The sequence below is a fragment of the Prionailurus viverrinus genome, chromosome X (assembly GCF_022837055.1).
Source record: "Prionailurus viverrinus isolate Anna chromosome X, UM_Priviv_1.0, whole genome shotgun sequence".
Lineage (NCBI taxonomy): Eukaryota > Metazoa > Chordata > Mammalia > Carnivora > Felidae > Prionailurus > Prionailurus viverrinus.
The window spans coordinates 91,440,792-91,512,139 of NC_062579.1; the positions used below are offsets into that span (position 1 = coordinate 91,440,792).

Consider the following 71,348-nt stretch of genomic DNA (forward strand, 5'->3'; position numbering starts at 1 on the left):
GCCTCAAGTGAATAATTTAATAAAGCACCATAGTCTTTATCTATTTATCTATTACAGTGAGAAAAGTCTTTTTATGTACAATTGTTGGAGGAACCCATCCCATTTCCAGTTGTTTAAATAGAATGCCCATGGGGTTATTATTCCCACAGAAAAACAAGCAAGACAATTGTCCGTACCTGTACTTATTGGGACAATTTTTCTGAAGTTGTCTAGTTTAGGCAAACAACAAACATTTAAAGACAACCAGAACTAGAATTTAACATCCCTATGGTACATTATTGAAACAGTTTTTCTCTCTTAAAAATCCTCATTTCCAGAGACAGCCAAATCAAGACTAATTCTTTTGTAAAACAAATCCAGTTTAACAAACTTGGCCTAATTATTTACATATGCTCAGCAAGAATATCGATTGATCATAAGGGTCTTTTAAAGTTTGCTTTGCCAATCTGGGTGGCTCATTCAGTTGAACATTCGACTTCAGCTCAGGTCGTGATCTCATGGTCCATGAGTTCGAGCCCCGTGTCAGGCTCTGTGCTGACAGCTCAGAGACTGGAGCCTGTTTCAGATTCTGTCTCCCTCTCTCTCTGCCCCTCCCCCACTCACGCTCTGTCTCTCTCTCTCTCTCTCTCTCTCTCAAAAATAAATAAACATTAAAAAAAATTTTAAGTTTGCTTTGCCAGAACCTGCCTCTCCAGGCCAGAAGCCAACGCAAGTACTTGCCCTCAGACATGCCTGCAACACCTGTAGAATTGGGTGAATTCCTCTTCGCAAGGTCCCCAAGATATCCTGAGGTTCCTGCCCCTGCCAGGAAGTGACATTCTTTACTCACCTGGTAAGCCTGGTAGGAATTCTGTAAGCAAGGTATCAGCCCAACATTTCCAAGGGGCTTTATGGCTCCAGGTTTCATAAAGTCAACCTTAACTCCTTAGAGCTGTAGGGTCATATCTGAGTCTATGCATGTCTCACAAGTATGACATTCCAGTCAAAGCCTTGGTAAAGCAACCAGTATTTCCAATGGTGTCCTGTTACAAGGAGAAGATTCTTATTGAAATTATGCAAAAAGTATGATTGCTGGAAGAATACTCACTGAGACTTTTTGAATTTTAGAGGGTTCAGGTAGAGAGAAAATATAAATGCTTCAGTTTACAATTGAATACTTTATGAAATTTCTGTATATTATATATATCGAAAGAGAACATTTCCTCAATCTGGAAGAGCAAACATTAGACAACCGGCAATATTTCCAACAAGAGTCACAAAACTATAATCTTCCTCAGTTCATTTAGTCCCATGTTCCTAATTCTTGTTCAGTTTGAATGCAACTTTTTAGTTCTGGAAATTCTTACCCATTTTAGTTTTAGGATTTTAAAGATGTCAAATACCTGTATTTGTCTTAAAAGTCCTTTTTATGAATCTCCTTGAAGATGAAATTCATTTTGTGAGAGAATAAGAACAATTATAAATGACAAAATCTCAGAAATGGACATTGTGCCAGATCTGAGGAGAGTTCATTATGATGCAATTGACAAGGAAACTGTTCTTTCTGTGACATATAACACTTCAATAATCAGAATATCAAGCGAGGACCTTATACCAAAACATTAAAATTTTAGGAACGGCAATACATACTTGAGCAGTTATAGCACTTACTCATGAAATACAACCTAAGATTTACCATTATTTGAGAGTGCTTTTCCAAGTAACTTAACATACCAAATAAAAAGACTTCATTTACAATTTAAACCCTGGGAAGTTTGTTAAAATCTTAGAAAGTTTATAAAGCACATCCTACATGGGATTACAGATCATTACAAATTTTTATTTATTTACCCAAGATGCCAATAAGAGATTCAAAGGCAAATATGTAGGGTTCTGTACTTGTTAGCGAAGCTACGCTCCTTTAGCACTGAGAAGTTTTAACTAAGTAATCAAAGACCCGAACAAGTCAAAACATAAGCTTTGGTTTTCCCTGCAGACAAAAGAGAAAAATGCCTTTGTTTACATTTTCTTATCAAGAGCAGATGAACAGTCCAAGAAAACACTGTCTTTTGAGCAGAAAGAATGGCAGAATTTTAATCTCGTACCAGGATACTTTTAAAACCCATTCATCTCAACCTTAGTCCATCCTGACCACACATATAGTTCCTTTCCAAAGATATCCCTTCACGAACCTTCTACAACTTTCCTTTGCCTTCAGATTTTCTCCCAAGCCAGTTCTCTCCAAATAACAGTCTCATTTAGGACAAAATTACTTTCTTTTACCTTCAACAAAAAATGTATTTCCATTCCTTGTATCTTTCTTACATATCACCTACTTTTCTACATACAGAGTTTTTTCCTCATTTCCATCAGTCTTAAGTACACTTAGCAGAATTTTAACTCTTAGAAACCTTCATCTCCCACGAAAACGTAGTAACCAATTGTAAACTGTTACACCACAGTTCTTTAGATGGCAAATTTGCAAATCAATTAAGCACAAAAGCCTGCTTACCAATAGACCCAAACAGCCTTCGTTTCTCTGCAGTAAGTCAAAAGCACAAACCTACATCCAGTAATCAATGCTTTAGCTTCTTATCTCATTAGATATCCAATGAATTTAATCCCATGTATCATGCAGTCAAAACTTTAAAGTTTTAGGTTACCAAAGGCTTTGAAGGCTATCTTAACAATTACCCATAAAAACTTTGAGACAGACAAAATTAACCATTAAGTCGTCTCTTTGCTAACAAATTGCAACAGAGATAACATGAGTTTACTTGACCTTCAGTGAACCTTGGTAGAATAAGTTTCATATAAATTTTTTTAATGTTTATTTCTTTTTGAGAGAGAGAGAGAGAGAGAGACAGAGTGTGAGCAGGGGAGGGTCAGAGAGAGAGGGAGAGGCAGAATCCAAAGCAGAATCCAAAGCTGACAGCGCAGAGCCAGACGCAGGGCAAGAACTCACAAACCTTGAGATCATGACCTGAGCCAACGTTGGATGTTTAACCAACTGAGCCACCCAGGTGCCCCTAAAAGTTTTATATTTAATGCTGGTAACTCTAAAGACAGATCTATCTTAATTAAACCAGCAAACTTAAATTAGCTTAAGCACCGAATATGTTTCATCTGCATCCATTTAAAAGTCAATCAATTTTTCCCCATTGTCAGTTTTTACCTGGGACACCAGTGCGGGAACCTGAGGTGGGCGGTCCAAGTGGATGCTCTTCACTCCTTGACATCGAGGGTGGGAGGAGGAGCCGGTGGTGCTGGCTGAGGATGGTATAGGAACCAGTAATGTAGGCCACGCCCAAAGGTGGTGCAGAAACAGGAAGAGGGGGAGGGGAAGGCAGGAGAGATGAGATGCCAGCAGAAGGCAGACAGAATTCCCGGTTCTAAACCTTGTCCACTCGGACAGAGGAGCAGGCGCCATGTTTTTTCCACCAACGTGGAACTACGGAGTCCGTGTTTGGCTGGAGTAGACAGGGAATTTCCCGGAAACAAATGGAGTTTTGGCAGCTGCTTGGGAATAGTCCTTAAAGTCCCCGTCCTGAGGTAGACTAACCAGAGTTGGCTCCAATTATCATAGCCATTAACCTGGGAAATGAATGAGGGAGAAGCCCTCACATCTATTTGGAGGAGGAACAGGCAGAAAGAGTCAGCGTCTCCTTTGTCAGGGATGGCCGGTACTTCCTCCAGCGACTGAGTTCTATTAGGAGGACGCCTATTTAGATCATTATCATCCGGTATATCACAAGGGAGTTTACTGGCCTGGTTACTGACTAAACATGTTCTGCAAGAGGCCCTTGGTTCCAGGTCCTGATTTAGAGCGGTGAAGGCCTGGACCTAGGGTACCTCCGTCCATTTGCCCTGTTTACTAAGGCCATGCAATGTTACAGGAGATCAGTCCTTTCCTACATTTTGCAATGTTTTCATTGACTTGTTTCCAGTGGTTAAAAAGGCATCCCAGGGGAGAGTCCCTGGGGACCGAAGAGAAGCTCCCATGCTTCTCCAGAGCAGAGACAGAGAAGTAGTGAAGGTCCATTACCAGGAGAATCCCCCTGACACGTGGCATCCCACGTGCAGGATATGTCAGAGCTTCCTGAGGTGTTAAAGCGACCTGAAGCATCCCTCAAATGAAGTCGCTATGATCATGGACCAGTCGCTATGGCCCCTGAGGAAAGATGCTAGTGTCTCCCCACCTCCCCATTGCATCCTAGGCTACAGGTGGGTGCCAGCGTATGGACCTGAGTTTGTCTTGCTAAGAAGGCAGAGAAGAAACCGCTGTTTTTAACCCTTGGAGAATACTGGAAAAGTTTTACAAGGAGGAATCACCCAATTTTGTAATTTAAGTAGTAGTTAGCAGAGAACATTGACTAAAAACAGTAAAGACAAATCCATCATGAGCTAAGAACATTCCAATACATGTAGTCTTTACAGCCAACTTCCCTAGAAAACGGTCCCCAGTTGGGTTTTCTTTCAATGGGGTACTGGTTTCGGCCGGCTCCCAGTGGAGGTCTCTCAGCCAGAAGCGGCTAGATCAGAGATGTGGAGGGATCATGTTAGACCAATGAGGAGGAAACCTCAAACAGAAGTCTTAAGACTGACAGCCATCCTGGTGACTTAGTGGCTGTCCCGTGCCCAAGACAGACAACTTTTTATAAGGACAGGAATAAAGAGAGGGCATCAAGTTTCCGGGTCTTACTACCATTCCGGCCAGGGTACTAACTTCCAGCCGAAAGGCCGGCTTTCTCCTCCCCGTAGAGTAGCCACGGGCTAGAGGATTGTGGCCTGAGCAATTGACATGAAAGTGTTCCAGTAAGACCATACGCCTCGAAAAGCCCCTGAAATGGGAGTAAAGGGAGAAAAGAGAAAGTACTCACCGGGTTTGCACCAGCTCAGAGCCCAGATGAAAAGACTCGAAGCCCATGTTAAAGTCACAAAATGATGGGGTTGTTGGGTGATGGTGGGGTGGTCCGGAGCCAACGGCCAGGAAAGAATTCTTGAAGACGTCTTTGGGGCAAAAAGGTGATTTTATTTTATCTTTATTTCAAAAAAATTTTTTTAATGTTTATTTTTTTTGAGAGAGACAGAGTGTGAGCAAGGGAGGGGCAGAGAGAGAGAGGAGACACAGAATCCGAAGCAGGTTCCAGGCTCTGAGCTGCCAGCACAGAGCCGGATGTGGGGCTCCAAGTCATGAACTGCGAGATCATGACCTGAGCTGAAGTTGGACGCTTAACCGACTGAGCCACCCAGATGCCCCAAAAAAGTGATTTATTTTATTAAAGTGCGGGGATAGGACCCGTGGGCAGAAAGAGCTGCACTGGGGTTGTGACGAGTAACTGATTAGATACCCTCAGGTTGGGAGGGGGTCAGGGACAGCATAAGTTTCTAAGGAACTTTTTAAGCAAACTTTCCAGGATCTTGAAGGGCCAGCTGCTGTTAGGAAAAGGCCATTTTTATCATTTAGTAAAGCCTCATTCACGAGACCCTTCAGATGTATATCAGGGGCCATAAGCTTGAAGTATGATTGTCAGCATATATCTTGGGGGAGTTGAGATAAAGGAAGTTTCCAAAGGAATTTTTACATGTTACAGTAGACTTACAGGATCATGGTGGGGGGGGGGGGGGTCAGGATAATGTTAAGCCAAGATTCCCTTTTGCCAATAGCAAAGTGTCATCATCAAGGCAGCTGAGCTCCTAGAGGGAGGTCACTCTGCTGGCCTCAAGGACTTGTCAGTGGGCTGTAGGCAGCAAGGGAGTTTAATTTCTCACTTGCCTTAGTTTCCCACATCACCATGGCAAACACTTAAACCCCTTTCCTTTGTTCTTGGGTAGTCAAGAGTGTCCAAGGAATATCGCCCATATTCCACCTGCGGAGGAGGCGGGCTCCTGCCAGCCTACTTTGCCCTCAGCTTGCCCCACGCTCCGTCATCAGTTTGAAGCACCTGTTCCAGAGGACGGCAGCCTCCGTCCTGGGAGGGACAGGAGTAGCAACCTCTCTGCCTTTTAGTCACTTCCAGGAGCACTAGCCAGCTCAGCCCAAGGATGGGGGGCCTCCATACCCCTGTGGGGAGAGGCTAGAGTGATGTCGTCTTCAACAGCAGAGGCAAGTGTGACAGCAGCAGAGACAAGCTTGCCGTTTACTAAGGTGACTGCTCCCAGTGTCCTCAGCATTCAGCCTCAGCCTGCCGTCTCCGCCCCGTGGGCTCCTTTACCTGCCACGGTGGTCCCCAGGGAGAAGGACGTCCTCTTGTCTCAGAGCGCTGAAGCGGAGGAAAAATAAGTTTCCCTTTACCCTTCTATGTCTGGCTGTGTAGGGCAGCACAATTCGGACCCCCTCACCATACACATACCTGTCTCATTGGAGTGTGGATTCTTTTAGGTAGTTATATATATATTTTAATTTAAGTCCAAATTAGTTAACATATAGTGTAATAATGATTTCAGGAATAGAATTTAGTGATTCATCACTTACATATAACACCCAGTCCTCATCCCAACAAGTGTTCTCCTTAAAGCCCCTTACCCATTGAGCCCACCCCCCCCACCCAACACCCCTCCGGCAACCCTCAGTTTGTTCTCTGTATTTAAGAGTCTCTTACAGTTTGTCTTCCTCTCTGTTTTTATATTCTTTTTGCTTCCCTTCCCTTATGTTCATCTGTTTTGTGTCTTAAATTCCACATATGAATGAAATCATGATATTTGTCTTTCTGTGACTTTTTTCGCTTAGCATAATATACTCTAGTTCCATCCACATTGTTGCAAATGGCAAGATTTCATTCTTTCTGATCGCCAAATAATATTCCACTATATATATATATATACATATATACATATACATATATATATATATATATACACACACACACACACACACCCCATATCTTCTTTATTCATTCATCAGTTGATAGACATTTGGGCTCTTCCCATACTTTGCTATTGTCAATAGCACTGCTATAAACATTGGGGTACATGTGCCCCTTCGAATCAGCATACCTGTATCCTTTGGATAAACACCTAGTAGTGCAATTGCTGGGTCATAGGGTAGTTCTAGTTTTAATTTTTTGTAGAACTTCCATGCTGTTTTCCAGAGTGGCTGCATCAGTTTGCAGTGCAAAAGGTTCCTCTTTCTTCGCATCCTTGCCAACATCTGTTATTGCCTGAGTTGTTAATTTTATTTTATTAAAAAAATTTTTTTAATGTTTATTTTTGAAGGAGAGAGAGACAGAGTGTGAGTGGGGAGGGGCAGAGAGAGAGGGAGACAGAATCTGAAGCAGGCTCCAGGCTCCGAGCTGTCAGCACAGAGCCCATGGTGGGGCTCAAACTCACGAACCGCGAGATCATGACCTGAGCCGAAGTCGAACGCTCAACGGACTGAGCCACCCAGGCGCCCCGTGAGTTGTTAATTTTACCCATTCTGACAGTTGTGAAGTGATATCTCATTGTGGGTTTGATTTGTATTTCCCTGATGATGAGTGACGTGGAGCATTTTTCATGCGTCGGTTGGCCATCTGGATGTCTTCTTTGGAGAAATGTCTATTTATGTCTTTTGCCCATGTCTTCACTGGATTATTTGTTTTTTGGGTGTTGAGTTTGATAAGTTCTTTATAGATTTTGGATACTAACCCTTTATCTGATATGTCATTTGCAAATATCTTCTCCCATTCTGTTGGTTGACAGTTTTCTGTAGTTTTGCTGATTGTTTCCTTTGCTGTGCAGAAGCTTTTTAATTGATGAAGTCCCAATAATTCATTTTTTGTTTTTGTTTCCTTTGCCTGCAGAGACACGTAGAGTAAGAAGTTGCTGTCGCCGAGGTCAAAGAGGTTGTTGTCTGTTTTCTCCTCTAGGATTTTGATGGCTTCTTGTCTTATGTTTAGGTCTTTCATTCATTTTGAATTTATTTTTGTGTATGGTGTAAGAAAGTGGTCCAGGTTCATTCTTCTGCATGTCGCTGTCCAGTTTTCCCGGCACCATTTGCTGAAGAGACTGTTTTTGTTCCATTGGGTATTCTTCCCTGCTTTGTCAAAGATTAGTTGGCCATATGTTTGTGGGTTCATTTCTGGGTTTTCTATTCTGTTCCACTGATCTATGTGTCTGTTTTTCTGCCAGTACCATACTGTCTTCATGATTACAGCTTTGTAATACAGCTTGAAGTCTAGAAGTGTAATGCCTCCAGCTTTGGTTTTCTTTTTCAGGGTTGCTTTGGCTATTTGGGGTCTTTTCTGGTTCCATACAAACTTTACGATTGCTTGTTCTAGCTCTGTGAAGAATGCTGGTGTTATTTTCATAGGGATTGCATTGAATATGTAGGTTGCTTTGAGTAGTGTTGACATTTTAACAATATTTCTTCTTCCAATCCATGAGCATGGGATGTTTTTCTGTGTTTTTGTGTCTTTTTCAATTTTTTTCATAAGCCTTCTATAGTTTTCAGTGTATAGATTTTTCACCTCGTTGGTTAGGTTTATTCCTAGGTATTTTGTGGGTTTTGGTGTAAGTGTAAATGGGATCGATTCCTTGATTTCTCTTTCTGCTGCTTCATTACTGGTGTATAGAAATGCAACTGTTTTCTGTACATTGAGTTTATATCCTGCAACTTTGCTGAATTAATGGATCAGTTCTACCAGTTTTTTTGTGGAGTCTTTTGGGTTTTCCATGAGTATCATGTCGTCTGTGAAGAGTAAAAGTTTGATTTCCTCTTTGCTGATTTGAATATTAGGTGGTTATTTTTATTTTATTTTATTTTTTTAATGTTTATTTTTGAGAGAGAGAGAGAGAGAGCAGGAGAAGGGTAGATAGAGAGGGAGACACAGAATCCAAAGCAGGCCCCAGGCTGTGAGCTGTCAGCATAGAGCCCAATGTGGGGTTCGAACCCACTGTGAGATCATGACCTGAGCCGAAGTCAGACGCTCAATTGAGTGAGCCACCCACACATCCCTAGGGAGTTATTTTTTTTTTTTTTTAAATTTTTTTTTAACGTTTATTTATTTTTGAGACAGAGAGAGACAGAGCATGAACGGGGGAGGGTCAGAGAGAGAGGGAGACACAGAATCTGAAACAGGCTCCAGGCTCTGAGCTGTCAGCACAGAGCCCGATGCGGGGCTCGAACTCACGGACCGCGAGATCGTGACCTGAGCTGAAGTCGGACGCTTAACCGACTGAGCCACCCAGGCGCCCCTAGGGAGTTATTTTTAAGAAACAGAAGACTTTAAGAAGTTTTTCTTTTTTGCCTTCCTGCTAACTGCCTAAAAGAATTTAGATAGAGGACCTGTTCCAGGAAGGGAGCTATCACCATACATAACTATATATGATATGAACTAGGTATGGTAGACAAGGAGAAATCTAGCATGGTATGTTTCATTGTTTCTTGATTTCCCAGAAAACCTTTTGTTTAACAAACATTTACTCTTCCCTTTCTTCCTGTGGCTTGCCTTCCTTCCCTTGAAAACTCCAGATCCCTACCCACTTTCTACTTAGTCCAGCATGACTTACATACCTCATTTTGCCTGTCTATGGAATTGTTCCTGTTTATATGGCTTCCCTGTATTTACGTAATTAAATTTGATATTCTCATGTTAATCTGTGTGATGTCAATTAAATATTTAGGCCAGTCAGAAGGACCTTCCAGGATAGAGAAAAAATTTTCCTTCCTAACACAGTATATGATATATGTGCAGGTGTGTTATGTATTACTAAATTTTTTAAAAATTAAAATGAGGGGTGGGGCACCTGGGTGGCTCAGTCAGTTAAACGTCCGACTTCAGCTCGGGTCATGATCTCGCGGTTTGTGAGTTCGAGCCCCTCATCGGGCTCTGTGCTGACAGCTCAGAGCCTGGAGCCTGCTTCAGATTCTGTGGCTTCCTCTCTCTCTGTCCCTTCCCCACTCTCACTCTCTCACTCTCTCTCTCTCTCTCTCTCTCAAAAATAAATAAACATTAAAAAATTAAATTAAAATGAGGGGTGCCTGGCTGCCTTAGTCAGTAGAGCATGGGGTTCTTGACCTCAGGGTTTTGAGTTCAAGCCTCACACTGGGCATGGTATCTGTATGGTATCTATCTACTTTTAAAAAATTAAGATGGAAAAGAAAATTTTACTTATTTTAATAGTATTACACGACCAAAAAAATATAACTAATGCATCTTTATCACTTAAAAAAAACTAGGACACAACTGAAGTTTGTAAAATTATAGACATAATGTATCTCAAGCACCTATCACTGTGCCCAGTGCCTAATACTTCATAAAAGGTAGATCATTGAGCAATATAGGAAAAGCAAAAAGTATTGTTTCTTTCTAGTCCCTTTTCTGTGTGCAACCCAGAATGTTTAAATTTTCAGTTAGGGGGCGCCTGGGTGGCTCAGTCCGTTGAGCATCCGACTCTTGGTTTCTGCTCAGGTCATGATCTCAGGGTTCGTGGGTTCGAGCCCCACATCGGGCTCTCTGCTGACAGTGTGGAGCCTGGTCAGGATTCTTTCCCTCTCTCTCTGCCCCTTCCCCATTTGAGCGCCTGCACTCTCTCTCTCTCTCTCTCTCAAAATAAATAAATAAACTTAAAAATTTTTCGGTTAGGATTCTCTTAAAACTGAGATTTAACCTCCAGCTTTCATGCATTCTGTATGGTAGCTAACGCATAATACTTGTGTAAACATTGATATTGATGTCGGTATAAAACAGGGACAACAACGACCACAAAATAACCACAGGCACAGCCAGAAACAGTTTTCGAAATGTCTATTACAAGGAGATTGTAGTGGTCAACTCAAATAAAGTGTCGCGTGTCCACCCTTAAATGAAACCAAATAACATCTGTAAGAGCATGACTGCTCCTTATGTACACATCAGTGTCACAGCTGACATCAGTATCTGCAAGTGAGAAAACAAAATCGTGTATCGTGATCTTTTGTGCCATCTAACTTTAAGTTTATTGATTTTGAGAGAGAGAGAGAGAGAGCATGCATGGGAGGGGCAGAGAGAGAGGGAGAGGGAGAGAATCCTAAGCAGCCTCCACACTGTCAGTGTAGAGCCCCACACGGGGCTCGAACCCACAAACCATGAGATCATGACCTGAACCAAAATCAAGAGTCAGACACTTAACCGACCGAGCCTCCCAGGTGCCCCTATGCAATCTAACTTTTGATCTCATGATGACCTTAAAAACATCTGCCCTGTGTGACGGCATTCACTTCATCATATAGGGCAGAGTTTACAGAAGGAAGCAGGTAGCCTTCCAGCCTAGAGGAATACTTTACATTGCGCCATCCCGATGATAAGGCAATGACCTTTAACTGTTAAGGGAAAGGTGTATAAGCTTCATGTACTGCAATCTCTAGTGTTGATTAAGTGCTTCACAGGCCTAATTTAGTTGACTGTTAGGGGAACTGTCGCTGTAAAGGAAGACAAATCAGGTGCCATGGAGATGATATTACTAAGTCTACTTCTGAATCTATTGATGCCTGTCTATTTCTCTCAACTTTTCTTATAGCAGCTCTGACTGATGTGGTCTAGTCAATACGTGATATGCTCTTATAATTTATAAGTTTTCTAAGGTTCATCCAAATTGTAGCATATATCAGTAATTTATTTGTTTGCTTATTTGTTAGTTTAACTCAGCTCTACACCCGGTGTGGGGCTTAAACCCATGACTCGGAGATCAAGACTCACATGCTCTACCGAGTAAGCCAGCCAGACACCCCGATATGTCATCTGCTCTTAAAGCCTGTTGAAATGCTACTTGGAAACCATGCCATCCATTTGGTTTCATTTACTATCTTTAACATAATGGTATAGCTCAAAAATCCAAAATATAATATATTCAGTGAAAAGAATCACTGAAATCCCCTGCCCCACATGTACCCAATTACTACCCAGTGTATTATTTATGCAAGCATAAATATAAAAACACAAGGCGCCTGCATGGCTCAGTTGATTAAGCGTCCAACTTCGGCTCAGATCATGATCTCATGGTTCATGAGTTCAAGCCCCACATCAGGCTCTCTGCTGTCGGCGCAGAGCCCACTTTGGGTCCTCTGTTTCCCTCTCTGCCCCGACCCTGTGTGCATACGCTGCACGCTCTCTCAGAAATAAATAAAATAAACATTAAAAAAATACAAAAACACGTTCTTGTGTCTTCCCTTTCTTACACAAAGGTAGAATTTTACAATGTTCTTCACCTTTATGCCATTTGGTTAGAAAAATGGTTTGTATAACAACAAAGAGTTTCTTTTTAACGTTTATTTATTTTTGAGACCAAGAGAGACAGAGCATGAACGGGGGAGGGGCAGAGAGAGAGGGAGACACAGAATCCAAAGCGGGCTCCAGGCTCTGAGCTGTCGGCACAGAGCCTGACGTGGGGCTCGAACTCCCGGACCGCAAGATCAGGACCTGAGCCAAAGTCAGACGCTTAAACGACCGAGCCACTTGGGCGCCCCAAGAGTTTCTTTGTTTTGTTTTTTTTTTTTTAAGTTTACTTATTTTGAGAGGAAGAGAGAGTGCAAGAGGGGAAGAGGCAGAGAGAGGGAGAGAGAGAATTCCCCAGATGTGGGGCTCGAACCAACGAACTGTGAGGTCATGACCTGAGCCCAAATCAAGACGGTTAACCGACTGAGCCACCTAGGCACCCCACAAGGAGTTTCTTTGTATGGAGAGAAGAGTCCTATATCCTAATTTTGGTGATGGTTACATGCATTTACACGTGATAAAATTTCATAGAGCTGTACAGCACAAATGAAAAACAAGAACCAACCAAACGAACCCCCCCCCCCCAAACAATTAAAAAGTATATGTGAAAACAGGTTAGATCCAAATATGCTCAGAATTGGAGTTACTACAGTGGGTAGCAATCTGAAGTGACTTTCCACCTGGGTCGCATTAGTGAATGTCTGGAGATATTTTTGTTTATCACAACTGAGGGAGGGTATGAAAACCACTCCTTGAAGAAAGTTTTTCTGAGACGTGAAGGAGAGATGTTGGGAAGTTGCCAGAAGGAGAATGCAAAGTCCAGAGGAATTTTTTTTTTTTTAGTATTAAAGAATTTTTTTAAGTTTATTTATTTGGGGGGGAGGGGCAGAGAGAGAGGGAGGGAATCCCAAGCAGGCCCCACACTCTCAGCGCGCAGAGCCCGACACGTGGGGCTCAAACTCGAGAACTGTAAGATCAGGGCCTTAGCTGAAATCACCAGAGCCACCGGGCCCCCCTAGTGTTAAAGAAATTTGAATATGACTAATGTGGAGAAAGGAACTCCAGGGCTCCATCCCACCCCCCAGAGCAACTACTGAGCTGGCAAAAGCTGTCAGAATCCATTTCCGGTGAATGTTGGAATTCAGCTAAAAACTCACAACAACCTCATAAGGTTTGGTGTAAAAAGAATCCACTGCTTTGTGGTGTGGGGGCTCAAGGTGGGCCACCACCCCAAGATATGCCACAGTGAATAAACAGCCAGTGCAGGAACAATACTCTGATCCCCCTTTGTCTCCAGAAAGTGGGGAATAAATCTCCCATGCGAAAGGTACCCTCTCTGCACCAGGAGGTAGAGAAACATCTTTAACATCAGAGACAGGGAAGTCAGGGCCCAAGAAGTCTATGTAAACAAACCTTGTAACTTTGACTAATTTACTACCCCAGCCCAAATTTTGTTTGGAATTCCTTACTAACTGAAGTTCCCAAACAGAAGTTTTCTTTGTCCTGTTGATCCCTCACAAATGTATCATTTCTTTGTGTGAACAGTATAAATGCTACCTGCCTTGATCATTTCTTTTAAGTTTGTTTATTTTTGAAAGAGAGAGAGAGTGCGAGGGAGGGGCAGAGAGAGGGGGAGACACAGAATCTGAAGCAGGCTCCAAGCTCCGAGCTGTCGGCACAGAGCCCAACGCGGGGCTTGAACCCACGAACCGTGAGATCATGACCTGAGCCGAAGTCCAATGCTCAACCGACTGAGCCGCCCAGGTGCCCCTGCCTTGATCATTTCTTAGGTCCTGCATCTTTGAGGCCTCCATACGTATGAATTAAACTTGATTTTCTCTTGTTAATCTGTCTCATGTCAATTTAATTCTTAAGACTGCCCAGAAGAATTTGGAAGTCTAGAGGCAAATTTTTCCTCCCCGACAGTGGTAAGAGAACACTTTGGTGTTTCAAACTGTCTGCCTACCATCCCTCACACCCCAGACTTGCAGTGGCCTTGAGGATGGGAGGCCCGCACTCCTGGTACTAGAGGGAGCAGTATGGACCTTATTCTCAAAGGATTGTGGTTCCGGGTCTTCTCCACTCTGCCGGCTCCCTCAAGGACTGGCATGGTGTTTTGCCTTTGTTTTGTCTGACTAGGAGCGAACCCTGGGCCGAGGCTGCTTGCTCAAAGCGTTTAAAGGCACAAGCACTGGCCACAGCATCCTGGGGCAAGAGACAACAGTCAGGACAAGCAACAGACAACTGAAAAGAGTGGGAAACACAAGCTTGAGAAAAGGTAGATGGAAGAACAAAGGCTTTGAAAAGATCTCAGGTATACGGAGGAATCAAGAAGGTCGTGTGCTAGCCACATGCTCAGAAACAGCTGAGAGGACCACAAGCTTTCACTTCCGGATGGCTCTCGGGCTCTGTGCAAGCAGGAAGTAAGAGAGAAGGCAGACTTGTGAATAGTCTGGCTAAGCACTGAAGAAAAGCATAGCACAGACGCGATCCCCAAACACTGGGAGAGTATTACGTCTCCTTTTTCTTTTTTTGTCTTGCTTTTTTGAAGTAGAGTTGGCATATGATATTATATTAGCTTCAGGAGTACAACACAGTGATTCAACTTTATATACATTACGAAATGCTCATGACTGTGAGTGTAGTTAACAGCTGTCACCGTATAAAATTATCGCATGATTATTGCCTGTATCCCCTGTGATGTACTTCTCCTCACCCTGAATTACTTGTTTAATCACTGGAAACACGTACCTTTTATTTGTTTATTTATTTTTTATTTTTTTTTCAACATTTTTTATTTATTTTTGGGACACAGAGAGACAGCATGAACGGGGGAGGGGCAGAGAGAGAGAGGGAGACACAGAATCGGAAACAGGCTCCAGGCTCTGAGCCATCAGCCCAGAGCCCGACGCGGGGCTCGAACTCACGGACCGCAAGATCGTGACCTGGCTGAAGTCGGACGCTTAACCGACTGCGCCACCCAGGCGCCCCTATTTGTTTATTTTTTAAATACTTATTTTGGAGAGAGAGAGACAGGCAGAGAGAGAGGGAGACAGAGGATTAAAGCAGGCTTTACACTGTCAGCGCAGAGCCTGATGCAGAACTCAAACTCACAAACTGAGATCATGACCTGAGCTGAAGTTAGACACTTAACTGACTGAGCCACCCAGGCCCCCCAGAAACCTGTACCTTTTAATCCCCTTCTCCCATTTTGTCTATCTCCTCATCTTCCTCCCCTCTGGCAACCACCAGTTTGTTCTGTTTCTGGGTTTATTTGTGTGTGTTGTCTGTTTTGTTTAAGATTCCACATATAAGTGAAATCATACAGTTATTTGTCTTTGGGTGTCTGACTTACTTAATTTAGCACAATATCCTCTAGGTCCATCCATGTTGTCACAAATGGCAAGATTTTATTCTTTATCTTTTAGATTTTTTTTTAACATTTATTTACTTTTGAGAGACAGAGAGAGACAGAGCATGAGCAGGGGAGGGGCAGAGAGAGAGGGAGACACAGAATCCGAAGCAGGCTCCGGGCTCTGAGCTGTCAGCACAGAGTCCGTCGTGGGGCTTGAACTCATAAACTGCAAGATCATGACCTGAGCTGAAGTCAGACACTTAACCAACTGAGCCACCAGGCACCCCTATTTTTTTTTTTTTTTTTAGAAGCGAGGCAAGATTTTATTCACGGCTGGCTGGGCCAAACCTGATCTCCTGATCTTAAGGAGAAAAGTGCAGAGAATGGCCCCCTATTTTTTTAAGTTCATTTTATTTATTTATTTTGAAAGAGAGAGAGAGCATGAGTGGGTAAGGGGCAGAGAGAGAGAGGGAGAGAGAGAGAGAGAGAGAGAGAGAGAGAATTCCAGGCAGGCTCCATACCTGTCAGTGCAGAGCCTGACATGGGGCTCAAACCCACGAACCATGAGATCATGACCTGAGCATAAGATGGACGCTTTTAACCAACTGAGCCACTCAGGTGACCCAGCAAGATTTTATTCTTTATATGGCTGAGGAATATTCCAGTGTGTGTGTGTGTGTGTGTGTGTGTGTGTGTGTGCGCGCGTGTGTGCGTGTGTGTGTGTATCACATCTTCTTTATCTATTCATCTATTGATGGGCACTTAGGTTATTTCCGTATCTTGGCTATTAAAAATAATGTAGTCAAATGCTCTACCCCTGAGCTATACCCCCAAATGCTACAATAAATATAGGAGTGCATATATCTTTTCAAATTAGTGTTTTTGTTTTCTTCAGCTAAATATCCAGGAGTGGAATTACTGGCTTGTAGGGTATTCTATTTTTAATTTTTAAAATTTTATTCATTCATTCACTCCATTCATTCACTCATTCATTCATTCATTTATTTATTTTGAGAGAGAGAGAGACAGAGTGCGAGCTGGGGAGGGGTAGAGAGAGAGGGAGACACAGAATCCGAAGCAGGCTCCAGGCTCTGAGCCGTCAGCACAGAGTCCGATGCGGGGCTTGAACTCATGAACCATAAGATCATGACCTGAGCTGAAGTTGGGCACTCAACCAACTGAGCCACCCAGGACCCCCTCTATTTTTAATTTTTAGAGGAAACTGCACACTGTTTCCCATAGTGACTGTCCCAATTTACATTCCCACCAACAATGCTCAAGGGTTCCCTTTTCTCCACATCCTCACTAACACTTCTTATCTCTTGTCTTTTTGATATTAGCCATTCTGACTGGTGTGAGGTGATTTAGATTTGCATTTCCCTGATGATTAGTGATGTTTCGTGTGTCTGTTGGCCATCTGTACGTCTGCTTTGGAAAAATGTCTAATTAGGTCCCCTGCTCATTTAATATTTTGATTGTGTCGTTTTTTGGGTTTTTTTTTTTTTTTTTTTTGGTATTGAGTAGTAGGGAGTTACTGATAAATTTTGGATATTAATCCCTTATCAAAGATATCATTTGCAAGTATTTTTCCCCTATTCTTTTTTTCAATATTTAATTTTGAGAGAGAGAGAGAGAGAAAGAAAGTGAGCGGGGGAGGGGCAGAGAGGGGGACAGAGGATACGAAGCAGGCTCTGCACAGACAGCAGAGAGTCTGATGTGGGGCTTGAACTCACAAACTGAGATCATGACCTGAGCCAAAGTTGGATGCTCTCCTATTCACTAGGTTGCCTTTTTGTTTTGTTGATCTTTATTCATTTTGAATCCAGGAATTGATGGTAAGTATTTCAAAACACTTGCTGGCCACTAAGCTAACGGAATGTAGATTTAAGTGGCTCTACGTGACAAAGAATGCAGGTGTTATGGAAAACAGTATGGAGGTTTCTCAAAAAATTAAAAATAGAAATACCATATGATCTAGTAAGTCCACTACTGGGTATTTACCCAATGAAAACGAAATACTAATTTGAAAAGATATATGTATTCTTATGTTTGCTGCAGCATTATTTACAATATCCAAGATACAGAAGCAATGTAAGTGTCCATCAATAGATGAATGGGTAAAGAAGATGCCATACACACACACACACACACACACACACACACACAGCATGGAATATTATTCAAACCATAAAAAAGAATGAAATCCTGCCATTTGCAACAACATAGATGGACCCAGAACATATTATGTTAAGTGAAATACATCAGACAGAGGAAAGACAAATACCATGTGATTTTACTTATATATGGAATTCAAAAAACAACAAATCAGAAACAGAGTCATAAACACAGAGAACGAACTGGTGGTTGCCAGAAGGCTGGGGGTGGGGTGGGGGGGACATGTGCAAAATAGGTGAATGGGGATTAAGAAGTACAAATTTCCAGTTATAAAATAAATGAGTCGGGCACCTTGCTGGCTCAGTTGGTAAAGAATGTGACTTTTGAACTTGAGGTCATGGGTTTGAGCCCCACATCTGGGGTCGAGTTTACTTAAAAATAAATAAATAAAATAAATGAGTCATGGAGATGAAAAGTACTGCATAGGGAATATAGTCCATCATATTATAATAATTTTGTATGATGGCAGATGATATCTACACTTATTGTGGTGAGCATTTCATGTTGTATATAATTGTCAAATCACTAAGTTGTATAACTGAAACTAATATAATATTGCGTGTCAAATATAGTGAAATTTTACTTATTTTCTTTGTATTTATTTTTATTTTTTAATACTTAAATTAAAAAAAACTAACACAGATATTGCAAAAAATAGCTTAGGAAGTCACTAAATAAGCCAACCAGAGCAGCCCAAACAATTAGGAACAACAAACCTAGAAGAGGGGAGAAAATGTGTCTTCCAAAGTTGTCACATTCTAATATTCAGAGTTTCTGGTTTTTAACAAGAAATACAAGGAACAAGAATTCTAAAATCATATGGAATTATAAGGGAATATAATAAGCCAAAATAATCTTTAAAAAGAAAATAAAAGTTGTAGGACCCTGACGTCTAAATTTCAAAACTTACTACAAAACTACACTAATCAAAACAGCATTGTACTGGCATAAGGACAGTCATACAGATCAATGGAATAGACTTGAGGAACCAGAAACCATAAATAAACCCATACACCAATGGTCAATCGATTCTGGATAAAGGTGCCAAGATAATTCAACTGGGAAATAATTGTTCAGGAAACGATGGACAACTAGATAGCTATATGCAAAAGAATTAAGTTGGAAATATACCTCATATCATATACCAAAACTAACTGAAAATGGACAAAATACCTAAATATGAGTTAAAATTTAAAAACTCTCATATGTATAGTTATATAAAACCCTCTCTCTCTCTCTCTCTCTCTATATATATATATATATATATATCCCACTATATATAGAGAGACAGAGAAACAGAGTATGTATATATATATATATATATATATATATATAGTGAGATATATATGGGGAGAGGGAGAGAGAGAGGAAGAAGGAGTCATAAAACTACAAAACTCCTTTTCTTCAGGAGAAAACAGGGAAAAACTCATGATCTTGGATTTGGCAATAGATTCTTTTTTTTTTTTAATGTTTATTTATTTTTGAGAGAGAGAGAGCATGAGCATGGGAGGGCAGAAAAAGTGGGAGACACAGAACCCAAAGTAGGCTCCAGGTTCTGAGCTGTCAGCACAGAGCCCAAAGCGTGGCTCAAACCCACGAACCATAAGATCATGACCTGAGCTGAAGTCAGATGTTTAGCTGGCTGAGCCACTCAGGTGCCCCAGCAATGGATTCTTCAATATGACACCAAAGCATAATAGCAACAAAGGAAAAATTACATAAATCGGATTTCATCAAAATTAAGAACTTCGTGCATCCAATGACACTATTAAGATAGTGAAAAGACAACCAACACAATGAGATAAAATATTTATAAGTCATATATCTGATAAGAGTATAGTTTCCAGGGGCGCCTGGGTGGCTCAGTCCGTTAAGTGTCCAACTCTTGATTTCAGCTCAGGTCACGATCTCACGGTTTGTGAGATCCGGCCCCTCGTCTCTGCACTGACAGTTCGGAGCCTGCTTGGGATTCTCTGTCTCCCTCTCTGTCTCTGTCCCTCCCCTTCTCTCTCTCAAATCAATAAACTTAAGAAAAAAACCCTTAAAAATGAGTAGTTTCCAGGACACATAAAGAATCCTTACAACTCAGCAGTGAAAAAATAAACCACCAAATTAAATGATTAGATGTTTTTTTCCCGAGAATATGTACAAATGGCCAACAAGCATGACAAGATGCTCAATATCATTAGTCGTTAGGGAAATGTAAATAAAAGCCACAACGAGATATCATCTCACATCTACTAGGATGTCTATAATTTAAAAAATGGGATATAATAAGTGTTGGTGAGGATGTGAAGAAACAGGAACCCCCGCACATGGCAAGTGGGAATGTAAAATGGTACAGTTGTTATATGTGACAGTTCCTCGAAAATTCAAACATAAAATTGCCTTGTGACCCAGCAATTCCAATTCTACGTATATACGTTAAAGAATCGAAAATGGGTACTCAAACAAATAATTGTACATGAATGTAGATAGAAGCACTATTTACAACAGCCAAAAGGTGGAAATAACCCAAATTTCCATCCACTGAGGAATGGATAAACAAAATGTGGCATATTCACATAATGGACTATTATTCAACTCAAAATAGGAATGAAGTACTAATACTTGCTACAAACTGCATGAACCTCAAAAACATTACGATAAGTGAAAGAAGTCAGACACAGAAGGTCACATATTTTATGATTCCATAAATATTAAATATCCAGAAGAGGCAAATTCATAGAGACAGGAAGCAGACTAGAAGTTGCCAGGGGCTGGAGGAGGGAGGAATTGGGGGAATGATGGCCAAATGAATAAGGGGTTTCATTTTGGGGTGATGAATAAGCTTGGAAACTAGATGGTGGTCATGGTGGCAGAATATTGTGAATTGGGGCGCCTGAGTGGCTCAGTCGGTTGAGTGTCCGACCGGGCTCAGGTCATGATTTCCCGGTTCGAGTTCGAACCCCACTGTTAATGCAGAGCCCGCTTTACATCTCTGTCCTCCTCTCTCTGTCTCTACCTCTCCCCTGCTCATGTGCTCTCTCTCTCTCTCAAAAATAAATAAACATTGAAAAAAAAGGGAACATTGTGGATGCACTAAATGCCACTGAATCGTACACTTTAAAGTGGGTACTTCTGTTATTTGAATTTTACCACGACTTTTAAAAAAGATACAAGGGAAAAATAATCATTATGGAAAGACTGTGATAAAGGGCACAAGTGGCCGAAGGTGTGGGACAAGGCATCAGTTTGAAGCTCATAGGCCTCTTGTATGTACTATGCTCCCCCAATTCAATCCCACTCTCCTGAAAATCTAATTTTTGTCTGGGCACATACTGATGAAACGGGCAATGATAGAATGAACATTGAGAAAGAAAGCCTGAAGGTATAAAGGGTCAAAATCTAAAAGTAGGTCATTAATCCCTTTGTATTTTTTGTTCTTCCTGAAATTGGTTTCAAATTTTGAATTGTGGGAGGCTTGATGGTATTTTTTCCCCTGTGGATAAATAAGGTCTAATATCCAGATTTCAAGATCAGGTAGAGCTTAAAACCATATGCTACTTTTGGCCTTAAGTTTTTTACACTGAAATGAATGCAGATACTGCCAAGTAAGACTTTGAATGAACACTGAAAACGTGACCTGTGTCAAGGCACCATTCCATCTAAGGTCTCATGGTAGTTAAATCCCTCAGGATAGTGATGAGGACCCATGAAGCCACATATTACAATTACAAACAGCCAGTTTGATTATCGAATCACTACACTGTGCACCAGAGATGAATACAAGATTGTACATCACCTAAACTTTAAGAGTAATACTTTTTTTAAAGAAATTAAATTAAATTAAAAATACCCAGTTTTCCTCTGGCATCTGACACTATTAAAATACGCAAAAAAGAATAACAAAAAGAATACATTGATCTCCATCAAGGAACATACCCGGAAGTAGATTCAAAAATTGCTATTGAGACTGCAGATCTAGACAGTAGCCCAGTGAGTCTGGAATCCTCCCACCTGAGAAAATGGCTAATCCTTCTTGACAGGAATGCAGGGATTATGCAGTAACCTTAGCAAGGCGGGCTGAAGAGGTGGTTATTCAAGCTCTAAAAAGTGAAATGAATGTTATGGTTAAAAGTTTCCCATTGACTTGCTATCTGAAACTAAACAAAAAACTGGGGGGGGGGGGGATGCTTATCTGTTTTCCCTCCAACCCGCTTTTTAATTTCATAGCCACTGGATTCTATTCAGGTTCTAAATAGTCCTTGGTGGTCCTTGGCTTATCAAATTCAAAAAGAAACCTGTCCTGGCATAAGATATTTTAACACTTTAATTTACTGTTTAGCCTTGTCCCTTGGCACGTGAACAGACTGTTAAGTGTTATACAGTCTCACGTGAGCCTTGCGTTTGATAACACGTAAAGTGAACCGACAAAATTTTCATGGAAGAGGTGATTTTATTGTTGTGTACATTTAATATATATGATACAAAGATCTGACTATTGTAATTACTGATTTGGACCACAGATCATGTGTAGTAAAAACGTTTCATACTGTTAAAGAAAAAAAATTGCTATTTACACGCAAGGATCCTGGGGTCAGAAACGACGATGGTGCCCAGACTGTTCCTGCAAACACACCTGCCCGGGGAGATGTAGGATGGGCTTGCGGAGCCTGGGTGGAGGGCCCACGGCTACAGACCCAGGCCGTCCAGGTCCCGGCAAGGAAGAAGAAGGTGAGTCACGGCGGCGGCTACGCAGACAGCCTGCGGCTTCGCAGCGCTGGGGGAGGGGCAGGGGGCGGGGGACCGGCCTCGATGGGAGCCTACGCTTCCGCCAACCCGAGGCCACGGCCTGGAACCATCGCCACCGCGGGGGGGAGGGGGGGGCCCGGGGGGGGGTGGTGGCCCCCGATATCAGATCCGGGAGATCTGCGACGCCCCGGCTCACAGACCCCGCTGCGGCGCCACAACCCAAACCTGGGGGACGGGGGGAGACATTTTGGGTGCACCGGCAAAACTCGTCCCCGGGGCCGGGGTCGTCCTGGCAACGAGAAGGGCTGTGTGTGCCAGTGTAAACAACCCGATCGGGCACCAGGTACACGGTCTGGGTTCCGCAGGAGCCCCTCCGCCACCCCAAGTCCGAGGGGACAAAGACCCAGGTCCTTTCTCAGCTGCGGACTTGAAATGACCGCACGCGAGGACGGCGGGCCATAGGAAGGATTTCGCGGAAAGGTGCCGGGCAGCTGCGAGCTGGGGGCCGAGCGATGCCGGGCCCTGCACCCCTGGGGAGTGGGGGAGAGGGGAGAGAGAGCGAGCCCAGCGCCGGCCTGGAAGGGGGTCTCGCCTCGCGGTGCCTCCGCAGGCGTCGGATCCTCCCGCTGGAAGGCCGCGCGGCCCGGTCTGGTCCGCCCGCGGGGCAGGCGCCGGACGCAACTTGGAGAGCACCAGATGCACACCCGGCTGCCGCTTCTCCGGGAGCTGTGAGTAGCCCCTTCCGAGTTTCCCTGCCAGTGCTCGGTTGTGCCCCAGCTCCTCGGGGCGACTGGGGCCCAGCCCCGCCCGGAAGCCCGCCGGTCCCTCCTTAGGGGCTGACGCCGCCCGGTCCTGCACCTCTGCGGGGTCGGGCTTGCGCGCGGGGCGGGAGGACGGGGTGGCCGAGGAGAGGGTGGGTCTCTGTAACCCTGCCCCGGGCACGTGGGCACCTTCGGGGATGTGCCTGGCCTGCCGATGGTGGCTCAGGGACAGTGCTGCGTGAGAGCAGGTGTCCTCGCCTTTCCCTATGAATGGCATTGCCCATGCAACTGACTGACCCCACACCACACGCAAAAGCAATTGTAGAGAATTCACAACTTTATTGAAAATGTAAAAAGTGCCCTAAAATAGAGGGTCAGTGAATTTGACTTCTCTTTAATACATTCAGCACACATTGAATGAACTATTCGTTATGGCGACAGATACAGAAACTTGAATCTGGCTCAAAAACACCTCGGAAAAAAACTGTCACAGAGCCCATTCTTTGGGAAAAGGATTAAAGAAGAGCTATGGGTGGTACCGCACCAGGATGGGCCATAGGAGGACAGCCATAGCGAGGGAAAGGTGGAGGGCAGCCAAAGGGAAGGGAAAGTGGAGGGCGGCCATAGGGAGGGAAAGGTGGAAAGTAGCCATAGGGAAGGAAGGGTGGAGGGCAGCCATAGGGAGGGAAACCTAGACAGGACCAAGGTTGAGGAAGCAGGTACATAGGAGGAAAGGGTGGCATGGGCGGGCGAGGTGGCCTCGGCATCATTGACTCCTGAAAAATCCACACAAAATTCAGCTGCCGAATGAACATGCCATGGTAGGGTTGACCCGTGTTAATGATGGGAGGGGGGACCGTGGCCATGGGGGGCATGTTTCTGAGCCTCAGTGCCCTCCGCTGTCTTCTCAACTTGGCCCTCCTATTCTTAAACCAAACCTTCAATCAGAGAGAAAAAAAGGATCGTTTTAGTATGTTGAGCATTGAATGTCATACATGAAAAAAAAAAAAAAAAAAACCCAGCAGGCTACTCTCTACACCCTCAGGGTTTTTCCAACGTTTTTTTTTTTTTTTTATTTTTTTTATTTTTTTATTTTTGGGACAGAGAGAGACAGAGCATGAACGGGGGAGGGGCAGAGAGAGAGAGGGAGACACAGAATCGGAAACAGGCTCCAGGCTCCGAGCCATCAGCCCAGAGCCCGACGCGGGGCTCGAACTCACGGACCGGGAGATCGTGACCTGGCTGAAGTCGGAAGCTTAACAGACTGCGCCACCCAGGCGCCCCCACCCTCAGGGTTTTAAACTGCACCAGGGAAGCTACGTCCTTGTTGCCAAATTATCCTAGGAAAGTTAGCACCGAGGGGTCTCCCTTCAGCTCACCCTCAGACGGCACCCACTATGTGCCAGGCTGTGGCTCGGCTTATTGCTTTCACTCTGTCCTCCCACCTTGCGTACTATTTTTCCCCACCCTGACAAACAGGTGTAGCTGAGGAATGGCACTCCGTCCCTGCTGTTACTCTTACACGTGCTGGGCTGTGTCCTGACAGCTGGCCCTCAGCTGTCCAGCTGCCACTGACTCCTAATCACTAGGCTAGTGTCACCCTGCTTGTGGGGAAGCTCAGCATAAAGTCCTGCTGGGGCGACAACCCCCAGTTTGCAAAGCCCGTCTTCAATGTGCAGTAAAGAATCCACAGGCACGTGTGGGATTTTGAAACCAAAGGTTTCTTTGAAGGATGACTAAAGGCTCATTCATTTTCTGAAACCTCTTCATAGTTGAAGGATGGTACTGTGAGCGAGGCTTGGGCTTGGAGGGCCCAGGAGCCTGTGGCTTGTCTTGCTGGGACACAAGTTAAGCTGAAGCACCGGACAGCACCTGGGTGTTTTACACTTCGGGGGCAACGAAGGTTTAGCCTGACTAGGACCACACTTACTCAAGTTCTCAAAATCTCTGCCCAGCCAACAGTTCGGGGGCAAAGAGGCACACCACCGTTGTCCACTCTGCACCCTCCACCCTGCCCCACCCTCCAGACTTCCCTGGGCTCAGCACCCGGTCAGCGCCCTCTGCTCTGGCTACAGTTCCAGGACCCTGGACAGGAGCCACTGCTGCCCAGCAGGGCAGGGCCCCCTAAGCCCCTCTCCTCCACCAGGAGAGCCCCATCCCATCCCTTCTTCTCCTTTCTTTTTTGAGTCGAAGCATAGCTGACAATACAATATTATAGTAGTTTCAGGTGGACAGCACCGTGATTCGTCATTCCTCTACCTTACAAAATGCTCCCCACGATCAGTGTAATCACCATCATCACCATCCAAAGTCACTGCTGTATTTTGACTATATTCCTTCTGCTGTACTTTTCATCCCCGGGACTGATTTGCTACATGACTGGAACTTGGCGCCTCCTAATGCACTTCACTTATTTTGCCCGTCCCTCTCCCCCTACCCCGCAATCTCCAGTCTCCTCTGTATTACAGTCTGCTTCTGTTTTGTCTGTTCGGTAAGATTCCACACATAAGTGAAATCATATGGTATTCTTAAGGCAACAAGGCGAAACTGACACTTTAGGAAGACAGCTAAGCATGTGGGAGAGGAGTCGCAAAATGGCTCCTCCCGCCTATCTGCCAGCTATGAACAGTACAAAAAACAAAACAAAACAAAACACCTGTCCTTTGGACTCCACTGTCCTTAATACGATGTCGTATTAATGGAATTCCTTTGTATTTAATATTTGTAGACATTCCCAGTTGGCAAAGGTTACTGGAGACTAAGGGCCTCTACTCTCTCTGTGGCCTCATTTTCCCTCTCCCAGCTTAGTAGTTACTTGGTCTTTCTGCTGCTTGAATATGAAAAGTCTAAAGAAACCAGTGCTGGGAGCTCCTTTTGGGGGATCCAAGTTTACCAGAGGCCAAGTCTACACAAGTGCAAAGCAGCCTAACTGAGGTAGACGCCGATACTAGTTCCACATACCTAATACTGGGTTATCAAAACAGCTCTTAACTGTACTCGCAAAATGGTCGAGGGGACACCCATTAAAATGTTCTTCACACAAACGCTTTATGTTCTCAGTTATATGTGGAATCTAAAAAAAAGCTCAACAAACTCATGGAGCAACATCGGATCTGTGAGTGCTAGAAGCGTGGGTGGAGGAAGGGCCTAGAGTCGGTCACAAGGTAAAAATTGCCACTTTTGAGATAAATACGTACCAGGAAGATAATGTAACATAACGACTAGACTTAACACTGCCACGTGGTACGTATGGCAGTTAAGAGATTCAATTTTCTTAATGTTTGTTTATGTTTGAGAGAGAGCGCGAGCAGGCGAGGCCGGAGAGGCAGACAGAGAGGGAGACAGAGGATCCCAAGAGGGCTCCACGCTGACAGCGGCAAGCTGGGAGCCCCCTTCCTGCTCTTGTGCCCCCTGTCTCTCCCTCTCTCAAAATAAAGAAGTACACTTAAAAACAGAAAAAGAAGACCAAAATCTCAGGTGTCAGACAGTCCTCGAAGGACCATTCGCTAATGCGTTTGGTACTCTCACAAACTGGAACGTGAGTGATATCCCCAAATAATTCTCCCCTTACCCTCCACCTCGTTAGACTGGCTTCCCCCTTTGTTGAGTTGATGCAACCTTGTTTGAAATTGTTGTTTGAGTTTATTTTGTCTTGGACAGATTTCAGAGGTTGCGACTCCCCCCTCCCACGTCTACCATAATGCACAATCTACTCTTTAACTATGTTTTCAGGCTGACAGATCAAAGAATTCTGGGAAATTAAAGTGGAGGCCTGCCACTCTCCACACCCCTTTACCAAACACTTAAAAGCAATAGCTCCAAATTGGAATTAATTAAATTTTAAAATGTTGAAATAAAAGAATTTTTTCATTAAAAAATAAAACTGCCTTACTCCAAATCCTAGAGTAACAAATCATAGATGTTAAAAAACAAACAAAACACAAAACAAAACAAAAGGAAACCAACAACAGGAGACCCAGGTACTTTAACTAAAAGCAGTAAGCAGTGAAAATAAAAAACATTTTTGAAATTTTTAAATAAAATTTAAAAAATAAATCAAACGAATTTTATAATTAAAAAATAAAATTGCTTTAGTCTGGATCCTAGAGCAAAAGATCATATTCAAAAGGAAAACCACCACATAGGGCGCCTGGGTGGCTCAGTTGGTTAAGCGTCCAGCTCTTGATTTCTGCTCAGGTCATTATCTCAGGGTTCGGGAAATTAAGTCCCCATGTCAGGCTCTGTGCTAACAGCTCAGCACCTGCTTGGGATTCTCTCTCTGCCCCTCTCCTGCTCGCACAGACTCTCTCTCTCTCTCTCTCTCTCTCAAAATAAATAAACTCAAAAAAGGAATATACGTGAAATATACTACGTATTTTTTATATGTACATTTATATATTAAGTGTATTTCTACTTTAGATAAATATAAGCATTATTCTATGAGTTAAATGTATTGTATATCTTATATAATTTATATTTACTACATTACACACATATTTTTGTATTTATAATCTATATAAAATACATATATAGTTATATTAGTACGTAAATATATATTGCACATAAAAATCAGTATACTATACATGTGACATATAGTTATAAAAATATGTGTATTATAAGTCTACTTTAGTGACCTATGAAAGTACATACAGTAAGGTGTAGCTTAGACAAAGGTGTATATATATGTGTATGCAAGGGATACTATACTATACCAATTTTTTCATTCCTTTAGGAAATCATGTTCCCTCTGGTAATGGGCAATTTCCAAAACCTGGGCTTTATGTACCCCACCTTCCCCTCCGCAAGACCCAAAAGTTCAACACTTATTTCCCAAATCTAAAAAAGGCAACGAAAACACAGAAACGTGAGAAAGTCTATGACCGAGGTGCCCCAAATCCTGAAACAGGTTTAAAATGGCTCCCAGCGAAATTGTTTTTTTCGGGGTTACTGACCTGCACTCTGGCTACAGGCACATTCATGAATCTCGAAAGTTCCTGGCTGAGGGGAGAAAAATCGCAAGGATCAGTATGTGGAGTTGGCGGTGAGTTAAAATACAGCATTTTTCATTCATCTTTTGAAAAATTGTTTTCGGGGAGATGTCAGTGACATTTTATGAACCAGTTTCTGCACTAGGAAAAGTCACGCCATTTCAGGATTTACAGTGAGGTTCCGTTGACAAAGAATTTAAGGGAAGCCAAGTCTTGGTGGGTAAAGGAGGCACAGTCCCCAAGAACACGTGACATTCTAATTCAGTTTCTTTTAGTGTTATCAACACCAAAATGAAAAAGAATCTGACTGAGGAACTATCTGTGTGGACTTTCAGTCATTGCTCTTACCCAATTTATGGGTTAAATTAGAGCCTTAAGGGGCGCCTGGGTGGCTCAGTTGGTTGGGTGTCCGACTTCGGCTCAGGTCATGATCTCGAGGTCTGTGAGTTCCAGCCCCGTGTCCGGCTCTGTGCTGACAGCTCAGAGCCCAGAGCCTGTTTCCGATTCTGTGTCTCCCTCTCTCTCTGCCCCTCCCCCGTTCATGCTCTGTCTCTCTCTGTCTCAAAAATAAATAAAGGTTAAAAAAAATTTTTTTAATAAAAAAATAATGATAAATTAGAGCCCTAAAACAACATGCGTTCTCTCTCTCTCTCTCTGTGTCTCTCCCCTCCCCTCCCATCCCTTCCCCTCCCCCATCTCTCTTTATCAGTAATGAACCCAGTTAAGAGTACATGCCCACTAGAGGCTAAAGGATGGCACAAACTGCTGTTTATTCCTTGGTCGTGCTTTGTTACATTTTTCTGTCACTAACTTCCCCCCTGCCATCCACCATCCACCCCCAACACACACACACACACACACACACACACACACACACACACACTCACTCTCCCCCCCCCACCCCCGCCCCCACTATTCTGTAGGGGTAGCTTGAGGCTTCCTTTGAGGGCAGTTTTTCCGTCGGCACGATTTAATTTTAATTTTTTTCAATTTTATTATTTTTTCTTTTCTTTTTTTTAAATGTTTATTTATATTTGAGACAGCGCCACGCGCAAGCGTGGAAGGGGTGAACAGGGAGGGAGACAGAATCCAAAGCATTTCAGGCAAAGTCAGAGGTGGGGCTGGAATCCCAGAACGCTGAGAGATCTCTCGACCTGACGAAGTGGGACGCTCAACCACTGAGCCACCCAGGCGCCGGATTTACGGTTTTCGTAAGTAGGCTACAGGTCCAAAATGGGGCTTGAACTCACGACTCGAGATCAAAATTCATATGCTCTACGGACTGAGCCAGCCGCGCCCGTTTTCTTCTTCTTTAAATTTTAATTTATTTAAAAAAATTTTTTTTCAACGTTTATTTATTTTTGCGACAGAGAGAGACAGAGCATGAACGGGGGAGGGGCAGAGAGAGAGGGAGACACAGAATCGGAAACAGGCTCCAGGCTCTGAGCCATCAGCCCAGAGCCTGACGCGGGGCTCGAACTCCCGGACCGCGAGAAAGTGACCTGGCTGAAGTCGGACGCTTAACCGACTGCGCCACCCAGGCGCCCCAAATTTTAATTTATTTTTAAAGACCTCTAGCAAAGTTTAAGGGAATGCAGAACATTCACTACTCGAGACCGTTTTCCGGCGCAGTATTTAAAAATATCCAAATCAGGGCAGGGCCGACTGGCGGGTTCCGTTGCAGGAGCCTGTGACTCTCGACGTCAAGGGTCATGAGTTCCAGCCCCACGTTGGGTGTATTTAAAATACATAAATTGGGATTACTTTAGTGAGTTGGGATTACCTCAAATACGTAAATAATTTAAAAATAACACTAAAATTTAAAAATAACACTAAAAACCGGTGCAGAAATAATCCACAACGAGCAGATTTATCACCATTTTAAGCAAAGGCGGGATCCTACTAGCCCGTTTGCTCCCGAGTCTCAGACTTCTCGCCCTCGCCCCTTCCCCCCCCCTTCCCCCCCCCGCCGTCCCCCCCCCCCCCCCCCCCCCCGGTTCTAGTAGGACTTTCTAGGACTTTCTTCTATTAGCCGCAGCGGACAGTTTCCCGGCTCCAGATGTTCCACTCCACCTGAACGTCCCCCTTGGTCCCCACCCGCAGAGACCTCAGCTCCCGCCTAAACCAAGGGAGGCGCGGGACCGGCAGCCTCGAGGGCCCGGTAGGTTTTACTTCAGCCACGAGGGGAGAGACACGTGACAAGCCTCCGCGCCGCCCCCCCCCGCACCCCCCCCCCCCACTCGCCGTCCCGTTCCTGCCGTCGCTCCCCCGCCAGTCTCCGCCGCGGTCCCCCCAACGCCCTAGTCCGCGTCCCTTCCCCTCCCCGCCCCCCCCCCCCCCCCCCCCGCGCGCCGTCCCTGCCAACCCCAGCCACTCCCCCCGAACCCGGGCACCCGCGCCCCGCGCAGCGGCCCACTTACCGCGTGGTGGGGCTGGGATAGTGGGTGCTCTGGAACAAGCTCTCCAGCTGGCGCATCTGCTGGGGGCTGAACTTGATGAGGCGACCCACGGTCCACCTCCCTCCCCGAGCGGGACCCGGAGCCGCGGCCGGGGGCAACTGCCCCTCCGGCCTTGGCTCCTCCGGCTTCGGCTCCTCCGGCTTCTCATCGCGGGTTTCGCGACCCGCGGGCCACGGATATCCAGCGCCCACATCGCCGGCCCCCTCCTCGCCGTCACCGTCACCATGGTTGTCGTCCCCATGGCTGTCTCCTTCCTTCTTGATTTGTATGCCTGCCGCCCGCTGCTGAGGTGCTAACTCTGACCCTGCTTCCTCAGCCGCTTGGTCTCTGGTAAGCGACATCCCCACTTGCTTGGTTTCTGCAAAGGAAGAAATCCAGAGACAAATATCAGCATCAGAGCCCGGGCTGTGGGGAGGAGGCGAGGGGAGGCATTTGAGGGGTGGCCAGACCGCTCCCCTCGCCCAGGGACCCTTCATTTCTGGGACGTGGCGAAGACGCTGGTCCCGACGGGCACAGACCACGCAGCTCTTCCCGGTCCTCGTCGACTCCCAGGCTGGGGAAGCCCGTGACTTCGCGCTTGAATTGGTTGAAAGGATCCATAGTATCCCTCTGCCGTCCTGTGTGGATCTGCGTCTGGATCTGCTGGATCGCTGGGTCACACGTGAAGCGGTGGCTACGCTGCCGTGCCGTCGAGTTCAGCTACCCAGCGTCCCGCTAGGCGCTTTATATATACCACCCTTCAGTGGGGGTTGGGCTCGCCGAGGTGCGCATGCGGCTGGGCTTGGGCACCAAGTGGGCGGGTGCTCCTGCCAAGAGGGCTGGGGTGGGGAGCACTTGCTCTAAGGCATCGGAGGGGACTATGGGTAACCAGAGCTGGCGGCTTCGGTTGTAGCTTAGCTCGTGTCCCCCAAACTGGCGGCATGTCTCCCCCACTCCCGAGCAAGAGGCTGTGCTGCATTGTGTTTGCCTATTTCCACAGGGTGAGAGACAGACCTCACCCTAGGTGGAGACCTGACAGAAAAGTTGGGACAATCTCTCTTGGGCCAGCCCCACCCCCCAACCTCTGGACCTAGCAGCCGGTACAAAGCAGGGAATAGTCATCAAACGAATGTGATCAGCTCTGAGGTGGCACACTCTGAGTTTTTTCAGCGAGATGCTGAAATTAGAGCCCGCCAAACTCCCGGGTACCCGGGAACAGGAGCTGGGGCTTGGGGTTGGTGATCGTGCCTGGTGCTCAGATGCACTATGCAAATAAAACCACACGTGCCCCTTGGGAAAGTCCGGTGCCTCCAGAATTTTAGTGATGAAGCTACATCTCGGTGCAGGGCTACAAACCTGCACAGTGCATTCAAGGCTGCTTAAAGTGCACAAAGCTCCTGCTTTTTTTTTTCTTTTTCAAATATTTGTTTCTTTGTCTCATTGTAACTGCGTATCCTGAAACATTCCTACACAGCAGCTATGCCTCTGGGTATAGATTTCTCTATACAAGCATGCATGTCCCTCAAGGGTTGGGACCTTTGGGACGCGGGTAATTTCCCGCCGCCATTTCTCCCTTCCTTCAGCCTCTCGGTTTTTCTAGAAAGATCTTCCTGAGCCCTCGCTGAGGGAATAAATGAAGTTTACTTCTTTTGTTTTTAAGTTTATTTATTTTGGGAGAGAGCACAAGCGGGGCGGGAGGGACAGAGGATCTCAAGGGGGCTCTGTGCTGAAGGCAGAGAGCCCGATGGGGGGCTGGACCTCAGGAACCCAAAGATCATGAAGTGAGCCAAAGCCAGATGCTTAACCGACTGAGCCACGCAGGCACCCCTAAATAAATTTCGTTTCTTGTTGGTTGTTTCCTTTTTCTTTTTCTTTTTCTTCTCCTTATTTATTTATTTATTTATTTATTTTTCTTACGGCAGGGATACATTTTTATTGGTCGGAGAGTTGAATTTATGTAGGGTTTTGGTTTCTCCAGGTGAGTACAGAAAAGAGACAAGGGACAAGAGATTTGGGGTATAGCAAGGAATCCGTGATAAAGAGTGACTCTACATAGTTTTATATGGTTTGTCAAAACTCAACAAATGGAAGTTTGAGATTTGTGCACTCTTTTGTATGTCACTTTTCCATCAACAGAGGAAACCTGTGAGCAAATACTGAACTCCACTTAATGGTATGCATGCTTATTTCTTGTCAAATAAAAGGGAGCAGACCAGATTGAGGGCTCCGTGGTTTTCCCCGCCAGAACTGTTTTATCGATGCTCCAAGACTCGTTAATATCCTAAATATTGAAAACAGCTTCCCACGGTGGGCCTTACGCTCGACAACGTGCTCGATTTATATCCCTCGTTCGCCCCACGGCCATTCTCCTCACCCCCATTTGAATTCAGACACTCCATCATTTCTGTGGGTTCCTAAATGCATCGCGGGCCCTAGTCACCTCACCCGCTGAGTCTCAGGGATAAGTGCCCCTGCCTCATGCCCCTGGAGGATGGGTAAGAAACTAACTAAAAGAGGTTTGCGGACCAATTCGTTTTCAAAGAGGTGGTAAGGGATGCAAGGTGACTGCGTCCTCCTGACGACTCTAACCACATGTTTCCTCCTCAGGGAGGCCCTTGTTGAATGCCGCAGGCACCTCCCCCGCCTCGGCCGGACACCCTGTGCCCAGTTGCGACTTGACATTAGTTATTGCGTGAGCGGCCTACGAGGGCTTTCATTCTGTTTGTGCTGGACTGGCTGCGATTATCCGTGACCGCTGAGGGGGCGCGTTCTTTCGCGTCTCCCGTTCCCACGGAGCCTTCCCGTTGGCTCCGTCTCAGTCCCTCCCGTGTCCCGAGACAACTATGGCCCTACCTTGGCATCAGTTGTGGTAGTATTTTCTTCAGTGACTTCACACTTTGCAAACCTTAACAACCGAATGGAGCCTCGTCCTAAGCAAAAATAGCCACGACTGAGGTTCGATGTGCCGGGTTTATGGCCGTGGGCGCTCTGGAGCCAGCCTGCCGGGGTCTGCGTCGCGGCTTGCTCGCCCTGGCTAGCTGGCTAACCTGTTGAGTTGCTGAGTCTCAGTTTCCTCAGGTGTCCTCATCCGTATAGCGAGGACAGCAACAGCCACCACCTCACCAGGGTGCTGCGGGAGTAATTGGGGTGACAAAAAGAAAATATTTCCGGTGGCCACACCACACCGTCTCACATTTCTGATTTCAGCCAATTTTGTGTTTCGTTAGTCGCAAGGGTCCGCGAGAGAAGACAGGTGCTGGTTGTTCTCTGGCAGTTGACAACGAGGACAGCAAGTTTTCTTGTGACCGTCAGGTCTCCAGGGCTACACGCCATTTGGGGTCTTTGTTTTTTTAACTCTTTTTTTCAGTAATCTCTCCACCCAACGTGGGGCTCGAGCCCATGGCCCCGAGAGCGAGAGTCACACTCCCCCAACTGAGCCAGCCAGGCGCCCCGCTACATGTCTGTTTGTACCTACCTGGGCTCCAGTCACCAAACCTCGTGGCCTGCTGTGCTTCCAGGGCCCCGTGGCAGGTAGTGTGGCCAGTGCCTCCAGCGCAGACTCAGCCTTTGTGCCCTGGCTTCTCCCAGTCTGAGCAGAGGGATCAGCCCACATGAGAGAAAGACGCTGCAAATGACGGAGCCCCACCCCCACTAAGTGACCTGGGCTCTGTGGCCCAGGTAAATCAGCTGACATCCCTGTGCCTCCCGTGCCGCATCTGTACAATGGGGACCACGATGGTACCCCCTCTCCTGAGCTGCGAAGTGCACAAGGTAATGGAAGGAAGGCCCACAGGACGGGCTCAGACGACCGGAGCCGACGCTGGAGGTAAGGGGTCAGGGCTGAGGGGGCTCAGGCTGTGCTTGGGCCCTCGCTGTGATCGAAGGTGCCGGACACGGAGCATAAGCCCTGCCCCTGGGTGGATGGGCGAGCCTGTGGAGCGACCGCGGCCGTGCTTGCTCGTGCTGGTGACCTCACGCGAGTGCCGGCGGCGCACCGGGGCCTGGCTGACGAAGCTTGCAGCTGTCCGCGGGGAGGGGAGGAGAGTGGTGCGAGGCGTCGCTGTTTCTTACTGAGGCTTGGAGGGGTTGGGTGACCTTCCCGAGGTTATGCAGCTTGGTGGAAGTGGGCAAGGATCCGAACCTCTGAAGAGTGTTCCTGGCAGCCCCTGGTAGAAGCGGAGTTGGCTTTCGGGGAGTAGTGGGGCTTCCCTCACGTCTCAGAGTGAGCCAAAGTTTGGTAAATGCTAAGCAGGCTGTGCGCAGAACTGCAGTTAAAGCGGGGAGGAGAGGGGCGCCTGGGTGGCTCAGTCGCTTAAGCGACGGACTCTCGGTACTGGCTCAGGTCATGATGTCGTGGTTGTGAGATCAAGCCCCACATGGGGCTGCGGCCCAGCGTGGCTCCTGCTTGGGCTTCTCTGTCTCCGGCTCTCTGCCCCTACCCGACTCGTGCGTGCCTGCTCTCTAGATCAACAAACGTCCGTACCGACGAAGACAATAGGAGAGGGTGTTACGAGCAACCCCAGGAAGGAAGAAGTAGAAAGCTGATCTCAGGAAACCCAGACACAGCCAGGGTGGCTGTCTCGAGGGTAGACCTCGAGAGGGAGCTAGAGAAGAGTCTGCAGAGAACTCCATATCCAGCAGGGAAATCAAGTTTCAATAGTACGTTGGGGTCGAATTCAAGGGAGGTGTTGGGATATGTGCATCTGGGAGGACGGAACCCTGTAAGTTTGGGGCAAGCGAGACTCATGAAAACAGTGTTTTAGGATGGGGTTCTTGGAGGGGAGTCCCAGATGGCTCTGGGTTCGGCTCACCGCAGTTACGGGGCTAGGGGATCAAGGTGGAGAGCCAGAGTCCCTGCTTGGAGGCCACATCGGCCCACAAGGTGCATGAGGCGTCCCCTGGAATTGGAATGTAAACGTCTGTGCGTGTAGTGGCATTACGGTGATGTGTGCGCCTTTCATCAGCTAGAGGGGCGACCGCGCCCCTAACCCCCCCTTCCGCCTTCATAAATATTATAGCAGAGAACAGGGGGCTGAGGAAAGCGAGCGGGCTCTGGAGTTGGGTGGAGCACACGTGTCTGGTTTCCGGGCACAGCCGTGTTCTTCTGCTTTCATGGTATGGTCTCACCTCATGACACTGGCCAGCCTTCCTGTCTCTGTGCCTCCGTTTCCCCAACTGGAAATAGGGCAACTCTTCCTATTACTACCACTGTTTACTAAACTAATGATGGTCAACTCACAGAATTCTTAGGAAGTCGGAATGAAGTATGGAAAAACAGTTTCCTTCTCTCGCCTTCCCTCCCTCCCTCTCTCTCTTCCTTCCTCCCTTCACCTGTTCTTCCCTCCCTAGATTCCTCCTTCCCTTTCTACCTCTCTGCCTTCTTCCCTGCCATCCTCTTCCCTCCTACCTCCTTCTCACCCTCCTCCCACTCTGTTCCGTATCCATCCCTCACCTCCCTCCATCTTCCCTACTTTCTCCTCCCTCTTCCCACTCCCTCCTTCCCTCCCTGTCTTTTCTCCCTCTCCTTCCTTCCTTCTCTCCCTCCTCTTCCCTCCCTATTTCCCTCCCTATTGTGTGTGTGTGCACATGTTCGTGCATGTACCTCATTGCATTTAATTGTCTAAATGTGTCTATGTACTAAAAACAAGCACCAAAGATATAAGCAAGTCATGGAGAGAAAGAAAATACATGAGTTAAAATCACATATAATCTAGAACAAGGCAAATGTCACACGTAAGTAATAAAGCAATATATGGAAGTGCAAAGAAGGCAGAATTTACATCAGTACAAATAAGAAAACAGTCGGAGGAGGTAGATTTTAAGATGACTCTTGAAGCGTGGGTAGAAGGTCTTCCTGGGCTTCCCCAAATAAATGGTTCTTCCTCAGTAACAAAAGTGACACGTATTGGGCACTCGGCTGGTTCAGTTGGTAGGTCTTGGACTCTTGATCTCAGGGGTGTTAAGTTTGGGCCCCACGTCGGGCGTAGAGTTTACTCAAAATCACTAGGTATGGAAAGAGCCAAATGTCCATCGATGTATGAATGGATAAAGAAGATGTGGCATATATATTTACAATGGAGTATTACTTAGCAATCAGAAAAGAATGAAATCTTGCCATTTGCCACTACATGGATGGAACTAGAGGGCATTATGCCAAGCGAAATTAGTCAGCCCAAGACAAATATAATGACTTCACTCATGAGGAATTTAAGATACAAAATAGATGAACATAAGGGAAGGGGGGCAAAAATAATATAAAAACAGGGAGGGAGACGAAACATAACAGACTTTTAAGTACAGAGAACAAACTGAGGATTGCTGGAGGGGTTGTGGGAGGGGGGATGAGCTCAATGGGTAAGGGGCACAAAGGAATCTACTCCTGAAATCATTGTTGTACTATATGCTGACTAACTTGGATGTAAATTAAAAAAATAGATACATAAATAATACATCTTTAGGGGTGCCTGGGTGGCTCAGTTGGTTGAACGCCTGACTCTTGATTTTGGCTCAGGTCTTGATCTCATGGTTGGTGAGATTGAGTACTATGTGAGGCTTGTGCTGAGAGTGGAGCTTGCTTAAGATTCTCTGTCTCCCTGTCCCTCTGCCCCTTCTCCGCTCATGCTCTCTCTCTCAAAATAAATAAACAGACATTTAAAAAATAGTGAAATAAAAATAAAATCTTTAAAAAAAGGTAACCCATTATTGTGATTTATATGGAAAGTATGAAGACACCGAAAATAAAACTTATTAAACTCGGCGCGCCTGGTGGCTCGGTCGGTTGAGCATCAGACTTTTGATTTTGGCTCAGGTCATGATCTCGGGGTTTGTGGGATTGAGCCCCATGTCAGGCTCCGTGCTGACAGTATATGGAAGCTGGTTGGGATTCTCTCTGTCTCTTCCCATCTCTCTGCCCTTTCCCTGCTCAGTCTCTCTCTCAAAATAAAGAATGAAAAATAGAAAAGCATATTAACCTCAACTATAACCCTGCCAAATATCCAAGGGTAATAATGAAAATGTTATTTTTCAGGTTGTTTTCCTATAATTTCTTTTCCAAGTACTACTGTATTCCACATTGTATCTGATATTCTGACATTTCATCACAAGCATTTCCTACATTTTTAAAAAGTTTGTATTTATTTACTTTGAGAGAGAGAGAGCACACAAGCAGGGGAGGGGCAGAGGGAGAGGAAGAGGGGGAATCCCAAGCAGGCTCCGTGCTGTCAGCGCCTGACAAGGGGCTCAGACTCACGAACCGCGAGATCATGACCTGAGTGGAAACCAAGAGGTGGACGCTTAACCGAATGAGCCACCCAGGAGCCCCAGGCATTTCCCACATCTTAAAAAATATTGGAAATCTTAGTGGCCATTCACAACCTCACTCACAGGGACCGTGATTAGCTGCTAAGGGGTGTTCTTCCTACCCATGATTATACTGTAATTAACAGACAAGCCAGATAGCCTCCTGGTAAGGCTGCCATTCCCTACAGAGTAAAGAGATAACCAGAATTTCTTCCAGACCCTGCTAAGAATGACCAGGAAGTGGTTCAGACTGAGGCCAATGTTCAGGGGCTGATAGCAGCAATAGAAGAGGCTTTCCCTCCTAAGGTGAGTTGGCCTAAGGCTGGATATTTTGACACTGGAGTTTGGGAATAATCCACACATAGAACACAACAGACGAGCAACAGATGTATGTTTAGTGAAGCTGAGTCTGATAGGTAGGGTCCAGCATAAAGTCCAAGTACCTGGGCCTCCTGCGGTCGCTTTTCCCCCCCTTTTTCCCCACAGAGAGTAGTTTATTGCTTTTAGAACAAAATAAGATGCTCTCAGAACTTGTCTTACTGAAGAAAATACTTTTAGAACTTTTTAAAACTTTCTAACACACTATTTTCTCAACTGATGAAGTAGGTACTTCGATGTAGAAAACGTGCCAGAGATTTGTGCCCAGGCAGCATGGCACGGCCCACAATCGTGTGGGCCCAGAGCTGTCCCACTGGATGCAGCTAACTGCTTACAAGCACACTTTGTGGGGGCGCCTGGGGGGCTCAGTCGGTTGAGCGTCCGACTTCGGCTCAGGTCACGATCTCGCCATTTGTGAGTTCCAGCCCCGCGTCGGGCTGTGTGCTGACAGCTCAGAGCCTGGAGCCTGCTTTGGAATCTGTGTCTCTCTCTTCTCCCTGCCCCTCTCTCCCTCATGCTCTCTCTCTCTCTCAAAAATAAATAAACATTAAAACATTTTTTTAAAAAGCAGGCGTTGTGCTTGCTGCCAGTGCACTGTCAGACCTGTAGTGTTCCTTCTCCCCCAGAACCCACTCCCGGGTCTTGCTCACTGCCCTGGGCCCTGCATTCCTGCACCAAACCCTGCCCAGGAGGCACAGGTGCGGGCAGATAGCTGGAGCTGCCAGACTGGCCCCCAAGTTAATCCAGGCAAGGAAAAACGGTGTGTTTCCTCCTCGGTTAGGTGGCCTCAGATGCCCCTTCCACAATGGGCGTCACCATTTCTGGACACCCCTCTTCCAGGTAACATCTACTCGGCGGCCCAAAACAGTAGGATGCCTGGGACGGAGAGGTCCCCCTCATTCACTGGCCTCTCTGTGGTAGGTGACTACATGTTGTGTGGGCGCGCGTCCTCACCTGTGCAGGAAAACAAGGCTACCCGACACGTTGCAGCCATGACGTTCACCCTCAAGAGCTGATCTTGGCCTCCAGTCCTGGCCGAGGAGAAAAGGGACACCCCTGCGCCCCAACAGAGCCCCATGAGACAGAAGCCCTCTCCCGCTGCAGTTGTGGTTTTCTTTCGAAGTAGAGTTGACAATGTGGCCTTGTTTTCAAGTGTACAACTTTGTGGTTCCGCAATTCTATACATTTCGACATGCTCGCTGCGATAAGTGTGGTTACCGCCTGTCGCTGTGCAACATTATCAAAACACTAATGACCATGTGTCCCATGCTGTACTTTTAGCCCTATGAAATCCTGAAGTATTTTATAACTGGAAGTTTGTACCTCTTAATCCCCTTCATCTATGGAACCCACACCCCACCTACCTCCCCTCTGGCAACCACCATGTTGTTCCTAAGGGACCCAGGGCAAGCCACCCCAAAATATACCAAAATGGCATATTGATTATTTTGGATTAAAGCTGCTTTCTTTTTTTTTTTTTTTTTTTTTTTTTAAATTTTTTTTTTTTTCAACGTTTATTTATTTTTGGGACAGAGAGAGACAGAGCATGAACGGGGGAGGGGCAGAGAGAGAGGGAGACACAGAATCGGAAACAGGCTCCAGGCTCTGAGCCATCAGCCCAGAGCCTGACGCGGGGCTCGAACTCCCGGACCGCGAGATCGTGACCTGGCTGAAGTCGGACGCTTAACCGACTGCGCCACCCAGGCGCCCCAAAGCTGCTTTCTTTTTAAAAAATGTTTATTTATTTCTTTTGAGAGACAGCAAGAGCACAAGCAGGGGAGGGGCAGAGAGAGAGAGGGAGAGAGAGAATCTCAAGCTGGCTCCACGCTGTCAGTGCACAGCCCGACGTGGGGCTCGATCCCACAAACTGAGATAATGATCTGACCGAAAATCAAGAGTTGGGCACTTAACCAACTGAGCCACCGAGGCGCCCCTATTTTTTCTTTTCAAGACATCTCTACGCCCAAGACAGGGCTCAAACTTGTGACCCCAATCACATGCTCTACCCACTGAGCCAGCCAGGTGCCCCTAAAGCTGCTTTATTTTTATTATTTTTAAAATTTTATATAGTCAATGTTTTTTATTTTAAAATTTTTTTAATGTTTTATTTTTGAGAGACAGAGAGAGACAGAGCATGAGCGGGGGGAGGAGCAGAGAGAGAGGGAGACACAGAATCTGAAGCAGGCTCCAGGCTCTGAGCTGTCAGCACAGAGCCTGATGCAGGGCTTGAACCCATGAACACGAGATCATGACCTGAGCTGAAGTCGGATGCTCAACCGACTGAGCCACCCAGGCACCCCTAGTCAATGTTTATTTAGACTTAAATATTCATGTTTTCCATTGTTCTTCATTTCTTTTTTTTCATGTTTTAGCCCATCCCCCCTCCCACAACCCCTCCCAGTAACCCTCTGTTTGTTCTCCATATTTAAGAGTCTCTTATGTTTTGCCCCCGCCCTGTTTGTATATTATTTTTGCGTCCCTTCCTTTATGTTTATCTGTTTTGTATCTTAAAGCCCTCGTATGAATGAAGTCATATATTTGTCTTTTTCTCACTAATTTCACTTAACATAATACCCTTCAGTTCCATCTCTGTAGTTGCAAATGGCAAGATTTCATTCTTTTTGATTGCTGAGTAATACTCTATTATATATATATATAGTATATATATATATTGTAATATATATATATACTATATATATATATATATATATATATATATATACCACATCTTCTTTATCCATTCATCCATCGATGGGCATTTGGGCTCTTTCTATACTTTGGCTATTGTTGATAGTGCTGCTATAAACATGGGGGTGCATGTGTGCCTTCAAAACAGCACACCTGTATCCTTTGGATAAATACCTAGTAGTGCAATTGCATAGGGTAGTTCTAGTTTTAATTTTTTGAGGACCCCTCATACTGTTTTCCAAAGTGGCTGCACCAGTTTTCATTCCCACCAGCAATGCAACAGCATCCCTCTTTCTCCGCATCCTTGCCAACATCTGTTGTTGCCTGAGTTGTGAATGTCAGCCATTCTGACAGGTGTGAGGTGGTATCTTATTGTGGTTTTGATTTGTATTTCCCTGATGATGAGTGATGTGGAGCATTTTTTCATGTGTCAGTTGGCGATCTGGATGTCTTCTTTGGAAAAGTGTCTATTCATGTCTTTTGCCCATTTCTTCACTGGGTTATTTTTTGGGGGGGTGTTCAGTTTGATAAGTTCTTTATAGATTTTGGATACTAACCCTTTATCTGATATGTCATTTGCGAATATCTTCTCCCATTCCATCAGTTGCCTTTTAGTTTTGCTGATTGTTTCCCTTGCTGTGCGGAAGCTTTTTATTTGATGAGGTCCCAATAGTTCATTTTTGCTTTTGTTTCCCTTGCCTCTGGAGACGTGTTGAGTAAGAATTTGCTGCAGCCAAGGTCAAAGAGGTTTTTACCTGCTTTCTCTTCAAGGATTCTGATGGCTTCTTGTCTTACATTTAGGTCTCTCATCCATTTTGAGTTTATTTTTGTGTATGGTATAAGAAAGTGGTCCAGGTTAATTTTTCTGCATATTGCTGTCTAGTTTTTCCTAGCACCACTTGCTGAAGAGACTCTCTTTATTCCACTGGATATTCTTCCCTGCTTTGTCAAAGATTAGTTGGCCATACATTTGCGGGTCCATTTCTGCATTCTCTATCCTGTCGATCCATTGATCTGAGTGTCTGTTCTTGTGCCACTACCATACTGTCTTGATGATTACAGCTTTGTAATTCAACTTGAAGTCTGGGATTATGATGCCTCCTGCTTTGGTTTTCTTTTTCAAGATTGCTTTGGCTACTCGGGGTCTTTTCTGGTTCCATACCAATTTTAGGATTGTTTGTGCTAGCTCTGTGAAGAATGCTGGTGTTATTTTGATAGGGATTGCATTGAATACGTAGATCGCTTTGGGTAGTATCGACATTGCAACAATATTTGTTCTTCCTATCCATGAGCATGGAATCTTTTTCCATTTTTTTTTTTTTGTGTGTCTTCTTCAATTTCTTTCATAAGCTTTCTGTAGTTTTCAGTGTATAAATTTTTCACCTCTTTGGTTAGGTTTATTCCTAGGTATTTTACAGTTTTCGGTGCAATTGTAAATGGGATCGATTCCTTGATATCTCTTTCTGTTGCTACATTATTCGTGTATAGAAATGCAACCGATTTCTGTACATTGATTTTATATCCTGTGACTTTGCTGAATTCATGGATCAGTTCTAGCAGTTTTTTGGTGGAATCTTTTGAGTTTTCCATATAGAATATCATGTCATCTGTAAAGAATGAAAGTTTGACCTCCTCCTGGCCGATCTGGATGCCTTTTATTCCTTTGTGTTGTCTGATTGCTGAGGCTAAGACTTCCAATACCGTGTTGAGTAACAGTGGCGAGAGTGGACATCCCTGTCTTGTTCCTGACCTTAGGGGGAAAGCTCTCAGTTTTTCCCCATTGAGGATATTAGCGTTGGGTCGTTCATATATGGCTTTTATGATCTCGAGGTAGGATCCTTCTATTCCTACTTTCTTGAGGGTTTTTTTTATCAAGAAAGGATGCTGTATCTTGTCAAATGCTTTCTTTGCATCTATTGAGAGGATCGTGTGGTTCTTGTCCTTTCTTTTTGATGTGATGAATCTCATTGATTTTTTTGCAGATATTGAACCAGCCCTGCATCCCAGGTATAAATCCCACTTGGTCGTGGTGAATAATTTTTTTTAATGTATTGTTGCATCCAGTTGGCTAATATCTTGTTGAGGATTTTTGCATCCATGTTCATCAGGGAAATGGGTCTATAGTTCTCATTTTTAGTGGGGTCTGTGTCTGGTTTTCGAATCAAGGTAATGCTGGCTTCATAGAAAGAGTTTGGAAGTTTTCCTTCCATTTCAATTTTTGGGACAGCTTCAGGAGAATAGGTGCTAACTCTTCCTTAAATGTTTGGTAGAATTCCCCTGGAAAGCCATCTGGCCCTGGACTCTTTTTTTTTGGGGGGGGGGAGATTTTTTATTACTGATTCAATTTCTTTACTGGTTATGGGTCTGTTCGAATTTTCTATTTCTTCCTGTTTCACTTTTGGTAGTTTATATGTTTCCAGGAATTTTTCTATTTCTTTCAGATTGCCCATTTTATTGGCGTATAAGTGCTCATAATATTCTCTTTTTTTGTTTTTATTTCCACTGTGTTGGTTGTGATCTCTCCTCTTTTATTCTTGATTTTATTTATTTGGGTCCTTTCCTTTTCATTTTGACCAGTCTGGCTAGGGGTTTATCAATTTTGTTAATTCTTTCAAAGAACCAGCTCCTGGCTTCATTGATCTGTTCTACTGTTTTTTGTTGGTTTCGATAGCATTGATATCTGCTCTGATCTTTATTATTTCCTGTCTTCTGCTGGTTTTGGGTTTTATTTGCTGTTCTTTTCCAAGTTCTTTAAGGTATAAGGTTAGGTTATGTATCTGAGAGCTTTCTTCCTTCTTTAGGAAGGCCTGGATTGCTATATACTTTCCTCTTATGACCACCTTTGCTGTATCCCAGAGGTTTTGGGCTGTGGTGTTAATATTTTCATTGGCTTCCATATACTTTTTAATTTCCTCTTTAACTTCTTGGTTAGCCCATTCATTCTTTAGTAGGATGTTCTTTAGTCTCCAAGTATTTTTTACCTTTCCAAATTTTTTCCTTGTGGTTGATTTCGAATTTCATAGCGTGGTGGTCTGAAGATATGCACGGTATGATCTCGATCTTTTTGTACTTGTTGAGGGCTGATTTGTGTTCCTGCACCTGGTCTGTTCTGGAGAATGTTCCACGTGCACTGGAGAAGAATGTATATTCCACTGCTTTAGGATGAAATGTTCTGAATATATCTGTGAAATCCATCTGGTCCTGTGTGTCATTCAAAGCCATTGTGTCCTTGGTGATCTTCTGATTAGATGATCTGTCCATTGTTGTAAGTGGGGTGTTGAATTCCCCTACTATTAGGGTATTCTTATCAATGAATTTCTTTCTGTTTGCGATTAATTGATTTATATATTTGGGTGCTTTCACATTTGGAGCATAAATGTTTACAATTGTTAGGTCTTCTTGGTGGATAGACCCCTTGATTATGATGAAATGCCCTTCTGCATCTCTTGATACAGTCTTTATCTTAAAGTCTAGATTGTCTGATATAAGTATGGCTACTCCGGCTTTCTTTTGTTGACAATTAGCATGATAAATGGTTCTCCATCCCCTTGTAAAGCTACTTTAAATAGAGCCATTCAGGAAGGACATGCAGATCTTCCTCTGTCCCCTTGGAAGCAGGAAATAAGTCTCCCGTGTGAAAGGTACTTTCCCTACACCAGGAGGTAACAAGACATCCTTAGAACCATAGATGGGGAATTTACAGCTTAGTAAACTGCATAAACAACACTTGTTACTTTTTTGCTAATTTTCTGCCCCAGCCCAAATTCTGTTTAGAATTCCTTACAAATTGAATCTTCCAAACACAGTTTCTTGGTCCTGTCCACTACTCAGATTTTTTTTTTCTCTTTATCTAAAGTGTATAAAAACTACCTGCTTTGGTCCATTTCTTTGGGTCTCAATTTCACTATTGGGCTCTGTGCACATGTCATAAAACTTTTAGTTTTTTTCTCCTGTGAATCTCTCTCCAGTAAATTTAAATCTTAGTCCAGCTGGAAGACCTTGAAGGATGGAAAACAGTTTTCTCTCCCTTTAGCAGTAACCTTGGGCTTAGCACTCTGTGCTGACAGCTCAGAGCCTGGAACCTGCTTCAGATTCTGTCTCTCTCTCTCTCTCTCTCTCTCTGCCCCTCCCCTGCTGGTGCAGTCTCTCTCTCTCTGTGTCTCAAAAAGAAATAACATTAAATTTTTTTAAAAAAACATTGGCCTTAGCAATATTTTTCAGGATCAGTGTCCTTAGGCAAAGTAAAACAAAAACAAAAATGGACTATGAGATTACATTAACATAAGCTTTTGCACAATTATGGAAACCATCCTACTGTTGTTTCTTTTTTTTTATTTTTTAATGTTTATTATTTTTGAGAGAGAAAGAGAGACAGAGAGCAAGCAGGGGAGGGGCAGAGAGAGGGAGACCTAGAATCAGAAGCAGGCTCCAGGCTCTGAGCTGTCAGCATAGAGCCTGGCAGGGCTCGAAATCACAGACTGCGAGATTATGACCTGAGCTGAAGTTGGCCGCTCAACTGACTGAGCCACCCTGGCGCCCCAATCCTGCTGTTGTTTCTAAGTATCTGGTAAAGAGGTATAGACAGAGGCAGGCCTCAATTTTAGTTTTCTGGAATTCTTTCATAAGTCAGCTGGAAAACATTGTTAACATAGCAAGGTGTGCATTATAGTGGAGATGGGGGGGTTGCAACCTCTGAGATATGTCAATAATATGAAACAAAGTAAAATAATTCCTTTTATTAATATTTTATTTCATTTTTTAAAGTAATCTCTACACCCAACCTCGGGCTCCAGCTTTTGACGCCAATATCAACAGTCATATGCTCTACCAACTGAGCCAGGCAGGTGCCCCTAAAAAAACAATTTCAAACAAAGTTTCGCCCACATAACAAACGTGGAAGTGTTAGGTGAGAATTATGCCTTGCAGAGACCATATTCAAATTTTAGCATCTACCAAATGCACTAGTGAATATCCTATTGAGGAATTTCTAAACCCTGAGATTTTTGTCTTCATTTTGATGTTCCTGTTCTGAAGACATTGTATGGAATTTGTCTTTGGTAGGGGATGACTCTGGCTCAGGCTGGATTCTTACATGTGGTCATTCCAAAAACATTTTCATTGGCTCAGTCAGTGATGACTGATTTGTGGGTCAATGGATCAAGGGAGGGTTGTTTGTGACCATAGAAAACCCTAAATTGTATCAAAGGATAATTTGGAAAAAAAATAGAATAAGGAGAAAATAAAGCAGAAAAGGAAAACTCAGAGTGGGTTTATCAGCCTTGCTGCAGAGAGTGTGAGTAGGTTTGAGATGGAAAGGTCGAGCACAGGTGGACCTGGGGAGGCCAGACAGGCGGCCGGACAAAGCGGGCCCCGGAGACCGGGCACGGGGCTCCCAGGCAGGTCTGGCCAGGGCTTGGGAGGCCCGGGCCTCTCTGCTTTGTCAGGCCGGCAAAGCAAAGCTCAGGAAAAGAAACCCTTCAGTTTGGTGAATTTGGCTGAGTTGATTTCCACCCCCCGGGCTTGCCTAGTGCTCTCTCAATGGAGTTCTGAAGGGAAAAGGAGCCACAGGAAACAAATCAGAAAAAAGACATCATGTTCTCCTCCATCTCCAAACTCGACGCATGAATTCTTGAAGAAAAATTTCCCCCTTTTTATGAAGATACAATTGATACGCAGCCCTGTATAAGTTTAAGGGGTTCAGCATAATAATGTGACTTACATGTGTCGTGAGGTGATTACCACGATAAGTTAGTCACCATCCAGCATCTCCTATAGATGCAAACAAAGAAAAAGGAACAAGGTTCTTTTCTTTGTAATGACAACTCTTAGGACTGACCCTCTTAACAGTTTCCATATATTCCCTACAGCACGGTTGCCTATAGGCATGTCGTATATTAATTATATCCTCAGTGTGGTAGACTCCCCTCCCTAAGGAGAGAGAAAAAAAGCAAGAAAAAACGCCTACGTTTTTTGCGCCTACGTGACAACATCCCTCATGACCTTGTAAACTGAGATTACTTAATCAGACTGCGTGTCTGTGTGTGTTACCATATATGGGAGACAAAGAAATAGAAAATGTATAAAAAACTATGCCACGTGACATTTGGTTCTCAGTTCTTCTGGTACGAACCCAACTGAGCGGTACCAGCACGAATAAAGTTGCTTCCTGGAAATTAAAAACCTCTGCGTCATGACTCTCTGGGCGAGAACGCCACTACATTAGTTGGCAGCTTGTGTCTGGGATTTGGAGATGGTGCATTTCCACTTCCTTTGCCACCGAGGTAGAGCCTGAGAGCTGGGAGAAGCAACCTCGACTGGCGCCAATGGACCACTTGATCTGTAGGAGATTAGCCTATCCCGGTGTGCAGGGGTGAGGGCCCCGTGTGCACCAACGGAACCCGTGAGGCCCAGGAACCAGCTTAAGGAGCGCCACCCATCAGACTGGTAAGAACCCAGGTTCGTTTTGGCAGACCTGCCCCTAAGAGGCAGAAGGGGAGCCTAATCACCTCCAAGTTGCCCTAGTAGTTCTACAAGGGATGAAGAATGATGCTGCAACTCTAAGGCGCTGAATGTAGGGCGGTGGGTTGGAGTCATTATGTGAATGTGTGTGAATGAGATGGACAGCTTCCAACCTGACCAAGGGCTGAAGCCAGTGTTGAGTCCTGATCCACAGTTCCGTGGAGACCTCATACAGCTTAAGGCAGCATCAGGCTTCCTCGGGAGTCTGATCCGGGTCAGGGGTTGGTACTGAACCCACCAATGCCAAGACGCTCCTGAAATATCTCCAAGAGGAGACTGTCTGGAGACAGACAAAGCGATGTACGTCCTCTCCAAATTAGCCCCCCTTCCCCCTTTATCTTCTCTTGTGCATGAAAGTTGTCCATCAGGGGGAGGAAATGGGTGGAAAGGAGAGTAAACTGGCTCCCCTAGAGTGTCTGTTGAGAAAATTCGAAAAGGGATATTCAGGAGATTATGGTGTGAAATTAACTCCTGAAAAGCTCTGGACGTTCTGTGAAATTGATTGGCCATCATTTGGGGTGGGCTGGCCCTCCGAGGGCTCACTTGAGAAGGAACTAGTTTGCTGAGTGTTCAGGGTCATTGTGGGAGACCCCGGCCACCCTGACCAATTTCCTTACATTGACTGTTGGCAAGACCTGGTCCTATCCCCGCTGCCTTGGCTGAAAGTCTGTATCACAGAGAGCTGTCAAGTTATGATGGCTCGCATCGCAGCTTCCTCCAAATACAGGCCAGCAACTAAAAGGCCCAAATCTGTTAGGAAAAGGTTAAATATTTGGCTTCCACCTGTCTCAGGGGCAGCACCATCTCAGCCCAGAGAGGAAGCAGGCCATCTGCTCAATCCCGGCCCTGACAACCCAACGCCAGGTTCGAGATTTTCTCGGGGTCGCAGGTGTCTGTAGAATCTATATACTCAGCTTTTCAGTCCTGATGAAACCCCTCTATGAGGCTACAAAGTGGGGAGAGAGGGAACCCCTGATGTGGGAGTCAGTACAGCAAAAGGCCTTCGAGGAAATATAGTGAGCCCTCACTAATACGCCTGGTTTGGGGCTCCCAGACACGACTAAGCCTTTCTTTCTGTACGTCCATGAGTGCACTGGTATTGCAGTGGGAGTCCTAACTCAGATGGCATGGCATGGCCCGGTGGCATATCTCTCCGAGCAGCTTGACTCCGTGGCCCAAGGCTGGCCACCCTGCCTATGGGCACTTGCGGCCACGGCCCTCTTAGTGTCTGAGGCTGACGGGTTAACTATGGGACGAGAATGGACGGTCCGAATGACACATCCAGTACTGACATTAATGGAGTACAAGGGACAATACTGGCCACCCAACGCCGGGATGGTCAGATATCAGGAATGCTACGTGAGAACCCGCACATTCCCCTGGAAGCAGGGCCGACCCTGAACCCTGCAACCCTGCTGCCCGTCGGGCCCGGCCAGCCAGACCCTGACTGCATTGAAGTCACGGATGAGGTGTCCTCCAGCCGACCAGACTCGAGGGGCCAGCCTCTCGAGGACCCCGGCGCCCAGTGTTTCACCCACAGTAGCAGTTTTGTGAAAGAGGGAGAACGCCGTGCAGGGAACCCCATGGTGACGCCGAATTCCGTCACTGAGGCCAAGCCCCTCCCCCAAGGGACTTGAACACGGAAGGCAGAGCTCATCACGCTAAGCCGCGCCCTCCAACTGGCGGCAGGGACGCGTGTTAATATACACGCAGACTCTATGCCTTCACCCCCCTCCACGTGCATGCGGCTTTATATAAAAAGAAGGGTCTAATAAACTCAGGCGGAAAAGACGTAAACTATGGTAAGGAAATCCTGGGACTCTTGGACGCTCTGTGGGCCCCTAAAAGGGTGGCAGTCATGCATTGCCGGGGACACCGAAGGGGAAACACCACGGCTGCACGGGGGCACCGTAAGGCAGACCGAGAGGCAAAGCTCGCGGCCTCCAAAGGAACGGCGGAATCGGCGCCTTTACCCGCCGCGCTGTTCCCCAACCCGCTGGCACAATGAGACCCGCATTACTCACATCACGAAAGTACCTGGTTTAGGACTGAAAACGGAAGCTGCCTCCCGGGGGGATGGTGGAAATGCGAAGACGGCCGGGTAGCAATTCCTGAGGCCCGGGCCCCAACTCTCGTCCCGCAGTTCCATCAGGACACCCGTGTGGGCCGGCCAGCCCTCGACACTAGTGAGCCGGCATCCCCCCCCTCTCTCCGGCCCAGCCCCGGGGGGGATGGGAGCAATGTGAAACGTGTGCCCGGAATGGCCCACGTCAGGGACCCAAGGCCGCCCCCGGGGTGCAGAGCGGCGGGGAGCCCCACTTGAAAGCGCGATGGTGGACTTCACTGAGCTTCCCCGGGGCCGAGGCCCCAATACCCGTCGGCGCGTGTGTGCGCTTTCTCGGGCTGGGTGGCAGCCTTCCCGGCTCGCACACAAAAGGCACAAGAAGCGGCCGGACTACTTCCAAAGGAAATTATCCCACGATTTGGGATCCCTGTCGCCGTGGGATCCCGTGACAGGCCAGCATTCGTGGCTGAGGGGGTGCGGCTGGTGGCAAAGGGGTTAAAGATCACCTGGAGGTGACATGCTGCGTGCGAACCCCAGAGCTCTGGGAAGGGGGAATGAGTGAGCTGAACCCTGAAGCTGCAGTTAAGTAAACCGTGTCAGGAAACCCACCTGCACTGGGACCAGGTGTGGCCAATGTCCTTGTTAAGAATCGGGCGCAGCCCCGCTAAGACTGGGTTCTCCCTTTATGAATTCCTTTATGGGCGCCCTCCCCCCATTATCGAGGGCATAGGGGGGATTTAAATGAGATAGGCAGTCTAACCCTGAGGCGGCAGATGTGGGCCCTCGGCTCTACTCTAACCACCCTGCACCGATGGGTTAAAGAGCATTCGCCTGTGAGTCTAACCACAGGTGCTCACTCCTTTGAGCCAGGAGATGCCGTATGGGTAAAGCAGTGGAATGTTCAACCACTCAAACACCCCTGGAGGTGCCCGTTCACTGTCATTTTGTCCACCCCTACTGCAGTAAAGGTGGCTGAGGTGGGTCCCCAGATTCACCACAGCAGAGTCAAAGCCGGCATCTCGAAACTGGGAGTGCGTTCCTGATCCATGGGTGCCGTGCAAGCTGACCGTACGGAAGAAGCAATCTGCAGCTCCAGAGGCTTGGGGACACTGCAGCCCTGCTTCAGTCACTCCGGAAGCTGACCAATCTACGCACGGCAGAAGCTTGGGGAATCGCCGGTCTGGTGAAATAAACGGACTGTCCTTGTTGTCCGTATCTGCCTTCTTACTGTGATGCGCTGCCGCCCCTTGTCTCTCACTGTTATTGCAATTTTTGCCCTACCTCTTGCTATCGGGTTGGCAGAGATTGCCCCAGCCAGCTGGAAATGTGGTGAGAGGTTTCTGTTAGCGTTCTCTCTCCTCTAGTGGGCAGGATGTTTTGTTGGTATTCGTTGCTTTTCATCTGGACCCCGTTTGTATCGTCATGTGACCCATGTATTCGCATAACCAGGTCAGGCCAGGGAGTCACCTGGACCTTACTATACTGTACCCACTTCTCATGCCAGGGAAAGACCTTGGGGACCTGCAGACACAATAAGACCACCTATGCTATCTGCCAGTGGGGGAGTCAATATACTTGCTTTGACCCGCAGGACTCCCCAGATGAAGATTGATTAAAAGTCCGATCCTACCGGGATGGAGGGGGGGCTTGATCAGCCAGACACAAATCACTGACCCCAAACGTCTGGTGTCAATACTGTTTGATGTATGTGCAGTTATAGGTATTGGCCCAGAGGCATTTGTTATGTGAGAAAAGCAGGCACTTATCACGGAGGGCCCGAGGACTCTTTTTTTTTTTTTAATTTTTTTTAACCTTTATTTATTTTTGAGACAGAGAGAGACAGAGCATGAACGGGCGAGGGTCAGAGAGAAAGGGAGACACAGAATCTGAAACAGGCTCCGGGCTCTGAGCCATCAGCACAGAGCCTGACGCGGGGCTTGAACTCACGAACCGCGAGATCATGACCTGAGCCGAAGTCGGATGCTTAACCGACTGAGCCACCCAGGCGCCCCCCGAGGACTCTTGTTATACCGTTTGGAGGCTTAGATTGGGAGCGAAAATACCGACTCAATGACAAGTATGTAATGTGAGGAAAAGGGCTTATGTGCCTATACATCTAAGTTTTTATGCATCAGTTGGAACTGTGTTTCATGGGCTGCTTGGGGGAAAAAAAAGGCACAACAGCACTCCTTCAGAAGGGGACACTACATCAGGTTGTCAATCAAAAGCCTGGAACCCTGGCCACCTGGGTGGCTCAGTTGGTTAAGTGTCTGACTTCGGCTCAGGTCCCGATCTCTCGGTTCGTGAGTTTGAGCCCTGCATCAGGCTCTGTGCTGACAGCCTAACCCTAACCCTAACCCTAACCATAAAGGGAGCCTGCTTTGGATTCTATTTCTCCTCGTCTCTCTCTGCCCTTCCCCCGCTCATGTTCTGTCTCTGTCTCTGTCTCTCTCTCTCAAAAATAAACATTAAAAAAAAAAAAAGCCTGTAACCCTGTTAATTTCACCATCGTTAACCCAGAAGGCTACAAGTGGCAATGGGGCACCCGAATTGGCATCCAAATCTATGGGCGAGACAGAGACCCAGGGACTGTGCTGTATTTCAAGAGGGTCACTACCACCCATCTGACCACATCCCATCAAGTCTTCCACTCCTTCTATGAAGAAATAAGTAGTCCCCCTCCCATTTCAGTCCCAGCAGGGAACTGGTTTCTAGCCCTGCAGAGACTATAGCCCAGACCCTAAAGATCTCTTCATGCTATGTATGTGGGGGAACCAGCGTGGGGGATCCATGGTCAGGGGACGCCAGGGAATTAGATCCCCTGAGCCTTATAATGGAACAAAATACCCCAGTTCTACTACCAGGGTTTGGCTTCTCAAAACCTCAATCATTGGGAAGAACCGTCTTGCCCGATGGGGGAAAAAGTTCACCATCCCTGTTGGAAACTTATGCCGAAGCCAAAAGGTTTTATAATTCAATCACCTGGGAAACCCAATGGTGGGGGTCTCCGGGTCACCTCGAGCCAGACCCTCATCCCTTGTTTATCTTCTCCCATCTCCGAGAGGCCTGGGACAACATCGAATGGCAGGCCCCAGGTGGCCTGTACTGCATATGTGGGAAAACAGCCTATACGGTACTCCCTTCAGGCTGGTCAGGGTCATGTGTGCTGGGGACTATCCGTCCATCTTTCTTCCTGCTCCCACTTGCAAGGGGAGAACATCTGGGAGTTCAAATGTATGGAGATAGGCTCAAAGAAAATGGCATGTCCTACAAATTGGCAAATGGAAAGATGAATGGCCTCCTGAGCGTATAATCCAATATTATGGCCCTGTCAGCTGGGCAGAGGTTGGGTCCTGGGGCTACCGCACTCCCATTTACATGCTAAACTGCATCATCAGACCGCAAGCGGTTGTAGAATTTATAACTGATGAAACTGCCAGAGCTCTTAACTTGCTAGCCAAGGAGCAAACCAAAAAAGCGCAATGCTATCTATCGAAATCGCCTTGCCTTAGATTACCTGCTTGCTTCTGAGGGAGGTGTTTGTGGAAAATTTAACCTGAGCAACTGCTGCCTACAGATCGATGATGAAGGAAAAGTCATAGAGGAGATGACAGATCGGATGAGAAAGGTTGCTCGTGTCCTGTCCACACCTGGGACGATTGGAACTCTGGGGAGTTATTTGGAGGATGGCTTTCAACTCTCGGGGGATTCAAGACCCTCATGTGTATTATCCTCTTGATTTTGGGAGCTTGCTTAATCCTACCTTGCCTCGCTCCCCTGGTCATATGGTCTGTCTCCAGTCTCATTGAGGCCACGGTTGAAAGAAAGATGGCCACGCGTGTAATGATGTTCTGGAAATATAAACCTCTAAACCAAGATGATGCTCTTTGATCCAAAATAGGGGAGTCTGAGCATCAAAGGGGGGGGGGGATGTGGTGGAGCCCCTCCCAAAGAAATGTGATGAAAACCTCAAGACAAGGGAGGGTAACCTGGCTATGTGCACCTATGTGACATTCCTCACGACTCTGTCACCTAGACCGCCCCATCAGACTGTATCTCTGTATATTACCATGTATGGGAGACAAAGAAGTAGAAATCGTATAAAAGGCTATACCCAGCTGTGCGCGGGGCTCAGTTTTTTGGGTACGAATCCACTGAGCCCAGGAATAAAGTTGCTTCCTGGAAAGAAAAGCCTCGGTGTCATGACTCTCTTTATGAACCTCAGTCCTGTTACAGACCCAGTCCTGACACCTTCTCTGCTCTGGCCACTGGAAGAACCACATTCAGCTTTCCCACCTTGAGAGTGAAAGCCAGAAACTACTCAGCACAAACCCCTCGGTTAACCCTCACATCCGGTGAGACACACACGAACAAAGAGCAGTCTCTTTTGAAGCCCAGGCTGCCTGGAAGAAACAAACAACAACAACAAAAATGAATAGCTTTCCCGTAAGTGCATGGCATTTTTGTCACATCCACGATGTTTTTAAACTTGTCTTTCCTTCTTTCAGACGCCAGATGTATTAAGGCAGAGCGGTGGCTTGAGGCACAAGAAATAAGCAGAACATCGCTGTAGATAATAATTTACACTTCACCCAGGTTTGCAAAGAGAGAAGTCTTCATTAGTCCCCCCAATGAATTAACCCCCCCCCCCAAATTTTCTCTTAATGTACATTTCAAATATCCCAAAGGCATAGATCAGGAATGAATCATTCTGATATACGGAAATAACTCTGATTCATTAAAAAAAAAAATCTTTAGAAACTGGCCACCAACAACTTCATCGACCTGAGATAGGTTGTTTTTGTAGATTTTAGGGTTTTTTAAGTTTTTTTTTTTTTAAAGTAATCTCTACACCCTACATGGGACTTGAACTTACAACCCCGAGATCAAGATTTGCATGCTGTACCAACTGAGCCAGCCAGGCGCCCCCTGTGGATGTTAGTTTTGACTGAGAAGTTGTAAGGAGTGCAGCAGATTCAGTAATTTTTACGGTAAATCTAATAGTTCTGGATGTAGTCCTGCTTTCTACTGTTCTCCACAGTAAACAACACATGCCAGCGAACTTTCAAGATTGGAAGGTGGATGGGTCAAATTAAGCAGGAAGAACTCATGAACTATTTGGGGGAAGTAACCTTTTTTGATTAACATTAGATTTATGTAACCTGGATCTTGCTCAAACAAATATCATCAGTTAAATCAGAGGATTGTGTTGCAGAACAAGAAGCCAGAGGCCCCGTGAGAATGTCCTGAAGGAAAGGGACGGAGCAGCAAGGAACTGAAAGCAGATTGGGAAGCTGCCGGGACTGCTCGTTCTCTCCAGAAGGACATCATATGGGCACCAGGCCTGGGGTAAGAATGTTTTGTCTGGCGCCAGATGTACTCGTGACCCGGTATGGAATACACTGCAAGTGCACGACCTGTCAAGATGCCAAATACTATTTGTATGTGCTTGCTGTTATCAGACAGTTTGCAAAAATAAAAGCGGCTTGAGCCAGGGGACCGGTGCTTCGGCTCCTGGAGAGTCCTAGCCCCCTGCTTTCCAATTCTCTTGTCACTGCACCTTTAGGACCTGTCTCACTACAGATTGAACTTGGAAGTAGCTGGCAATCAAAATTCTAAACAACTATTTTAACCACAAGTACTTAGAAACAAAGGGCCAGGAGGAAAGGGAGGGACCAGAAACAATTCTTTATCTCAATACAAGAGTGTGGCTGGCTCAGTCAATAGAGCATGTAACTCTTGATCTCCGGGTGGTGAGTTCGAGCTCCATGTTGGGTGTAGAGAGTACTTAAAAAAAAAAATCAGTACAGGACTGCCTGGGTGGCCCAGTTGGTTGAGCGTCCGACTCTTGATTTCGGCTCAAGTCATGATCCCGGGGTCGTGGGATCAAGCCCCACATCAAGCTCGGCATTGAGTGTGCACCCTGCTTATGATTCTCTCTCTCTCCCTTTGCCCCTCTTCTCTGCTCATGCTCTCTTTCTCTCTCTAAAATAGAGGAAAAAAATCGATGTAAGAGAGTGGTCCCTCGGGGGCACCTGGCTGGCTCAACTGGTAGAGCATATGACTCGATCTCAGGGTTGTGAGTTCAAGCCGCACCTTGCTTGTGGACCCTACATTAAAAAAAAAAAGTTTGGTCCCTCAAACAGATATGAAACGTGACTTTTTTAAAAACACTTTTTAAAATGTTTTTTATTTATTTTTGAGAGAGAGAGCACGAGCAGGGGAGAGGCACACAGAGAGGGGGTCAGAGGATCTGAAGTGGGCTGCTTGTTGACTGCAGTAAGCCCTATGTGGGGCTTGAACTCACAAACCGTGAGATCATGACCTGAGCCGAAGTCGGACGCTCAACCGACTGAGCCACCCAGGCACCCTTGAAAAGTGACCTTTTAAATAAAGATAATGATTACTATAAATGTGTACAAAAGAGAGGAATGGAGTTTGTTCTCAGTGGTCTTCAGAAGAACAGAAGTACGTTTGCCAGAATTGAGGTGATGGCGTGTCGTGCTTATCATTGGGCGTCCTCGGAGCACACGCGTGGATGTGCTGACCTGCCATGCAGTCGTTTGGTGCTGATACGATACCTCTGGGAAACGCTGGCGTCCCGGAGGTGAAATAAGAGAGCTAAAATAGAATCCTCCACTGCATTTCCTGCTAGGGAAGCTAAACTTGGCCTCATTTGACCTGCTGTAGCCCACATGTGGCCTGGGCTTCTCAACGCCTGGAGCGGACACCTCGGGAGTCAGTTGCTATGGTATCATAGCCCTCATCCTAGGAATGCTGCGTGCCATTACCTTCATCGGGGCTCAGTGAGACTTCTGCTCACCCCCATTAAGCCCAGGCGGTAAGGTGTCCCAGCGAGAGCCCGTCCTTGCCTCGGCCACTTCCTCTCAGCAGACTGGCACTTATTCTCCTTTGTGGAATATTCTCTCACCCAAGCTCGCTTTCATTTGGCAAGTGAGACAAATGTTCACAGGCCTTGTAGTAAAAGGTCAACACCGAGAACCAGTCTCATCATTTCATGCTGCTCTTCCAAAAAAAAAAAAAAGGACCTCCTTGTCTTCTGGGGAACACCCAGGTCAAGGAAGTGACAGTAGTCTCTCTGTTCTGTAAGGGACTTTTGCGGGCATCCAGTCCATTCCCTTCATATTACGGATGAGGGAACACAAGCCCAGAGCCGGGGGGTGGTCTACAAGACAGAGGCCGCAGAGTTCATCCCGCAGAAGTCCAGCCTCTAGGGAGCCATGCCCTCCCCTGGACCCAGAGCCTTCCAGGCATGGGCATTGCTCACCCAGCTTGAGCGCTTCAGGACTTCGCACTACCTTCCTACACAGAACTCTTCATCAAAGGGCTGCTAATTCTAGGTTTCTCCCTCAGTCTCAGCACTGAGCCACCCCTCACTTAAGGCAGGGAGTCCTGCTGTTCACTCTTGCTCACCCTTTGCGTATAGATATGGTTTGATAGTTGTTTGCTTGTATTTGGAATCCGTGACTCCACGAGCCATTGGCTGTGCTCTGGGATCTGGATTGCTGGCCTAGGTTTAGGGCTTCCTCATCTTTCCGTCCCTCCCAGATATTGAGGACGAGTGTCCGCACACTCAGCATTAGTCCCTAGCATAGTTGGCCACCATCCTAAGGGCCTGGTGGGCAGCAGAGCACAGACAGACAAAAAACAAACGGAAACACACACTGGTAGTTGCCAGAGGGGCAACCACACCTACTTTATATTACACTGTAGTTATCTAGGCTGATAGCTCTCTTTCTGGAGCAGGTCTTCTGTATAAATTCTATCTATCTATCTATTATTTAGAGAGTGAGTGAGAGAGCAGGGGAGAGTCAGAGAGAGAGGGAGAGAGAGAATCCCAAGCAGGCTCTGCACTGTCAGTGAAGAGCCCAATATGGGGCTTGAACCCACACACCGTGAGATCATGACCTGAGCCAAAACCAAGAGCTGGTTGCTTAACCAGCTGAACCACCCAGGTTCAGCTAAATTCTTTTAGTCAGTTAGGGGCACCTGGCTTGTTCAGTGGTGGACCACATGACTCTTGATCTCGGGATTGTAACTCTGAGCCCACGTTGAGCGTAGAGATTATTTAAAAATAAAATCTTTTAAAAAAGAAATCCATTCAGACAATTAGGAGGCAAAAAAAAAAAGTGTGAGTTTTCTATTTCTTAAAAATACCAAAACTAGGGGCACCCGGGTGGCTCAGTTGGTTAAACATCTGACTTTTGATTTAGGCTCCAGTCATGATCTCACAGCTTGTGATTTCCAGCCCCTCGATGGGCTCTGCTCGGACAGTGTGGAGCCTGCTTGGGATTCTCTCTCTCCACCCCTCTCCCACTGTCTCTCTCTCTCTCTCTCTCTCTTCGCCCCCCCCCAAACAAAACAAAACGAATCCACACTCCAATGAGACAGGTATGTGTATGGTGAGGGGGTCCGAATTGTGCTGCCCTACACAGCCAGACATAGAAGGGTAAAGGGAAACTTATTTTTCCTCCGCTTCAGCGCTCTGAGACAAGAGGACGTCCTTCTCCCTGGGGACCACCGTGGCAGGTAAAGGAGCCCACGGGGCGGAGACGGCAGGCTGAGGCTGAATGCTGAGGACACTGGGAGCAGTCACCTTAGTAAACGGCAAGCTTGCCTCTGCTGCTGTCACACTTGCCTCTGCTGTTGAAGACGACATCACTCTAGCCTCTCCCCACAGGGGTATGGAGGCCCCCCATCCTTGGGCTGAGCTGGCTAGTGCTCCTGGAAGTGACTAAAAGGCAGAGAGGTTGCTACTCCTGTCCCTCCCAGGACGGAGGCTGCCGTCCTCTGGAACAGGTGCTTCAAACGACCAGACACGCTGGGCTTTGTCCCCCATTGCTTCTCCCCAGGCAGACATCTGGTGAGGACACTGCCTGGAAAGAAGGTAGAGGCTTCAGCCTCTGGGGGAGGCGAAGCCTCAGGGAGGCTCACCTGAGGAAGAGGACGGGCGTGCTCCCGGGGGAGGCGGCACAACACCTCCCTGATGGTGATGAGGAGAAGTGACCCTCTGCTTTGCTGTAACCACCCACAGTATAAAGACAGAAAAGGTAAAGTGGGAGGGCCAAGGAGGGACCAGCTGCCCTACACACACACACACACACACACACACCTTGGCCCAGTCTTTCCCTAAGGGCCTAATCCAGGAACCGAGCGAGAAGGGGGCTGCCGGCTACATGGAATGTATCTGCTGGGGCGTCAGCTCCACTTAACGGGGGCTGGAAGGAAACAACTGGCTGCCGGAGCACAGGAGACAAAAACCCCCAGTAGTGTAGGAGGTGGGGATTCCTCCCGGAGGAGGCTTCACCCTGGGTCACATACACCTGGGTGAGGTGGCGTTTCTGGTGTGGGGGGCTGCCTAACCGAAGGTGGGCCTCGTGCCGACCCAGGCCGACTCAACGGAAAACGTTAGCTGAGGCCTCCTCTCCCTGTCCCGTGTCAGTACGTGGTCCTTCGGCCGCATGGGTATGTGGTCTAAAAAAGCCAGCGCTTGGAGCCCAGTTTGGGGGGACCCAAGTTTCCCGGAGGTCAAATCTGCATGAACATAAGCCAAAGCACAAAGCGGGCCAACTGAGGTATGGGCTGGTTACGTAGTTCTAGTTAAATATTTCCAAGACTGATTTCATAAAATAACTCTCACTGTATTTGAAAAATATAGGGAGGATCCATTAATATTTTATGTGCCCTAATACTGTATAATCTCACTTACATGTGGAATCTTAAAAAAAAAAAATCAAGGTCTTAGAAAAAGTAATGAGCTTTTGTGGTTACTAGAAGGGGTGAGGATGGGGAATTGAATGAAGGTCATCAAAAGGTACAAATTTACACTTAAAAAAATAAGTACTGGGGTACCTAGGTGGCTTAGTCTGTTAAGCATCCACCTTCGGCTCAGGTCATGAGCTCATGGTTCATGAGTTCGAGTCCCTCACCAGGCTCCGTGTTGACAGCTCAGAGACTAGAGCCTGCTTCGGATTCTGTGTCCCCCTCCCCCACTCGCACTCTGTGTGTGTGTCTCTCTCCCAAAAATAAATAAACATTAACTTAAAAAAAAAATAAGTACCTATGTAGCTGGATTCTCACACAGAGAGTCGTGACACTGAGGTTTTTAATTTCCAGGAAGCAACTTTATTCGTGCCGGCACCGCTCAGTTGGGTTCGTACCAGAAGAACTGAGCCCCAAATGTCACGTGCATAGTTTTTTATACATTTTCTATTTCTTCGTCTCCCGTATATGGTAACACACACAGACACGCAGTCTGATTAAGTAATCTCAGTTTACAAGGTCATGAGGGATGTTGTCACGTAGGCGCATAGCCAGGTTACCTTGAAGTTTTTCCTCCCTTTTTTTTTCTCTCTCCTTAGTGAAGGGACCCTACCACATTCCCCCCTTTGATGCTCAGACCCCTTCATTTTGGGTCAAAGAGCATCATCTTGGTTTAGAGGTTTATATTTCCAGAACATCATTACACGCGTGGCCATCTTTCTTTCAACCATGGCCTCAATGAGACTGGAGACAGACCGTACAACCAAGGGGGCTAAGCAGGGTAAGATCAAGCACCCTCCCAAAATTAGATAATTCCCATGAGGGTTTTGAGTACCCGAGAGTTGAAAGCCATCCTCCAAATAACTCCCCAGGGTTCCAATCGTTCCAGGTCTGGACAGGACACGAGCAACCTTTCTCATCCGATCTGTCATCTCCCCTATGACTTTTCCTTCATCATCGATCTGTAGGCAGCAGTTGCTCAGGTTAAATTTTCCACAAACACCTCCTTCAGAAGCAAGCAGGTAATCTAAGGCAAGGCGATTTCGATAGATAGCATTGCGCTTTTTTGGTTTGCTCCTTGGCTAGCAAGTTAAGAGCTCTGGCAGTTTCATCCGTTATAAATTCTACAACCGCTTGCGGTCTGATGATGCAGTTTAGCATGTAAATGGGAGTGCGGTAGCCCCAGGACCCAACCTCTGCCCAGCTGACAGGGCCATAATATTGGATTATATGCTCAGGAGGCCATTCATCATCTTTCCATTTGCCAATTTGTAGGACATGCTGCTTTCTTTGAGCCTCTCTATCTGCATACGTTTGAACTCCCAGATGTTCTCCCCTTGCAAGTGGGAGCAGGAAGAAAGATGGACGGATAGTCCCCAGCACACATGACCCTGACCAGCCTGAAGGGAGTACCGTATAGGCTGTTTTCCCACATATGCAGTACAGGCCACCTGGGGCCTGCCATTCGATGGCTGCGTCGACATTGTCCCAGGCCTCTCGGAGATGAGAAAAGTTAGACAAAGGGTGGGGATCTGGCTCAAGGTGATCTGCGGCTCCTTACCATTGGGTTTCCCTTCCGGTTGAGTTATAAAATCTTTGGCCTAGGCGTGTTAAGCTTCCAACAGAGACGGTGAACTTTCTTCCCCATCGGCAAGGCAGTTTTTCCCAACAATTGAGGTTTTGAGGAGCCAAACCCCAGTAGTAGGACTGGGGAATTCTGTTCCATTATAAGGTTCATGGGGATCTAATTCTCTAGACTCCCATGGCCATTGATCCCCCTTGATGGTTCCCCCACATAGCAAGAAGAGATCTTTAGGGTCTGGGCAATATTTTCTGCTAAGGCAAGGAATAGGTCGCTTGTTATAGTGGAGATGGGGCGGGTACTTTTTATTTCCTCATAAAAAGAATGAAAGACTTTGTGAGTTGAGGCTCGAAGTGAGACAGCAACCCTCTTGAAGTACAACAGTTCCTGGGGGGTCAGCGCCTATACCAGTCCTGAGGCCATTTTCCCATTTGAGGTCTCCTAGATTAAAGATAGTGAAATTAACGGGGTTACAGGCTCCCAATTTACAGCTGGAGATTGCAGCCCCCTTTTGGAGGAGTGCCACCATATCTTTACCTTTCCAAGTGGCCCAGGAGACACAGCTCCAGTAGGGGCAGTAAGTCCAGAGGCTACCGTAACATATGGATTGGGGAGAGGCCTGTTCACACATATATTTGTCATTGAGCGTGTATTCTCATTCCCATGGTGGACTTCTGCAATTTAGAACCCAAAAAAGGTTTTTGTTAATAGCTGCGTATCTGTCAAAAAGTACCAATACTGGCATGTGGGGATTAGTAACCTGGGTTTGGCTGATTAATTACCCCCTTCCTGGGAGTATCAGACCTCCAGCCACTCCTCAGTTGAGGAGTACTGAGGGTCAAAGCAAGTGTATTGACCCCCCCCCCCCCGCCCACTGGCAGATAGAATAGGTGGTCTTATTGTGTCTGCAGGTCCCCAGGGTTTTCCCCTGGCATGAGAAGTGGGTACGGTATAGTAAGGTCCAGGTGACTCCCTGCCTTTACCTGGTTATGCGAATACATGGGTCATATGATGAGGAATCGAGGTCTACACAAGGGGTTCAGATTAGAAGCAACCAATACCAACGAAGCATCCTATCCACAAAAGGAAGGTGGGTGCTAACAGAAACCCCTCACCACACTTCCAGCCAGCCGGGGTGGCCTCTGCCAATCTTATGGCGAAAAGTAGAGTCAGAATCACAATAACAGTGAGAAACAAGGGGCGGCAGTGCATCACAGTAAGGAAAGAGATCTAGAGAACGAGGACAGTCTATTTGTTCCACAGGACCATCGATTCCCCAAGCTTCTGCCATGCATAGATTAGTCAGTTTCCAGAGTGACTGAAGCAGGGATGCAGTGTCCCCAAGCCTCTGGAGTTGCAGATTGCTTCTTCCGCATGGTCAGCTTGCATGGCGTTGTTGGATCAGGAACGCACTCCCAGTTTCAAGATGCCGGCTTCACTCTGCTGTGATGAATCCAGGGACCCACCTCAGGCACCTTTACTGCAGTAGGGGTGGACAAAATGACAGTGAACGGGCCCCTCAGAAGGGTTTTAGGGGTTGGACATTCTACTCCTTCACCCATACAACATCTTCTGGTTTAAAGAAATGAGTGTCTGGGAGGAGCCAAGATGGTGGAACCGCATGGAAGTTTTTTTGCGAATGGCGTCCGTGAAATACAGCCAGATCAACACTAAACCATCCTGCATGCCTAGAAAACTGATTTGAGGATTAACACAACAATGTGCACAACCTGAACCACAGAACTAAGTAGGTCTGTGGCAAGGAGAGGTGAACTGGGGGAGAGAGAAGCTGCATAGGAGGGAGGACAGAGATGGGGGGAGAGTATGGGAAAAGCACCCCTCCAGAAAAGCAGCTGGAGAGAAAGTGGAAAAGTGGAAACAGCCGCAGGGACTGAACTAACATGGGAGAAAGGAGAAAGGAGAGGGTTTAAATTCCATTAAGGTTTGATAAACGGGGAGTGCAGAGTCTGAAACTCTGCAGCTCAGTACCTGGTGGTGCGCTGGTGGGAAGGGCGAATCCCCAGGAGCAGAGTGAGGTCCAGAAGTCCTCAGGCCGCACGGGGAGAAGCGGTTCCACTGCTGGAAGGACATTTGGTAGAGGCTGTGCGGCCACCCGGGCCCAGCAGACCCCAGAGAACAACCACATTTGCTGGTGCTGGAACAAGGTCGGTAAAGGTGAGGCCTGGTGCCAGATGTGTGTTGTGATTTTCCATAATCCCTGAAATGCTGCTGCTACACGATCACATGAACTTTTTCTGGGGCATACTGGTGCCCAGCCACAGTCTCTGGGCATTGACAGCAGCACAGTCCCATGAACATTCCTGGGAGCTGCCCGCACCCAGCCGTTGCTCAGTGAGACCCTCCCACAGAGGATCTGAGCAGGTCAAAGCTGCAGTCCCTCAGAAGTGAGGGGTCGGGAAATATAGCGGCATTTGAGATAAAACTCAGGAGGGAGGTGCCGCCTGGGAACCTGACAGCTTGGTCACAGACCATGTAAAAGCGGAGAGTGGACAGAAGCTGGAGACAAAGGACGGGTGTGCGATTGCTGGTCAGGAGAGCACAGAGTTCTGATACTAGAGACTGGGTACCTGGGTGATGCCATTTTTACCCCTCCAGCTCATGCGCATACACACCGACAAGGGCCACACCAATCCACCCCAGTAAGCTAAGCAGCACCATCTAGTGGAAAATGGAGCCATTACACTAAGCTCCACCCAACTGGGCCAACCTCGCTCCTCAGGAACACAAATCTCTCTGCCTGCTTAGTTTACAGAATATAAAGTGCTTCTTAGTTTGACTTCTAGGGGAAAATGATGTAATTTCAATCATATTTCAGTCTGTTCACTGGTCTATCTATTCAATTTTCTTTTTTTTCTTTTTCATTTCTTTTCTTTTTCTTGAATACAGAAAGAGAAAAAATATTTTTATTTTCAATTTTTATTAAAAATATTTTTCTTTAGTTTTTCTACTATATTTTTTAATTTTGTAAAATTTTCAAATTCTATTTTACTTCCACCATTTCATTTTATTCTATTTACTTAATGAACACAGATACAAGCAAGATGTCTGAACCAGAATTTAGAATCATGATAATAATACTAGCTGGGGGGCACCTGGGTGGCTCAGTCAGTTAGGTGTCTGACTCCAGCTCAGGTCCTGATCTCACAGTCTGTGAGTCAAGCTCAGCGTCAGGATCCTGTGCTGACAGCTCAGAGCCTGGAGCCTGCTTCAGATTCTGTGCCTCCCTCTCTCTCTGCCCCTCCCCCACTCATACTCTGTTTCTTTCTGTCTCTCAAAAATAAATATATGTTAAAAAAAATTAAAGAAATAAGAATACTAGCTGGGGTCAAAAATAGATTAGAATCCCTCTCTGAGGAGATAAAAGAAGTAAAAGCTAGTCAGGATGAAATAAAAAATGCTATAACTGAGCTGCAATCTCTAATAGATGCCACAGTGGCAAAGACAGATGAGGCAGAGCAGCAAATCAGCAATATAGAGGACAAACTTATGGAGAACAATGAAGCAGAAAAAAAGAGGGAGACTAAGGCAAAAGAACACAATTTAAGAATTAGAGAAATCAGTGACTCATTAAAAAGAACAACATCAGAATCATAGGGGTCCCAGAAGAGGAAGAGAGAGAAATAGGGGTAGAAGGGTTATGTGAGCAAATCATAGTGGAAAACTTTCTTAACCTGGGGAAAGACACAGACACCAAAATCCAGGAAGTACAGAGGACTCCCATTAGATTAAAAAACCGACCATCAACAAGGCATATCATAGTCAAATTCACAAAATACTCAGGCAAGGAAAGAATCATGAAAGCAGCAAGGGAAAAACAGTCCTTAACCTACAAGGGAAGACAGATAAGGTTTGAAGGAGACCTATCCACAGAAACTTGGCAGGCCAGAAAGGAGTGGCAGGATATATTCAATGTGCTGAATCAGAAAAATTTGCAGCCAAGAATTCCTTATCTAGCCAGGCTGTCATTCAAAATAGAAGTAGAGATTAAAAGTTTCCCAGACAAACAAAAATTAAAGGAGTTCAAGGCCACTAAACCTGCCCTGCAAGAAATTTTAAGGGGGACTCTGAGGGGAGAAAAACAGAGAAAAATACCAAAAGCAAAAAAGACTAGAAAGGACCACAGAACACCACCAGAAACCCCAACTCTACAGGCAACATAATGGCAGTACTCACTCTAAATTTCACTAGACTAAATGCTCCAATCAAAAAACATAGGGTAACAGAATGGATAAGAAAACAAGATCCATTTTTATGCTGTTTACAAGAGACCCACTTTAGACCTAAAGACACCTTGAGATTGAAAGTAAGGGGATTGAGAACTATCTATCATGCTAATGGTCGCCAAAAGAAAGCCAGAGTAGCCATACTTAAATCAGACAATCTAGATCTTAAAATAAAGACTGTAACAAGAGATGCAGAAGGGCATTATATCATAATGAAGGGGTCTATCCATCAAGAGCTAACAATTGTAAACATTTATGCTCCAAATGTGGGAGTACCCAAATATATAAATCAATTAGTCACAAACAGAAAGAAACTCATTGATAATAATATCACAATAGTAGGGGACTTGAACACCCACCTACAGCAATGGACAGATCATCTAAACAGAAAATCAACAAGGACACAATGGCTTGGAATGACACACTGGACCAGATGGACTTCACAGATATATTCAGAACATTTCATCCTAAAGCAGTGGAATACATATTCTTCTCCAGTGCATATGGAACATTCTTCAGAATAGATCACATGCTGGAACACAAATCAGCCCTCAACAAGTACAAAGATTGAGATCATACCATGCATATTTTCAGATCACAATGCTATGAAACTCAAAATCAACCACAAGAAAAAATTTGGAAAGATGACAAATACTTTGGAGACTAAAGAACATCCTACTAAAGAATGAATGGGCTAACCAAGAAGTTAAAGAGGAAATTAAAAAGTACATAAATGATAACACCACAGCCCAAAACCTCTGGGATGGAGCAAAGGCAGTCATAAGGGGGAAGCATGTAGCAATCCAGGCCTTCCTAAAGAAGACAGAAGGAAGAGGGTTGTGTCTCAGATATATAACCTAACCTTACACCTTAAGGAGCTGGAAAAAGAACAGCAAATAAAGCCCCAAACCATCAGAAGACAGGAAATAATAAAGATAAGAGCAGAAATCAATGCTATCGAAACCAAACACACACACACACACACACACACACACACACAAACCAGTAGAATAGATCAATGAAACCAGGAGCTGGTTCTTTGAATTAACAAAATTGATAAACCCCTAGCCAGACTGGTCAAAAAGAAAAGGAAAGGACCCAAATAAATAAAATCAAGAATGAAAGAGGAGAGATCACAACCAACACAGTGGAAATAAAAACAAAAAAAGAGAATACTATGAGCAATTATATGCCAATAAAATGGGCAATCTGAAAGAAATAGACAAATTCCTAGAAACATAAACTACTAAAAGTGAAACAGGAAGAAATAGAAAATTTGAACAGACCCATAACCAGTAAAGAAATTGAATCAGTAATCAAAAATCTCCCCAAAACAAGAGTCTAGGGCCAGATGGCTTTCCAGGGGAATTCTACCAAACATTTAAGGAAGAGTTAGTACCTATTCTCCTGAAGCTGCTCCAAAAAATAGAAATGGAAGGAAAACTTCCAAACTCTTTCCATGAAGCCAGCATTACCTTGATTCCAGAACCAGACAGAGACCCCACTAAAAATGAGAACTATAGACCCATTTCCCTGATGAACACAGATGCAAAAACCTCAACAAGATACTAGCCAACCGGATCCAACATTAAAAGATTTATTCACCACAACAAAGTGGGATTTATACCTGGGATGCAGGGCTGGTTCAATATCCACAAAAAAATCAATGTGATTCATCCCATCAAAAAGAAAGGACAAGAACCACACGATCCTCTCAATAGATGCAGAGAAAGCATTTGACAAAATACAGCATCCTTTCTTGATAAAAAAAAAAACCCTCAAGAAAGTAGGAATAGAATGATCCTACCTTGAGATCATAAAAGCCATATATGAAGGACCCAACGCTAATATCTTCAATGGGGAAAAACAGAGCTTTCCCCCTAAGGTCAGGAACAAGACAGGGATGTCCACCCTCGCCACTGTTATTCAACACAATATTGGAAGTCTTAGCCTCAGCAATCAGACAACACAGAGGAATAAAAGGCATCCAGATCGGCCAGGAGGCGGTCAAACTTTCATTCCTTGTACATGACCTGATATTCTATATGGAAAACCCAAAAGATTCCACCAAAAATTGCTAGAACTGATCCACGAATTCAGCAAAGTCACAGGATATGAAATCAATGTACAGAAATCGGTTGCATTTCTATACACGAATAATGTAGCAACAGAAAGAGATATCAAGGAATCGATCCCATTTACAATTGCACTGAAAACCATAAAATACCTAGGAATAAACCTAACCAAAGAGGCCAAAAATCTATACACTGAAAACTATAGAAAGCTTATGAAAGAAATTGAAGAAGACACAAAAAAAAAATGGAAAAAGATTCCATGCTCCTGGATAGGAAGAACAAATATTGTTGCAATGTCAATACTACCCAAAGCAGTCTACATATTCAATGCAATCCCTATCAAAATAACACCAGCATTCTTCACAGAGCTAGCACAAACAATCCTAAAATTGGTATGGAACCAGAAAAGACCCCGAATAGCCAAAGCAATCTTGAAAAAGAAAACCAAAGCAGGAGGCATCACAATTCCAGACTTCAAGCTATACTACAAAGCTGTAATCATCAAGATAGTATGGTACTGGGACAAAAACAGACACTCAGATAAATGGAACAGAATAGAGAACCCAGAAATGGACCCACAAACATATGGCCAACTAATCTTTGACAAAGCAGGGAAGAATATCCAATAGAATAAAGAGAGTCTCTTCAGCAAGTGGTGCTGGGAAAACTGGACGGCGACATGCAGAAAAATGAACCTGGACCACTGTGTTACACCATACACAAAAATAAACTTAAAATAAACGAGAGACCTAAATGTAAGATACGAAGTCATCAGAATCCTCGAGGAGAAAGCAGGTAAAAACCTCTTTGATCTTGGCTGCAGCAACTTCTTACTCAACACGTCTCTGAGACAAGGGAAACAAAAGCAAAAATGAACTATTGGGACCTCATCAAATAAACAGCTTCGTGACAGTGAGGGAAACAATCAGCAAAACTAAAAGGCAATTGATGGAATGGGAGAAGATATTTGCAAATGACATATCAGATAAAGGGTTAGTATCCAAAATCGACAAAGAACATATCAAACTCAACACCCAAAAAACAAATAATCCAGTGAAGAAATGGGCAAAAGATATGAATAGACCCTTCTCCAAAGAAGACATCCAGATGGCCAACCAACACATCAAAAAATGCTCAACATCACTCATCATCAGGGAAAGACAAATCAAAACCACAATGAGATATCACCTCACACCTGTCAGAATGGCTAGCATTCACAACTCAGGCAACAGCAGATGTTGGCGAGGATGCGGAGAGAGAGGATCTCTTTTGCAGTGCTGGTGGGAATGCAAACTGGTGCAGCTACTCTGGAAAACAGTATGGAGTTTCCTCAAAAAAAGTAAAAATAGAACTACCCTACGACCCAGCAATCGCACTAGTAGGTATTTATCCAAGGGATACAGGTGTGCTGTTTTGAAGGGACACACGCACCCCAATGTTTAAAGCAGCACTATCGACAATAGCCAAAGTATGGAAAGAGCCCAAATGTCCATTGATGGATGAATGGATAAAGAATATGTGGTGTATATATTCAATGGAGTCTTACTCGGCAATCAAAAAGAATGATATCTTGCCATTTGCAACTACGCGGATGGAACTGGAGGGTATTATGCTAAGCGAAATTAGTCAGAGAAAGACAAATATCATATGACTTCACTCATGTGAGGACTTTAAGACACAGAACAGAGAAACACAAGGGAAGGGAAGCAAAAATAATATAAAAACAGGGAGGGGGACAAAACATAAGAGACTCTTAAATGTGGTGAAAAAACAGAGGGTTACTGGAGGGATTGTGGGAGGGGGGATGGGTAAGGGGCACTGAGGAATCTACTCCTGAAATCATGGTTCCACTATATGCTAACTAATTTGGATGTAAATTTAAAAATAATTAAATAAGGGTGAATATCTGTCAGACTCACAGGCGAATGCTCTTTTAAATTTTTTTTTTTCAACGTTTATTTATTTTTAAGACAGAGAGAGACAGCATGAACGGGGGAGGGGCAGAGAGAGAGGGAAACACAGAATCGGAAGCAGACTCCAGGCTCTGAGCCATCAGCCCAGAGCCTGACGCGGGGCTCGAACTCAGGGACCGCGAGATCGTGACCTGGCTGAAGTCGGACGCTTAACCGACTGCGCCACCCAGGCGCCCCCAGGCGAATGCTCTTTAACCCATCGGTGCAGGGTGGTTAGAGTAGAGCCGAGGGCCCACATCTGCCGCCTCAGGGTTAGACTGCCTATCTCATTTAAATCCCCCCTATGCCCTCGATAATGGGGGGAGGGCGCCCATAAAGGAATTCATAAAGGGAGAACCCAGTCTTAGCGGGGCTGCGCCTGATTCTTAACAAGGACATTGGCCACACCTGGTCCCAGTGCAGGTGGGTTTCCTGACACGGTTTACTTAACTGCAGCTTCAGGGTTCAGCTCACTCATTCCCCCTTCCCGGAGCTCTGGGGTTCGCACGCAGCATGTCACCTCCAGGTGATCTTTAACCCCTTTGCCACCAGCCGCACCCCCTCAGCCACGAATGCTGGCCTGTCACGGGATCCCACGGCGACAGGGATCCCAAATCGTGGGATAATTTCCTTTGGAAGTAGTCCGGCCGCTTCTTGTGCCTTTTGTGTGCGAGCCGGGAAGGCTGCCACCCAGCCCGAGAAAGCGCACACACGCGCCGACGGGTATTGGGGCCTCGGCCCCGGGGAAGCTCAGTGAAGTCCACCATCGCGCTTTCAAGTGGGGCTCCCCGCCGCTCTGCACCCCGGGGGCGGCCTTGGGTCCCTGACGTGGGCCATTCCGGGCACACGTTTCACATTGCTCCCATCCCCCCCGGGGCTGGGCCGGAGAGAGGGGGGGGATGCCGGCTCACTAGTGTCGAGGGCTGGCCGGCCCACACGGGTGTCCTGATGGAACTGCGGGACGAGAGTTGGGGCCCGGGCCTCAGGAATTGCTACCCGGCCGTCTTCGCATTTCCACCATCCCCCCGGGAGGCAGCTTCCGTTTTCAGTCCTAAACCAGGTACTTTCGTGATGTGAGTAATGCGGGTCTCATTGTGCCAGCGGGTTGGGGAACAGCGCGGCGGGTAAAGGCGCCGATTCCGCCGTTCCTTTGGAGGCCGCGAGCTTTGCCTCTCGGTCTGCCTTACGGTGCCCCCGTGCAGCCGTGGTGTTTCCCCTTCGGTGTCCCCGGCAATGCATGACTGCCACCCTTTTAGGGGCCCACAGAGCGTCCAAGAGTCCCAGGATTTCCTTACCATAGTTTACGTCTTTTCCGCCTGAGTTTATTAGACCCTTCTTTTTATATAAAGCCGCATGCACGTGGAGGGGGGTGAAGGCATAGAGTCTGCGTGTATATTAACACGCGTCCCTGCCGCCAGTTGGAGGGCGCGGCTTAGCGTGATGAGCTCTGCCTTCCGTGTTCAAGTCCCTTGGGGGAGGGGCTTGGCCTCAGTGACGGAATTCGGCGTCACCATGGGGTTCCCTGCACGGCGTTCTCCCTCTTTCACAAAACTGCTACTGTGGGTGAAACACTGGGCGCCGGGGTCCTCGAGAGGCTGGCCCCTCGAGTCTGGTCGGCTGGAGGACACCTCATCCGTGACTTCAATGCAGTCAGGGTCTGGCTGGCCGGGCCCGACGGGCAGCAGGGTTGCAGGGTTCAGGGTCGGCCCTGCTTCCAGGGGAATGTGCGGGTTCTCACGTAGCATTCCTGATATCTGACCATCCCGGCGTTGGGTGGCCAGTATTGTCCCTTGTACTCCATTAATGTCAGTACTGGATGTGTCATTCGGACCGTCCATTCTCGTCCCATAGTTAACCCGTCAGCCTCAGACACTAAGAGGGCCGTGGCCGCAAGTGCCCATAGGCAGGGTGGCCAGCCTTGGGCCACGGAGTCAAGCTGCTCGGAGAGATATGCCACCGGGCCATGCCATGCCATCTGAGTTAGGACTCCCACTGCAATACCAGTGCACTCATGGACGTACAGAAAGAAAGGCTTAGTCGTGTCTGGGAGCTCCAAACCAGGCACATTAGTGAGGGCTCGCTTTGTTTCCCAAAGACCTTCTTCTGGGCCGATTCCCACATTAGGCGCTCCCGCTCTCCCCGATTTGTAGCTTCATAGGA

At 46.1% G+C, this 71,348-nt stretch overlaps 1 protein-coding gene, 2 long non-coding RNA genes and 1 other non-coding gene across 7 annotated transcripts; 1 reads left to right on the plus strand and 3 right to left on the minus strand.

Moving 5' to 3' along the window:
• Positions 1–5,623: 5,623 nt before the first annotated feature.
• On the minus strand, positions 5,624–22,382 carry LOC125157641 (uncharacterized). Its single transcript, XR_007149028.1, has 3 exons — positions 22,245–22,382; positions 21,607–21,770; positions 5,624–6,242 (listed from the first exon to the last, which is right to left on the minus strand). It is a non-coding gene; the product is annotated as an uncharacterized LOC125157641 (long non-coding RNA).
• Positions 22,383–22,538: 156 nt separating this feature from the next.
• Positions 22,539–33,935, plus strand: LOC125157640 (uncharacterized). Of its 4 annotated transcripts, none has more exons than XR_007149026.1 (5): positions 22,539–23,144; positions 28,147–28,218; positions 28,875–29,376; positions 30,198–30,954; positions 31,090–33,935. It is a non-coding gene; the product is annotated as an uncharacterized LOC125157640 (long non-coding RNA). The 4 variants fall into 4 exon arrangements; XR_007149027.1 differs by having other exon boundaries at positions 22,540–23,144; positions 30,269–30,954; XR_007149024.1 differs by lacking the exon at positions 28,875–29,376 and having other exon boundaries at positions 22,554–23,144.
• RHOXF2B (Rhox homeobox family member 2B) lies at positions 23,671–31,228 on the minus strand. The gene is made up of 4 exons (XM_047844558.1): positions 31,143–31,228; positions 30,586–30,982; positions 28,130–28,175; positions 23,671–24,115 (listed from the first exon to the last, which is right to left on the minus strand). Exons 1-4 carry the CDS (start codon positions 31,222–31,224, stop codon positions 23,693–23,695), a joined length of 948 nt encoding a protein of 315 aa, XP_047700514.1. The 5' UTR covers positions 31,225–31,228; the 3' UTR covers positions 23,671–23,692.
• Positions 33,936–39,228: 5,293 nt separating the features above from the next.
• On the minus strand, positions 39,229–39,370 carry LOC125158033 (small Cajal body-specific RNA 20). The gene has a single exon (XR_007149158.1). It is a non-coding gene; the product is annotated as a small Cajal body-specific RNA 20 (non-coding RNA).
• Positions 39,371–71,348: the final 31,978 nt, after the last annotated feature.

Bases quoted from the DNA above. Each gene is read 5' to 3' on its own strand.
- RHOXF2B (XM_047844558.1), bottom strand. From the start codon at position 31,224: ATGGATCCTTTCAACCAATTCAAGCGCGAAGTCACGGGCTTCCCCAGC. The intron at 28,176-30,585 runs GTAAGTGGGCCG...TTCTCCCCTCAG, and splicing joins TATCCCAGCCCCACCACGCG to CCAGGAACTTTCGAGATTCA. The intron at 24,116-28,129 runs GTCAGTAACCCC...CTCTGATTGAAG, and splicing joins TGCCTGTAGCCAGAGTGCAG to GTTTGGTTTAAGAATAGGAG.